The sequence below is a fragment of the Hyaena hyaena genome, unplaced genomic scaffold (assembly GCF_003009895.1).
Source record: "Hyaena hyaena isolate Hyena2069 unplaced genomic scaffold, ASM300989v1 scaffold_34, whole genome shotgun sequence".
Classification (NCBI taxonomy): domain Eukaryota; kingdom Metazoa; phylum Chordata; class Mammalia; order Carnivora; family Hyaenidae; genus Hyaena; species Hyaena hyaena.
Window position 1 is genome coordinate 954,141 of NW_024080665.1, and position 72,089 is coordinate 1,026,229.

General features: G+C 37.1%; 1 protein-coding gene across 1 annotated transcript; it reads right to left on the minus strand.

Annotated features, from left to right (window-relative positions):
* Positions 1 to 9,072: 9,072 nt before the first annotated feature.
* PGM2L1 (phosphoglucomutase 2 like 1) lies at positions 9,073 to 53,928 on the minus strand. Its single transcript, XM_039228791.1, has 14 exons — positions 53,496 to 53,928; positions 33,891 to 34,058; positions 30,183 to 30,289; positions 29,366 to 29,450; positions 28,960 to 29,043; positions 21,057 to 21,250; positions 20,051 to 20,240; positions 19,452 to 19,549; positions 18,314 to 18,494; positions 15,756 to 15,849; positions 15,112 to 15,241; positions 14,688 to 14,877; positions 11,621 to 11,754; positions 9,073 to 9,518 (listed from the first exon to the last, which is right to left on the minus strand). The coding sequence occupies exons 1-14, from the start codon at positions 53,604 to 53,606 to the stop codon at positions 9,416 to 9,418; spliced, it is 1,869 nt and encodes a 622-aa protein (XP_039084722.1). The 5' UTR covers positions 53,607 to 53,928; the 3' UTR covers positions 9,073 to 9,415.
* Positions 53,929 to 72,089: the final 18,161 nt, after the last annotated feature.

A 72,089-nucleotide genomic window follows, 5' to 3' on the forward strand; every position in this document is an offset into this window, starting at 1 on the left:
CTGTTGAGCTTATCTCGCCTTCTGTCCCACTGTACATTCTCAAGAGTAATGGTGGGAACTTTGGGCATTTCACCCAGAAAGAGTGTATAAAATCAGAAGTGCCAATGGTTGAGATCAGAAACCTATTATCCAGTCTTCCCAGGATACTTCTTCCTGCTGTCTCCTGGGTCTGTGAGACCTTTTCTCCTTTCTCTGCCCGACAGACCCCTGCTCTCTCTTCAAGTTTCCATTTTAGTCCCAGAGATTGTTTGGACCCCCTCCTGGATCCCGCACAGTTGCCCCTCTCTCCTCCTGCACCATTTCTGTACTTTATTATAGCACTTCTTTTTGTTGTTGTTGTTGTTTATTTTTGAGAGACAGAAACAGTGTGAGCGGGAGAGGGACAGAGAGATGGGGAGACACAGAAACCAAAGCAGGCTCCAGGCTCTGAGCTGTCAGCACTGAGCCCGATGCAGGGCTTGAATTCACGAACTGCAACATCATGAACCTGAGCTGAAGTTGTTCAACCGACTGAGCCACCCAGGCGCCCCATCTATTATAGGACTTCTATTGGACTGTGACTGTTCTTGTCTTTGTAAAGATGGATGACATCTTACCAACTTATTCATGGTCCTGCTCCTAGAAGGTTAGTAAATATTTATACCAGAAGGAGAAAGGGACTACCAGTCAGGAGACCTAACTATTAGTCCCAGTTTTGTCTCTGACCAGCTCTGACTCGGTATCACTTCCCTCTGGACCTTAGTTTTCATCTGAATAGAAACAGGAAGGGCCCTTTCTGACTAAAAACTAAGGTTTATTGAAAGAATTTTAGGGCACCTGGGTGGCTCAGTCGGTTAAGTGTCCAACTTTGGCTCGGGTCGTGATCTCATGGTCTGTGGGTTTGAGCTCCATGTCAGGCTCTGTGTTGACAGCTTAGAGCCTGGAGCCTGTTTTGGATTCTGTGTCTCCCTCTCTCTCTGTCTCTCCCTTTTTTTCAAAAATAAATAAACATTAAAAGTTAAAAAAAGAAAGAAAGAAAGAATTTTAAGTAGCCATCCTCAGGCTATGGGGGAGGAGGGCGGTGGCAGGAAACAGCATTTTGGGAGTGAGACAACTTGGATCCTGTAGAAATCCACTCTATGGACTCAAGTGGGTCCCTCACCCAACCCTCAGGTTTCCCTAATTGTAAAGAGAGAGGCTTGCAGTGAATTTGGGTTCCTTGCTTAGCGCAGGGACTGAGTTTCGTGGGACGTGAATCCCTGTCCACCAGGGAGAAGTATGCATATGTGGGCATGGAATAACAACTGGAAGAAACTGATCCAGTTGCTGGTTTTTTTCTGCCCTTGCTGCCTCCCCATATGGGAACAAATCTCTTCTACCATTCCCTCATGCCATCTTGTCTTATTTAGCCTCAGGTTGATTTTTTTTTTTTTAACTTCGGTTTATGGCTCTCTTCCCCTTCAGTTTATGTCTGCCTTGAAGCCCTCTAGCAATCTCAAGTAGACCTACTTCCCAAGCCTTCACTCACCTATTTCTTTGCTTTAAGTTGAATGTACTCACTCATATACCATGTGTGCCTCCTCTTCTTTGCTTATTCACAGCCTACTTGCCTTTAAAAAAACTTAGCTCAAATTCCAATATTCCAATTCAGTTCATTTCAGCTGAACCTTTTTTTTTTTTTGAGGGCTCATCATCTGTTTGGCTCGGTGCCGGGCTCCAGGGGTCCTGCATTGAGTCAGCCAACTCCAGCTTTAGGGGAGCTCACAATTGACAGGGAGAGTTCGATACACAAGCAGATCACTTCCTCATGGTGTAGGATGTGCTGTAACAGAGGCTGGCAAAGGGAGCTATGGCCGTATAGAGCAGGGCCCCTCCCCAGTGTGGCGGGTGGGATGGGGGATGGGAACTGAGCAGGGAAGGTTTTTTGGAAGGCATGATGCTTGAGTTGAGGGTTAAAGGAGTTATTTGCCAAGTGAAGAAGTGTCAAGTGGTGTGCCCGAGGCACAGCCCCCTCCCATATCAGGTCTAAATCCCACCTTTTACTACTCTGGGCTGTTAGCACCATTTCTGGTGTAGTGTATTTTTTCTGGATCCAGCTCTTTGAAAACTGTCTACTTGGCGATCAGGAAGGTAAGAGGATGGTCATACTAGGAACAGTAGAGTAGCTGCACTGTGCATGTTTAGACTGAGGGGAAAGGATCTGGAGTAAAAAGGAGATGGAGCTTGGAATCATATTGAGCTTCCAGGTACAGCCGGAGGGCAGAAGCTGACAGAGGCAGTTTTCAGAGGAACATAAGAAAGAACTCTCAACTGGCCTTTCTTTAAAAGAGTACAACTTGTCTTAGCAAGTTGTCACAGGAGAGGTTCAAATATAAATCCCCAGATAGTGGGAACTGATGAGAGTTGGATAAGATGAACTTTAAGGTTCTTACAGGAGTGGTCTCTCATACCACCTCCCCACCCCCACCACCATCTCAGAGACCTGCTTATACCTTTCTGTACTCTCACTTGCTGACTGAAGTCCAGGCTCCACAGAGAGCACGCAGGGCCCTCTCCACTCACATCCCTACTCAACATGCCCATAGCAAACCATTTACGGTTCTCAGCACACTCACGCTGATCTGTGCTTGAGGTGTCCTCCCTCTTTCTTCTTCCCTATAATTTCCAATTGGTCAGTTAACTCTCCCCCACTGTGTCTTGATGGAATGGTATAAATGTAGTGGCCTTTCTCCTACTACTACTCAGAAGAAAGCTGGAGGGTCAAATTCTTCCCTTATCAGTTTTTGGTTTCAGCTAGGAGGAAGGCATGTCACAAAAGTCCAGCCAACTGGGCTTTCTTTTTAGTGTTTTGAATCCAAAGACATAAAGAATAGATTAAGGTGATCTAGTGGATGGGGGGTAGTGGGAACAGTGTCCTGAACAGACTGTTCCAACAATAACATGGTTGCTGTCTGTGTCTTTTTTCCTACTTTGTAGCCTTCTGGAGTGTCCTTGGTACCTACATATTTCCAAGGCCATAAATATTTATAATGTGAGATAATGAAGCATGGAGCACCTGGATGACTGTTGGTTAAGCATCTGACTTCAGCTCAGGTCATGATCTTGCAGTATGTGAGTTCAAGCCCCATGTTGGGCTCTGTGCCGAAAGCTGAGCCTGGAGCCTGCTTCAGGTTCTGTGTCTCCCTCTCTCTCTGTCCCTCCCCAGGCTCATGCTCTGTCTCAAAAATAAACAAACATTAAAAAAAATTAAAAAATAATAATGAAGCAGAAGGCTAACATAATTTAAAGCAAGCCGCATGCAAGTAGACCATTTAATGATAAGAACCAGAATTAAAGAGAGGAAAATAAAGACAGATCGAAGAATGGTCATATCACTAATAGAAATGAGGAAGTGCTAGTTTAGGGAGGGCAGGGGGGAAGGATGGGGAATAACAAATTTATTATAATATATATTTAACCTTTTATTATGTTAATTGATGTTAATGTGAGTAGACAAATTAGGTCAAATCAAGGAGACAAAGAGAAAAATAAGATGGAAAAAACTTGAATATTAGCTTTTTCTTCTGGGACTTGTGATGAACCAGTATATGAACATGTATACTCAACAATAAGCTAGAATATTTATTTAGGCTGTAAGCAGATTCTAGGTATGCCATGCATATATTTCAAAAACATGTTTCATTTGGATAGCAAACTTTATGAACCACACAGTAATTAAGATAGTAAAAATTACAGAGACTCATGCCTATAAATAGGCCTGTTTATTACCGATAACACTTCATTTGGCTAAAACCACAAGAAATCCACTCACAAACACTTCAAGTGCAAATTCTCACAGGCAGTACTTATGATACATCCTGGTGTTTTCATTGGGAAAAAAAAATGAGAAAATGTTGACAAAAACTATTAAAACAAGGGCACAATTTTAAGCAACTGCTACACAAGTCAGAAAAATAATTCATCCTTAACTGTATATATTTTATCTGGCATATTCAATGACATAATACAAAGAGTTTATTTTAGCCTAAAACAAGAAGGCCTCACCATATATACAGATGCAGACTCTTGTTTGAGTGCCTCTTGAATGATATATGATGAATCATAACAGTGGACAAAATATACCCAATAGTTTCAAATTACTTGTGACTCATTTGGAAGGTAGCACTAATAGGCTCAAAATGGCACTTATAACCAGTGATATTAAATCTACGTAGATACTTTCTTAGCCTATTTGGCCAACATCTTGCTTTGAGTGTAAAATACTAGGCATTATATATAATTTCCAAATAGGAATATACTCTGCTCTCTCAAAAGAAACTGAGTATTTAAGGATGTGCGTGCTTAATAAAGATTTATTATAAATTTCAGCAATGAGAAATGCTTAAAACACTGAATCAGAAAATTAACATTTTTGATTGTTGCTTATTAGTTTAAAATATAATCCCTTAATTCCTACTGTCAGTTAACTAGGCACTCTATTAACAAGCACTGTACTGAGGGGGGGGGGGCAGGTATGAAAAACTAATAAGACATGCTCTCTTCTCTCAGGGAGCTGATAGTTGGGTGCTCCTTCTCAATCAAGGAATGCCAATGAATTAATGAAAACAAACTGGCCAACACTTCTGACAATATTATATAAGGTTCAGTGGTAATGGAGCTGTTTCAGGTCAGTTTAAAATTTGGCATTAATACTTTCAAAGTTCAACTTTTAAAAGGCAGGAAATATCCTAGATATGTTCTATGTCTATATTTCTCAGAGTCCGTGTGTGTACCACCAGGTGGACGCAGCAATTAAGGGGGTGGTGGTGGTTGGGGGGGGCGGGTGGACCTGAGAGGCCATCTGCTAAGCGTGGTGCTCCTTTCCAGTGGCACCGGTTTCCGTGAAGACTGAAGGAATTATCTTTATATTGAAACAGTTTTATTATTGAGAATGCAAAATTCAACTTATGTTTTTAAGACGGAACACAGAATTTCATGAGTGGTAGACTGCTTCAGATTTTGTGCTTGGGCCCCTTCCCCCCACATATTCATACTCTCCTGCTTTAGGGTTATGCTGGTGGAAAAATTTGAGAAGCAAGCTTTAGATACGTCATCTGCCCCTACCTTAGACACATTGCTTATTCTTACATGTCCTCTTTTTAAAGTATATAGTCTTGAATGAACAAAGAGAAAAGATCATTTAATGAATGTTATAGTATGGAAAGCATTAACTTTGTTTCTAACTGGAACTAAAGAAAGTCATGCTGTGTTAAGTCCTGCAGTGAAAGATCTTCTTTCCACCTGGGACTTCTTATGGCTTATGATAAGATGCTTTTGGGGACAAATGTGAAAAAAGATTTCCTCAAATTTTGTGCTTTGGATACCCCAAGTACAAGGAAACCTGAAATAACAGATCAACTGACCATTCAACTGATTAGTATGACTCTTTCCTCATCAGTTTCTAGAGCAATCTCAGAAAAACAAGTGAACTATAAAAGGCTATAATAAATTAACATATAGTAGTATCCAGAGAGACCATAAAAGGTTATGAAACAGATTTAAAATTACTTCTTACAATGTCTTAAATATTCTCACAATAATAACAAAATAACCAAAAGTCCAAAAAACAGACATAGTTTATGAATAAGTTTAAAGCATTCTGAATGAATACAATTGAGATTTCTTATCAGTGAGGTAATAGGGCAATAGCTTTTCACAGTAACGAATGTGGGAGGGGGACTAAGGAAAAAGGGAGGTAGAGAGAAAAAGGCATAAAATAAATTTATCCAAGCAAAATTTGGATTTTTCAAGCATCACAAACATCAGCGGAAAACATCTGAAAGGAATACCAATAGCAGCAGTTCATAGTTCATAGAACAATTTCTCCATTAAACTCCAGCTAATACCTTTATTCGATCAATTCCAGAAGCAACCTCCTTAAGAAATAGGAGGCTTATTTCCTATATAAAGTTACACCCAGAGTATCCAGTCTTTTAGAACCTCTCTCTCTGCTGAAGTTACCACACCCAAATAACAAGACAGTTAAAACAAAACCCTCAAATACCCCATAATGCTATACAGTCTTCATGATGAACAAAGTGGTGTTCAAGTCTCACTTATTTGCCAGGTTAAACTAAAAATAATATCCGAGCGGTCTTTATGCAGTAAATAAAGACTGCACTCATGCCTCTACAACTCAACATACACAAAAACTCTCCTGTGAGCTAAATTCTTCAAGATAAGGAGCAAAACTCAAATGTAACTTTCAGTGCTCTCTATGACATCATCGTTGTTCCAACCTGAGTTCTGAATAAAAGTAATGGAAAGAACCTTTAAAATCCATTTAGTACATTCCTTAAAATATAAATTTGTTATTTAATTTTTTAAAAGAGACCCTTATTTGTTTTTAGTGTCCTCATTGAAGATAGGGAACATTTGTCATACTCCTTCTTGCTTTGAGCCCTTTATAAAAGATTCAACTAAGAACTTAAGACTTATTAAACTATCTCAACAACTTTCTCCCCTCCAGAGTTAAATGTTCTTAATTCTTTGAGCTCTCTCTCACAAGTCTTATTTTATAATTTGTATTATATTCTTTTTTATTTCTGCTATGTCCTCTCCTCCCAGTTCCTATAGGATCCTAAGACGCAACATCCTAGCAGGAACTGAATCAGATACTTTTTCTCACCTCTTAAAACTTGGCCTCAGGGCGCCTAGGTGGCTCAGTCGGTTAAGCATCCGACTTTGGCTCAGGTCATGATCTCAAGATTTGTGGGTTCGAGCCCCGCGTCAGGCTCTGTGCTGACAGCTAGCTCAGAGCCTGGAGGCTGTTTCAGATTCTGTGGCTCCCTCTCTCTCTGACCCTCCCCTGCTCATGCTGTCTCTATCTCTCTCTCAAAAATAAATAAAACATTAAAAAAAAAACTTGGCCTCTTTTGAGTGGTTGCTAATAAAGGGAAGAATGCAAAAGCTTCACTAGCTGCTCATCATAACAACTTGCCCAGAGCCAATTTATTCTCTATTTTTTTGAGAGGTAAGTTTGCGCTTCACAAGAAGCATTTCCTGTGCCTTCTTATTGACCTTTCTATTGTTTGCTTATTTCTACTGCTTATTTTCAGTGTATTCTTTGATCTTGCCCCGCTAGTTTGTTCCTTTTCTCCAAAACTCTAGAGAAGCCCAGTTCTGATCTATACACTCAAGGAGAATACATTCATTTTCATTACATTATTCATAAAGAAAAAGCTAAACAATGTAGAGCCCAAGGCTGAGACCTCTGGCCTGGCACTTCTGTCTTTCCTGGTTGGCCTGGACTACTAAATTTATCCTTTTAGGCCACTGCACACCCACTCTGTCAAGTTCATGTTAAATATCATGCTAATATAGGCTTGAGAGCTTTGCTAGAATCTAATTAATTCCCTCAACCTATGCACTTCATGAATATTTGTAAAATTTTGTTAATTTTAACTTTGGATTTTTAAATTTTTGAGGTAACCTAAGCTTTCGTAACTTTTCACCTTGATTAAGAAGACTTAAACACTGCATTATATTAAAGCACTCAAACTGTTCTCTTTATAAGAGAATGATAATCATGACATGGCTTTAGTGATTATGAGTGGGTTATATCATTTTAGCTCCACTTTGCTCTTTAGTCACTGAAACACAGACACTAAAGCCAAATATACATATTTTTCATAGATATAGCATTATTTATAATACTTGGCAGAATATAGGCCATCTCCTTAGTTACATTCTACATTCCTTAAAACAAATAAAGCAAAAAAGTCTACACATTTCTTTTTTAGTGCAAAGCCTTTGAAAACAATGTCATTCAGAAATATGGTGCTCCCTTAGTGAGCTATTATCTACAGTAATATGAGATCTAGCTATAAGAAAGGGAGGAACAAATTAACAATAGTGGCAATACAATAGTTTGAAAATTATACTTGGACTCTATGGGTTCAACCAAATGTTAGCTTATAGCTGCAATAAACCAAACCGTTATTTAATAAATACTCTAATCAGTTTAAAATTTATATTATTATTATTTTTTTTAGGAAATAAATTCTCTAATACCAGTTATATCCCAGTAGCAATTTGTTTAGTATAATTACACCCAAGGCCTTGTGATTCTTACCTCTTAATTATAGCACATGTGTTTAAGTATTCTCTGAGTTATATAGGACAGGATACACTTTAAGAAGATTAAATAGTATTTCTCTATTAAGACTTTTTAGAAGTCTGGGGAATCAACCAAAGTGACCTTCCAAAATTTTTTTCCACATCGATAAAGATAAAGATAACTAGTACTCTTGAGGTCAGAATTTCTACAGTAGCCAGCAAGATGTTAGAACAACTGGACTTTAGTTTTAAAACATGTAGTTTTAGTGTTTTGTAACACCTAAAATCTGGATATTTTATTTCTTAGTAAAATTAGCATTATTTCATCTGATAAGGGAATAAATCTACTTATAAAAATGTAATTTCAAAGTCAGACTTTTAAATAAATTCAGAGCTCCTTTCTCAGTTCAGATTTTTTTCTTTACTTGAAGGCTGTGATTACTAACACTGAATTCTAACACGAAGATCTTTCAGTATGGTTACACTGAGTTTGCTTTTATTAGGATTTTTATTTACATTCATAATATTTTTTAAAGGGCAAATTTATTTGCTATAGAGGGGAAGCACCTACACAGTTTGGAAGATTTTCCTTAATTGTCTGAAAATTGGCTGATTAAATTATATTCGATGCAGGAACACTGTTTTAATTCATACCATACCCTGAGAAGGCACTAAGAAATCTGACAAGAACGAAACCACTAGGAGCACTGCCACTACTGTTTTACGTTCAGTAAACGTCAGAATTTTGAATACATACAATAAGTTTACACTACATCAAGAGCACCTGAAACAGAGAAGCTGAACCACATATTGTAACATCGGTTCTAAGCTAGAAATGCAAATACCCTATATTTCAAATACTCTACTTTGTAAGTTAATACCTGTGACACAACAATGACACTTTCCCGCAATATTCTGGGAGCAATGCCATTTTCTTGTCAATTTTATAGATTAATTTCCTTAACTAACTCTACAATTATATAACATTTATCTGCCTTTTTTTTTTTTAAACCGTGCTCTACACAATTATAATATGGAACTAAGCTTAATCACACTTAAATAAGAAAACTCACTTATGTATTTTTTTCTGTTAAAGGAAGAACAACATGTCACTATAATACTTTTAATGCAATGACTTTTGTTCAATCATTTCTCTCTAGACCATTGCATTTTGAACTGATATGCTTGGTTAGTCAGCCAACCAAAAGAAAGAAAATAAAAGTAAAAGGATACTTGGCCAGAGGAGATAAAGAGAGAATGCTAACATGACGTCAACACATGGAGTTCTTTGTTGTTCTGTTCCATGTGCCAGTGCAAAATAATGATGTGCTGGTGTGCACTAAACAGAACGCCAGATCAGTCCATTTTTACTGGGCTCAAGAAAATTCTCAATCAAAGCTTCAATGAGTTTCTTCAATTCCTCTTCTAGTAAGGCAGTGTCACTGAAGAGAAAGTTTAAGAGGTTTGAAATTATTTTTATCACCTTAAAATTCATTTAAATTGTTAGAATTTTAAAAAGACATATTCCAGAGGGGATGATCAAACAATTTGTTAACAAAAAAGAAGTTCACGCAGTTAAAATGAAACAAGGCTAAAAGGAAACCGATCACACACATGAAAAACACCACTATCACAAACTGAAGTTGAACTGCGTTAAAGGGAGTTCCTTGGTACACAACACATGGATAAGTCAGTATATCTACAGATTCCTCCTGAGTCAGGCAATTTAATGGCGTAGAACACCAATACTAAGTGTTATGCTAAAATGGTTTTCTGAAACACTTTGAAGAATACCCAGTAGATATTATGGGATGACATGGCATGATTCAGGTACGGAGAGAGATGTGACTAAAAAATGAGATGTTTAAAAAATAAATATACATTTACAGGTATGTACTTCAAAGTCATCGCTGCTGTTGCCCAAAACATTTCTAGGAAAGCCTCTTTTCAACCGCCTTCACAATCATTTTCTGTTACTTTATTAATTATCCTTTATTTTTAGCCAAATACGGCATTATCCAAGTTGGTTGCCTTTAACTCTATTCTAAATGACTTCAGGATGTCTTTTTGCCCCCAAAGGAAATAAAATCTATTCTTAAATGCAAAGATTTAGGGACATACAAAATAATGCACCTTGGACTTTGCAGATAATTCCAAAAAATCTCCTTCCTAAAAGTATATTGATCAGTGACAACACTCTACTTTTAATAAGTTTAAATAGCATTTGAATAGGTTTTTAAAGTCAATTTAGTCACAAATCCTACTCTTAGAAGGCAAAAAATTGGACAGATTAAGTTAAATCATATGAGAAGTAAAAAATGAATATTGTCAAGGTGCCTGGGTGGCTCAGTTGGTTGAGCATCCAACTCTTGATTTTGGCTCAGGTCATGATCTCAGTTTATGCAACTGAACCCTTGCCTGGGGCTATCAGCACAGAGCCTGCTGGGGATTTTTTCTCCCTCTCTCTCTCTCTCTCCCTGCCCCTCCCCTGCTCATTGTCTCCCTCCTCTCAGTCTCTCTCTCAAAATAAACATTTAAGAAAATGAATATTGTCTGACAAATTTTTTGTTGGTCATTTCTTTATGTTTATCATATAACAATTAAAGCTCACAGAACCTTCCCAGTAATAAAAATTCACTAAAATTTTAAAATTCAATTCCTAAATGATGCAGCTGGTTTGGAAACCAGTCTGACAGCTCCTCTGAAGATCAAACATAGAACTACCATGTGACCTAGCAATTCTACACCTACATATTTACCCAAGGGAAATGAAAATATATGTCCACACAAAAATTTTTGCACAAACATTTGTAGCACCATTATTCATTATAGTTAAAAAGGGGAAAAAATCCAAATGTCCCCTACCTGATAAATGGATAAAAAAGTTTTATAATCCATATAATAGAATATCATTAGGCAATGAAAACACTTTTTTTAAAAAAGGAATAAAGTACTGATTCATGCTACAACAGGGATGAAACTTGAAAACATTAAGCCAAGTAAAACATGCTAGTCACAAAGGGCTAGATATTGTATGATTCCATTATATCACATGTCCACAATAAACTAGTCTATAATGACAGATAGTAGATTGGTGGTTGCCTAAGGCTAAGAGTGTGGGGATAGCAGGTGACTGCTAGTGGGTATGGGGTTTCTTTTTGAGGTGATGAAAATGTTCTAAAATTGACTGTAAGTAAAAAAAAATGATTGTGACAAACCATAAGAGACTCTTACAGAGGACAAACTGAGGGTTGATGAGGGAGGGGAAAGCGGATGATGGGCATTAAGGAGGGCACTTGTTGATGAGCACTGGATGTTGTATGTGATGAAACGCTGGAATCTACTGAAGGCAATACTATACCATATGTTAGCTAATTTGAGAATAAGAAAAAAAAATACATGGAGAAAACAATGATTGTAATGATTGCACAACTCTGAATATACTAAAAACCAGTGAATTGTACACTCTGAATGGGTAATCTGTACAGTATGTGAATTATATCTCAATAAAGCTTATATATAAATTTAAAATATCAATTCTCACCTCTGCTCAGGCGATGCACACATCTCTGCATAATACTTTATCTTGGGTTCTGTCCCACTTGTCCGAAGAGTAGCCACACAGCCATTTTGAAAAGTAAATGTAATCATTTGGCTGTTTTTACTCACAGGCAGCACCTAGGCACAATTTTAACAACAGCTTAGTTACACTTGGTACCTTTCTCATTTTTTGACAGTTGTAAAATATACGCTACTTATATGAGGTATCTAAAGGAGTCAAATCCATAGAAATAGAAAGTAGAAGGCTGCTGGCAAGACTCGTGGGGGGAAGTGAGGAGGGGGAAGTTTAATGGTATGGGGTTTCAGTTTAGCAAGATGAGAAAGCTCTGGAGATCGGTTGCACAACAATGTAGATACAGTTAACACTGCTGGGCCTTCATACTTAAAAAAAGTTACGGCGGTAAATTTTATGTTTTTTACAGTTGAAAATAATTTTAAAAGAATTATAAAATACAAAAGGAGATTACATACATAATAATTTATAAATATACCATGTAGTGAACATTTATAATAGTACAGACACTGGGCTATATACATGATCTCTAGACCTCAACAATAATCTCCTAAAGTAAATATTACCGCCAATGGACCGACAAGTTTCAAAAAGAGTAAACAACCCGGTCAAGGTAATCAGCTAAAGTGGCAGAGCAAGAAGCTGAGGCCACGCCTGTTTGTATCAAAGTCTAAACTGCCTCTACATTTGCAAGGTGCTTTATAATTTTAAAGCACTTTCACAGTTTATCAATAGTCTCCAAAGCAGAGTGCCCACATTCTAGAGGCAAAATAATTTACTGGCGTACAAAAATTGTATACGTTACACATAATAGTTAATAAAGGAAAAAAGTTTTATTTTTGACACTGAACATACACTAGTACTCTTCCTGGACCACAGATCAGTCTATGAAAGTATCTTGGGGGAACTGTGGGGGTTGTACTGTGACAGAGGGGTTTGACAGTGCTGCCTTTCATCAGGTGTCCTAAGCCTGGTCCTCTCCTTGAAACCCCTCCTACAGTGGTACCACCATATACCCGTTGCCTAAAACAGACATCTTCTTCCCCTCTTTTTCACTCACAGACCATCAGTTAGCAAGTACTATCTATTCTATTTTGTCCAACTTTCCATCACTACAGTTACTATATTCAATTTAGGGGCACCTGGATGGCTCAGTCAGTTAGGTATCCAGCCTCAGCTTAGGTCACAATCTCATGGTTCATGAGTTTGAGCCCTGCATCAGACTCTCTGCTGTCAGCATGGAGCTGCTTCAGATCCTCTGTCCCTACCTCTCTCTGTCCCTACCCTACTCTATCTCTCTCAAAAATAGTAAACATAAAAAAAAAAAAAAAAAGATTCAGGCTCCCATCATCTCTCAGCTTGATTACTGAAACAGCATATGAACTGATCTTACCGCCTGGGAGTTTGTCTCTCTCTAACCCATGCACTGCACGGGCCATTCTTCCTCAAACTCCACAGTACAGTTGTAGAGAACTCCTTGTGGTTTTATGAAGGAGAACATGCCTTCTCACCTCCAGATCCAGCACCTGCTGCTCCATTTGCCTGAACACCCACTGTCTCCTACATCTGGATAACTCCCACTCTTGCTCAGCTCCAAAAGGCCTCTAGAATGTCTTCCATAAGCCCTCCAAATCCAAGCAAGGGTCCTTCCTATGCTTGTCCATGTCCCCTTATGCACCCCCTGGTTGCATTTGTCATGTTGTAAAGTATAATCACTGTTCCCTTCCATTTCCCCACTAGACTCCCGAGTGCAGAAACAGTGCCTGTGTCACTGCTCTATCTCTAGTGTGCTTGTACCTGTGGCACCAAGGGATTCTGATAAATGCCTACTGAATACACAGATGAATATCAACCTGAAATGTGAAGAAAAACCTCAGGAAGTCTTTGACATTTACCATGTGACCTTAGGGGATTAATCATATCTATAGTACCTGCCTTACAAAATTGTTAAGCATCCACAGAGAACAGATAGAAAAGTACTGAATAATGAATGTCATAAAGCTTAAAGGGGGAAAAATGGGGAAAAAAGCATCACAACAAGAACTACTCTGAACACAGCAACAGTTGTGAAATAAAAAGAAGCAAAAAATTTGGATCTTCTCTTCAAGTAGTTTATAAGGACAGAAAAATAGATACACACACCTATGCATATATACAGAATGCCAACAACTGGGAACCAACATTTGCTGACCAGATGAATATACACACATAAAAGGAATATGAGCTATATTTTAAGAAGCTGCAGACTTCCCAAAATATATTATGCCCCTAGCATCTTGAGACAACATCAGAACATTATAAATGGAAAGTTAGGCTAACAATCATAACAATAACCAAATATATATGACCAGCAATCTATAGCATTAAATGTTTGTTGAGCACCCACCAAGAGCCTTGAAAAGCAGAGAGGTAGGTATATCGGAAAGGGATCTGCCACGTACAACCCAATGATAACATAAAATAGAGGGTAAGTGACAAGAGGAAGGCACCATATATAATGGAACCTCAGAGGGAAGATATTTAATTATGGGACCTGGAGGTTATGTGGAGGAGACTTTTGCCTGAAGTTAAATAATGGCTAAGGTGTGGCACATCTGCGGCAATAGGAAGGAATGCAGAGTGAGGAAATAGTTTGAGCAAACATAGAGAAATTTTTAATAAAAACATGCACGTAAGAAACTTTAAGTTGTTTTACTTGGCTACAAATATAGGGAATAGGTTGAAAAGAAAAGTTACAAATAAAAGGGTGTTAATGGTAAACTTTGAAACGACAGGCTTTTAGACTTTATTTTCAACATTATTTAGCATCATCACACATTCTCCCTTTCTCTTTTTGTCTAATTCTCTTTCCCACCTCCCTACCTGAAGAGAGAAAAGGACAAGATCAGAGGCAGGGAGCCTCTGGGATTACAACTGCTCTGAAGTAAAACAGTGAATCTTTGCTTCAAGACACTCATAGACTTGAACTTTCACCGTTTCACTATACTACAATGTACTACAAATTGTTAAAAAACTTTTAAAAAATATGGGTACTTACTGATTTCTTATTAGGCTGGCTGCTGTCATATCCAGTGGTAATGTCCCGAATGTGCAATATAGCAAATGTCCCACAAAATCTTGGATATTCTTTTGGAGCATCAAAATTGCGAAGCCTTTCAAATATACTTTTGATGGTAATTGGATCATAACACAAGAAATAGGACGTTTTTGAAATATGATAACCATATCTGCACAAAAATTTAGGGTGTTAAAATTAGATGTCAGATAACTCTTCGGGAAAGCAAATATTAAAGATAAGCCTATTACTGTATTAAGTAGAAAGTGGAAGTCTTTCGTTCAGTTATAGAACTTTTTAAAAAGGACTGGCTATTTTTGAAACCAAATTTAGAAAGCTAAAAGGAAGACCAAAAAATTAAGAAATTCAGCAATTGAAACTAGAAATTCATAATAATACAACTTACTTTTCATAAACCTTAGTCAATTGCTGTTTCAACGTTATGTTCATGGTTTCCAGGTAAGCTGCCATCTCAGCAACAACAACGGCTGCACTCACCCCATCTTTCTCCAAAACTGAAGTTCCACACAGAAAACCTGAGAATTAAAACAGTTTTTAAAAAGGGGAAAGCTTAAGCCTATAATAATTTCAATAGTTTTAGGGGTGCCTGGGTAGCTCAGTTGGTCAAGTAAGCACTAACTCTTGGTTTTGGCTCAGGTCATGAGCTGATGGTTTCATGGGTTTGAGCCCCACATCAGGCTCTGTGCTGAATGTGTGGAGCCCGCTTGGGATTCTTGGTCTCCCTCTCTCTCACTGTCCTCCACTCACGCTGTCTGTCTCTTTCAAAATAAATAGTTTTAAAGTTCTTCAGAAGAACCAATGAATTTAAGGGCCTAGTAATTGATGAAACCCATTGACACTGACGGTATTTAGGGGACTTCGAAGGTTTTTTTTCCCCCAATGAAAAATGCATCCACATATATCCGAGTTCTCTGTGGTTTTTACAACTCAAAATGCAAAACCAGAAGACAAAAATTCCTCTCCATAGAGTTACTATATTTAAAAAGATACTCTCATCAAATTTCAAAGATTTTCATATTTACTACATACCAATCGATTCCTCAAATGCAAAAAGGACTTCTTTCCCATTTTCCAGGAGGTCTTTTATCCTACATCCAATCCACTTAAAACCTGGTAATGTTTCCTGAAATGCACAGAAGGCCACTCAAGTTAACTGATTCCTCATAAACATAGAGTAGAGAAAAGCCTGTTGTAAATGCACATAACACTCTCACAGTGATCTTCTGTTATGGTTTTTGGTCCACACAAATTTATAAAGTGGTAAGCATACAGCCAGGAAATGCTTGGATTCACATTGCCACGAGTGATAAACTACTATTCACTGAGCGCACAAGAGGTGATTTTACACCAAATATAATCCAATGGTTAAAGGTGGTGATATATAGAGTCACAAAGTAACATAAATACACACATATATTATGATCATCTACTATTTATCAAGCACTGTTAACAGGTGCTTTATATCATTGTCTTTTTAAATGCTCACAAAAACTCTGTTGCTGACACAGAGGCTCAGTAAATTTGCCCAAAATTACACTGTATATAAGAGACAAAGCCAGGATTCAATTACAGTGCTTCTCAGAAACTGTCTTTTAGGCTCTATTATAAGTACTAATATAAGAGCACCTATGAAGGGTGTGATTTAGTTCCCCTGAATAATCAAAGGCCCTAAAGCTTTTTAATGATGTACTTTCCACATTATCACAGGATATGCTTGAACCAAGTATTCCTTACTATAATACCATAACCTAAATAAAACCGAGAGAATTACCAAGCCCTTCTTTGGTAATTAGATTCAGGGATTTTTCATTTGATGAACTACTGTTCACTTTAAAGACATGAACTGTTTCATGGGGTGCTTGGGTGGCTCAGTGGGTTAAGCATCCAACTTCGGCTCAGATCATGAATTCACGGTTGGTGAGTTTGAGCCCTGCATTGGGCTCTGTGCTGACAGCTCAGAGCCTGGAGCCTGCTTCAGATTCTGTGCCTCCCTCTTTCTGTTTCTCCTCTGCTTGCACTGTCTCTCTCTCTCTCAAAAATAAACATTAAAAAAAAAAAAAAAGACATGAACTGTTTTAATTTTTTTAAATGTTTTATTTATTTATGAGAGAGTGTGAGCAGGGGCAGGTAAGAGAGACAGGGATACACAGAATCTGAAGTAAGCTCCAGGCTCCAAGCTAGCTGTCAGCACAGAGCCCAACGCAGGGCTTAAACCCACAAACCATGAGATCATGACCTGAGCCAAAGTCAGATGCCCAACCGACTGAGCCACCCAGGCACCCCAAACATGAACTGTTTTAGAGTCAATAGAAAGAGCATGTGATAGACACTGATTCTAGAGCTGACCATTACTAACTTATGATTCCCAATTCACCTCTCTACTTCCTCAGGGGGAAAAAATAAAAGCCAAAAACTTCTACTGCCTCCTCACATACAATAACAAACACAAGAAAGCAAATTTATAATACTGGTCTTCAGATTCAGGTTCTTTTTTCTCTTGTGTGCTCATTATATGTTGTTCTTGGCATAGATATTAATGAGGAAAATGTTAACATTAATGTAATTCAGAATCTCAGGCTTGAATAAGTTTTCAATTTTTGCTCTTGCTGTTTAAATTTCTTTAAAAGCCTGAGACTGAAAGTTCCATTTCATTAAAACAGGTATAATTTTCTTTTATTCAGCCAATTAGTGTTACGATCTGTAGCTTGGCTGTGTTTAAAAAAAAAAAAAAAGCCAAGAGATGACATTTACACTGACATTTTGGCTAAGATGGCAGAGGAAAAGCAATTTAATTGGCATGAGTCTCAGAAGCTCTAAAAACTGTCAGCTTAACTGCCTGAGGCTCACAGAGGTTAAAGATCTGTGTTGACAGTCATTATTTGTTTTTTTGGATATAGAACCATTGAGTCTTCATTTATAATTTAGAAAATGACTTAAGGTAGTTTCTTAAGTTTCTTAAGACTGAACTTGAAGAGCCTAAACAGTGGTTGATGATACCTACAATTTTTTGGAATGGAGTTTATATTACTGATGAGGTTACTAGGAGCCAGATTTTCTTATTATGAAAACCAGGTATTGCTGTATGGAATAATAAGCATTAATGCAATTTTTAAAGAACTTCTTATCTTAGTTCCAGAAATTCACATACTGGATGAACTTGGTTCAAGGTGTGTAAATTGTCAAAAGATAAGCACATTTTAACAGAATTAGAAAAAAGGGGGGGTTATAAATCAAATCAATGAAAGTCGGTTTTGGTGGGGAGATGGATTTAATGTATAGAAATTGATTTAGAGGGGTGCCTGAGTGGCTCAGTCAGTTAAATCCAACTCTCGATTTCAGTTCAGGTCATGATCTCATGGTTTTTGAGTTCGAGCTCTACATCAGCCTCTGTGCTGACAGCTCAGAGACTGTTTCAGATTCTCTCTCTCCTTGTTTCTCTCTGGTCCTCCCCCACCTCATGTTCTCTATTGCAAAATAAATAAACTTGAAAAAATTATTGTCAGATTAATGGGTTTAAGTAATATCTCATTTAATTAAAAAAAGAAATCGATTTAGAAAAGTAGCACACAGATATTATCTGTTCTTACTTCAAAATGAAATCCTTCTTCAAGTGCAATTGCCTTCAAAATTTTGGAAGAGACTGTGGTAGCTAACATATAAACGTTCTTCACATCAGCATTTCTTGATTTATTTTTCTTCCAGCAATCAAACATCCACCACCCAAACAAAGCTGCCAATTCATTTCCTGTGAATACTTTCCAATGACCACTGGAGAGAGAATGAAAATTCAGTTCAGTTCAAGATTTTTATAACTTCTCATTAAAATTTCTTGACCCTAAGACATACAAATTACTATCCTTCACATAGGAAAATTCAAGAACTATTATATGAGATTTTTGAGAAAACATTTAGTACTATTTCTACCTCACCAGAGGTGAACTTAGGGTAAAAACGGTAGCAATGTCTGCTGAAAAAGTATTACACTGTCACTTTTATTTTCTTACTTAATGAGAGAAAAATTTAGAATATGATGTCCTGTCTGTGTAAGAACATTTGTCACAACATTATAATAACAAAAATCCACAGCAACCCAAAAGACCAAGATCAGAAAAGTATTATATTGATAAAGCAATCTGCTGGGATATTAATCCATTTTAAGAATTAACATTTTAAGCGGTTCCTGGGTGGCTCAGTTGGTTAAGCGTCTGACTTCAGCTCAGGTCATGATCTCATGGTTCGTGGGTTCAAGTCCCACATGGGGTTCTGTGCTGACAGCTCAGAACCTGGAGCTGCTTCAGATTCTGTGTCTCCTTCTCTCTCTGCCTCTCCCCCACTTGCACTCTGTGTGTGTGTGTGTGTGTATATCTCTCTCTCTCTCTCAAAAATAAACATTCAAAAATCTTAAAAAAGAGTATTTTAAGCAATATTTAAGGACTGAAAAAAGTGCTCACAGTTCAATATTAAGTGGAAAACAATGAAGACATAAAAATATATACAGTATAATAACAATTTTATAGAAATAATTTGTAGTATATCTCAAATATCTGAGTAGAAACAATATAGAAAGGAGATGTCAAAATATCAACCTAAGGGTTATCTTTGGATAGTGGGCTTCTGGGAGATTTATTTTCTTGTTTTTATTATTTCCAATGAGGCTGTAAGACTTAAAATCAAAACTATTTTTCAAAGTTTTAAGCTTTTAATTAAATAACAGGCTTTACTTACTTCTCCTGAAGCTCTGCCACTGCCAGTCGGTCTGCATCAGGATCTGTGGCTAGCACTACACGGGCATTTTCTCTCTCTGCCAGTCTCAAAGAAAGTTCCTGAAACAGGGAGCCAAATCACTGGATTGTATTGAAGATGTTAAATTCATTTAATTCCTAAATGGAGGGATGATGTTAGTTGATATAAATTTTAGAAGGAATATAAGTTTGGCTAAACTTAAAATAAGCCTAGGGGCTCAAGGGTGGCTCAGTCAGTTAAGTGTCTGACTCTTGATCCCGGATCAGGCATGGCCTCATGGTTCGTGGGACCGAGCATCACATCAGGCTCGGTGCAGATGGTGTGGAGGCTGCTTGAGATTCTCACTCTGTGCCTCTCTCTCTCAAAATAAACTAAACTAAAAAAAAAAAAAAAGTCTAGAAGAAGAAATATCCATCATAGAGATTTCAAATAAAACAGAATATATGGCTCCAATATAATTTAAATTATGTAAACTAAGATGGTATCTACCTTTGTAAGTAATCATTGAATTGTCAAATGAGTTCTGTCTATCTGATAACATTTAACACATTCATGATAATTTAAATAAAGAAAAAAAATACCAGCACGGATTCTCCTTCTTCAGGATTTGGGCATTTAACAGTAGAAAAATCTGGATCAGGATCTTTTTGTTCTGGTACTGGAATAGGAGGCTTAAAACCAAACACTTGAAAAGCCAGCTGCACATAGTCATGTCCGACCCCATGAAAAGATGTATGTACAAATTTCAAGGTGGTCTTTGAGTTTAATTCCCTGTAAAGGAAAAGAATGATTCAATCAGTATCACACAACTTGGTACTTGTGGTATAATTTTAAAAAGTTAGATAAAAAGCTAAAATCTATTCTTTAGGATAAAGAAAATAAACTCAGCAAGCCAGGACACTTTCTAGCAATAGTGTTAGCTATTTACGGAATAGTTAAGGAGACAGAGAAATACTGCAAAATCAAATTTTAGAGGAAATTTCCTGATCTCATATAGAGAATACATAAATTTAGCTATAATTTTTTAATGGCTTTATTAGGAAGTAATTAATATACTGTACAATTCTTGATTAAAATGTACAATTTAATGGCTTTTAATATATTCACAGTTATTCAAACATTACCATAGTCAATTTTAGAACATTCTCATTACCCCAAAAAGAGCCACCACCGCCTAACGCTCCTGTTCCTCCCAGCCATAGGCAATCACTACTATACTATCTGTCTGTTTCTGTCCCTATATATTTGCCTTCTCTGGACATTTCATTTAAATGGAATCATATATGTGGTCCTTTGTGACTGGCTTCTTTCACTTCGCATGTTTTCAAAGTTTATCCATGTTGCAGTATGCATCAGTATTTCTTTTTACAGCTGAATGATATTTTCTTGTATGGATAAACCACAGTTTATTTATCCATTCGTCAGCTGGTGGATATGTGGGTTATTTTCACCTTTTAACTATGATGAATAGTGCTATTTAGCTATACTTTTAATATAATGAAGAGCCAACACATTTTTATCCCTATTTCTTTCCTTGTTAAACTTATTATATGCTAATACTAGCCTACACCCCCCCCCCCGCCATACCTGTGAAAACAGATCTTTTTAAGATCTTCCATGTATCTTCTGCAAATGTCCTGCAGAGGATCTCTCTTCAGTGGGCTGGTGTCCACTAAATTATCATTCCAGGAACCATTCCAAGGTTCCACACATTCTTCTATACATTTCAGAATTTCTTTATCATGAGGAGATGTGATCTGGGCACCAGTTTCCCAATAAACCTAGATGATAGGTAAATATAGCTATAATTACTTGAAATGTTGGCCAGAAAATTTTATCTCCAGTAGAGATCTTTGGCTTTATGAAAAAGCATACCAAATTAATTAAGTAGAAACTGTCAACATGGGACTAAAGTAATATGAAAGATGTTGATGATAATGATTTCTCAGGGACTCTTCAATAAAATGATCATGTATTATTTTCTCTTTTAGAAGTATATTTTAATAACAATACAGGTAAAATATAATCAGGGCACCATTATGACAACATATTAATATATATATACCATAATATTCAATCATACTCTTAGATCTATAACTGTATTCTACAGATAAACCTAAGAAATCATGGGTTATCCATAAAATTTGACACTATAAAATTTGAGCATTATAAAGTAGTTCTGTGATAAAGAAATTATTTATCAGCTATAAATTTTTTTAAATATAGTTTGTCAATTGGTTTCCATATAACACCCAGTGCTCATCCCAACAAGTACCCTCCTCCGTGCCAATCACCCGTTTTCCCCTCTCCCCCACGTGCTCCCTCAACCCTCAGTTTGTTCTCAGTATTTAAGAGCCTCTTATGGTTTGCCTCCCTCCCTCTCCATAACTATTTTTTCCCCCTTCCCGTCCCCCATGGTCTTCTGTTAAGTTTCTCCTGATCCACATATGAGTGAAAACATATGGTATCTGTCTTTCTCTGTTTCAGCTATAAATTAAAGCAGAATTTAGGTCACACCAGATAAAGTCTAGATCAGGAAAGATAATTAAAATGTTAATTACTGCATACACATTTCAGTATATGTGCTTTCAGTATTAATCAAAATACATTTCATTAAGCTGCCAGTTTGTTAAGTGGCTTGATTAACAAGACATTAGGAAGAGTTAACAAAAAAGGAAGAAAATTTATTTCTATAATTCATAGAATCTCAAAGCTAGAAGGGACTCTGCTTAGAGAATATCTATACTGACTTCTACCGTATACATGATGAGACTACTCTCTTTTGCATCCTGAATGATGAAAAGAAGAATACATTTGAATATGTACTATGTACTAAGCTCTGTACCAAACAATATGGTAGGCTAGATGACCTGAAAATTCTCACTCTATGAACACCTTAAAATGTTAGCTCAAGTTGGAAAAACATTATCTAAAATGTATAGCTTAGTTCATAAGAAGAAAAGGGAAAATTCCAGGCAATGGGAAAAAGGAAAGAATTGAACACCAGAGTGATAAGGCTGTGAGCTGATGGTGTGACTGCCTGGGGTTTGGGAACTGTCCATTTATCTGGTTCTTGAGTTGTAACACCCACGTGGAATGTAGGAAATTTGAGACCTGAGACTCCCCTCCCACCCCTGTGATCAGTGAAATTACCAAATAGAAGCTCTGCCCACTATTCTAGAAGGGTGATGAGGAAGCATGTCTGTTCTTCTGGATATTAAAACACTTTCAAAGCTGAGATCTAAATTAACACAGAAATTGCTCCCCATCAGTGAAACTCCTTAAGTTCCTAAAGAAATTAAAAAAAAAAAAACCAAAAACTACTCTGAGTGATGCTCCCACATTCCAAGCCATAAAAAAGATTCTATCCATAGGCTATATCCATAGCTTTCAGAAACTCACCATGAAAATTTATAAAACATGAGAAAAAAACTCCTGGCCTTTCTCCTTACCCATTTCTTCTTGCCTTCGTATATGAATGTGATGCCTAGAGGTACAACCATTATATGATGTCCACACTGGAGGGAAAGGTCAAAAATACTGCAGAGATGCCAGGCCCAACAACACTGGGCTATAGAACACTGCCAGCAACCACCTACCTCTGGACTTTATATGTGAAAAATAAACTCCTATCAGCTTAAACCATTTTTGTGGGTTTTCTGAATCTATAGCAGAAAGTATCCCTATCTGACATAATAACAGAAAAATCCATGCAACAAAATGTACCAAAGAACAAACTTTAAAAGAAACATGAAATATCTATTAAAAGTATTTAAAATGTTGGGGTGCCTGGGTGGTGCAATCAATTAAGTGTCTGACTCTTGATCTCAGCTTAGGTCATGATCTCACGGTGTGTGAGTTTGAGACCCGCATTGGGCTCTGCACTGATGGCACGGAGCCTGCTTGGGATTTTGTCTCTCCTTCTCTCTGACTCTCCCCAGCTTGTGCTCTCTCTCTCTCTCTCTCTCTCACACAAAATAAATAAACTTAAAAATAAAAAATATATATTTAAAATTTTACTAAAGTATATAATAGAAGTCTTGAAAGAATAGAGAGATACATCCTATTCATGAATAAAGAGACTCAATAAAAACATTGAAGCTTACTATATTAATCTACAAATGAAATAGGATACCAATTAAAATGCCAAAATATTTTTTCCCAAATGGAAAAATACCATAATACCATGCATGAAAAAATATAAAGTCAAAAGGCAAATGATAATTTGGGGGTAAAATACCTGCAAAGCAGATGACTAAGAGCTACTTTTTACATATAAAGAGTTCCCAAAAATCACTAAGAAGAGCAATCACCCAAGGGGAAAATGGACAAAACCTTTAACAGATTTCTCAGGAAATGGAACACAAATATCATGTAAATAAATGAAAAGATGCTCAACCTCATTCATAAAACAGGTGCAGATTCAACATAACATTTTCACCTATCTGACTGGTAAAGACCAAAAAGTTTGATAATATGGAAGGTATGAGATAGAGACCCTCATACATTGTTATTGAGAGTATCAACTGGTACAACTGTCTTGGGTAGAGAATGACAAATTTTCTTTTATATCCCTTTGACTCAAAAATTTTACTTCCAGAAACTTATCCTATAGATCAACAGTGCCATAGAAATATAAAGTGAGCCACAAATTCAGGCCCACTTATGTAATTTTAAATTTTCTAGTGACCACATTAAAAAAGATAAAAAGGAACAGGTAAAATTAACTGTAATATACTTTATATAACCCAGTATATCCAAAATATTGTCATTTCAACATGTAATCAATATAAAATTGATGAAATATTTTACATTCTTTTTTCATACTATGTCTTTGACATTTGGTGTGTATTTTACACTTTCAGTACATCTTAGTTCATACTAGTCATATTTTAAATGTTCAAAAGACATAGGTGGCTAGTGGCTACAATATTGGACAATGCAGCTATAAGATGATAAGAATAAAAGCAGTTGGGGCACCGGGGTGGCTCAGTCTGTTGAGGGCCCAATCATGGGCTCAGGGCATGATCTCATGGTTCATGGGTTCAAGTCCTACATCGGGCTCTGGACTGACAGTGTAGAGCATCTTGGGGTTCTCTGTTTCCCCTCTCTCTCTGTCCCTCCCCTATTCTCACGCTCTCTCTCTCTCTCAGAAATAAATAAAACCATTAAAAAAATTAAAAAACATTTTTTAATGTTTACTTATTTGAGAGAGAGACAATGTGCTCCTAAGAAATTTTTTTAAAAAGGAATAAATGTGGGGTGCCTGCGTGGTTCAGTCAGTTGAGTGTCCAACTTCGGCTCAGATCGTGATCTCACAGTTCGTGGGTTCGAGCCCCGTGTCAGGCTCTGTGCTGACAGCTCGGATCCTGGAGCCTGTTTCGGGTTCTGTGTCTCCCTCTCTCTCCGCCCCTCCCCCACTCATGCTGTGTTTCTCTCTGTCTCAAAAATAATAAACATTAAAAATTTTAAAATAAAATAAAATAAAAAGGAATAAATGCAATAGCTAACATTCATTAAGCATTTATTGGAGCCAGACACTATACTAGGCATTTTGCATGCAATATCTCCTTTAATCATCACTCTCACCCTATGACATTGGTTTTATTATTACCCCTAGTTTGCAGATGGGGAAACACAGAGAAATGAACTTGCATGGAGTCACAAAGCTTGTGAGTGAAAGAGGCAGGTTTTAAATCTAACCCATAGTCCTAACCACTATTCTATACTGATTATGCAAATCTACTTCCACATATGAACAAAGACATGTAGAAGAACATTCTTTGTAGCACTATTTATGAGTAGCAGAAGATCAGAAACAAATGAAACGTCCCTCAACAGAGGATTGGTTAAATAAACCAGGACTCATTTATACAGATTTTTTTTAAAAAATTTATTTCTGAGAGAGAGACAGCATGAGCAGGGGAGGGTCAGAGAGAGAGGGAAACACAGAATCCGAAACAGGCTCCAGGCTCTGAGCTAGCTGTCAGCACAGAGCCCAATGCGGGACTCGAACCCACGAACTGTGAGATCATGACCTGAGCCGAAGTCAGGCGCTTAACTGACTGAGCCACCCAGGCGCCCCTCATTTATACAGATTTTTAAAGAGGAAGGAGGCAGACCTATCTACCTATCAATTGATCAACTGAGTGAATGATTTCTAAGACTGTTTCATATTGTTGTATGAAATAAAGCCAGGTGTAGAACACTCTATGTAGTATTCTACCATTTATGGAAAAATACGTGGATGTGACAAATACATATATAATTATACATGCATAGACAATCTCTGGGAGGAAACATAACCAGAAACAGTATTTGCTTCTGAAGAGAGGTACTGGAGGAAACGAATAGAAGAGATACTTTTGACTGTTTAACTTTGTACACTATTTAACTTTTATCCTTTTTGCATTATGCTTATATTTTAAGGGAAAAAAATCTTTGAGGTTCTAACTATGTGGTAAATATGTTCACCAGCAATGACTATCATAACAGATGAAGCCCCTCCACCCATGAAATAAAAAATAAAGAAACAATCCGTCCTAGGGGCGCCTGCATGGCTCAGTCAGTTAAGTGTCTGACTTCGGCTCAGGTCATGATCTCACAGTTCGTGGGTTCGAGTCCCGCGTTGGGCTCTGTGCTGACAGCTAGCTCAGAGCCTGGAGCCTGTTTCGGATTCTGTGTTTCCCTCTCTCTCTCTGACCCTCCCCTGCTCATGCTGTCTCTCTCTCAGAAATAAATTTTTTTTAAAAATCTGTATAAATGAGTCCTGGTTTATTTAACCAATCCTAGAGCCTGCTTCGGATTCTGTATCTCTCTCTGACCCTCCCCTGCTCACGCTGCCTCTGTCTCAGAAATAAATAAAACATTTTAGAAATTAAAAAAAAAAAGAAACAATCCATCCTAAAGAAAGCAGATAATCAGAGACAGTGATAAGTTCTGTAAAGGAAATAAACAAGATGATAAGAAAGTCACTGAGGGAAGTCACTTCAGATAAGATGGCCTGGGAAGGTCTCTTCAAGGAAATAACATCTGGGCAGGAATCTGAAGGATGAAAATAAGCAAATCTGCAATATTAAGGAGGAGCAATCCAAGCAGAGGAAAAAACAGTGACAAAGACTCAGAGGTGGGAAACACTTTGGTATACTATAGTGGAGGACCAAAGGAACAGAAAGAAGCAGTAGTGTGAGTGAGCATGTAGTGAGCACAGGAGAGGAATGAATGAAATGAAGTTGAAGTAGGGCAGGAGTCAGTCCTGGAAACCCCAAGGTAGGGAGTGTGGATTTTATTTGAAGAGTGAGAAGCCACTGGAGAATTTTAAGCAGGAAAGTAACATGACCTTTTCATATTAAAAAAAAAAAAATCATATGGTTGCTTGGTGGAAAATGGATTTCAGAGAGAACAATGGGACCAGAACGAGACCAGCTAGGATGCTGGAGCTCTGACAGAAGATAACAATGCTTTAGGATGGTGGGGGTAGAAGAAGTGAACAGGGCAAATACATTCAACATACATTTTATTCTATTTTATTATTATTTTTAAAGTTTATTTATTTATTTATTTTTTATTTAGAGAGAGTGGGGAAGGGACAGAGAGCTGGGAAGAGAGAGAATCCAAGATAGGCTCCATGCCCAGCTTGGAGCAGATCCCCTGACTGTGAGATCATGTCCTCCGTTGAAACCAAGAGTTGGATGTTCAACCAACTGACTGAGCCACCCAGGAGACCCTCAACATACATTTTAAATGTGGAATTTGTGAATATGTTAGTGGGTTAAATTTTAGGAGTGAAGAAAAAGGAGTAAGAATAATTTTGGGGGGCGCTTGGGTGGTTGGGCACCTGGGTAGGGGGGTGGGATCAGCTCCATACTAGGTGTGGAGTCTGGTTGAGATTCTTTCTCTCCTTCTCTCTCTGTCCCTCTCCCACTCATGAGCACATGTGCATACACTCTCTCTTTCTCACACAAAATAAATAAAAATTTTTTAAAAAAGAATAATTTTTGGTCTTTGGGTGGCTGGTAATATCAATTCACAGAGATGGGGAAGATTCAGGGAGGAACATATTTGGGTATGTGTATGTATGACAGGTTGTGGGGGCATTAAGACCTCTATCAGAGAGACACTAATTCTGAAATGTTTATTAGACATCCCAATGGATAGCAAGTAGACAGCTGGATTTAGGAGTCTGATCTGATGCTCAGAGGAGAGATCTGGATTCTCAGCTCTCTTTGACAGTTGACTTTTCCTTCCTTGCAACTCTCTTCTTATCCCTTTGGTTTTTATGGCACTAATCTCCCCTGGTCTATCCTCTATCTCCAGCACTTATTCTTTCTGCCTTCCTTAAAGTTGATGTTCCCCAGGGATCCTATTTTTTACTACATACTGTCTCAAGGCCACCCATCCAACTAAAAGACTTCCAAATATTTTTTTTTAATATTTTTATTTATTTCTAGGAAAGAGAGAGAGAGAGAGACAGCGTGAGCAGGGAGGGTCAGAGGGAGTCACAGACTCCGAAACAGGCTCCAGGCTCTGAGCTGGCAGTCAGCACAGAGCCCGACGCGGGGCTCGAACCCACGAACCGCGAGATCATGACCTAAGTGAAAGTCGGACGCTTAACCGACTAAGCCACCCAGGCGCCCCAAGACTTCCAAATATTCTTATATGTTCTAATATGTATGAAAACCCCCAAACCTGTAGCTTTAGCCTTAGATTTCTCCCCAGGGCAGATCTATACATCCAGTCACCAACAAGATATTGCTACCTGGTTGGCCCACAAATACCTCAAACTTAATATGTCCCAAACTGAATTAATCATGCTTCTTCTCTGCCTCTGTGCATGGTAATACAACCCATTTAGCTGGCCAGGGCCAAAATCATAGATTAGTACTAAATCTTCTTTTCCCTAATAAAACAGAGTTCAGTATACCTGAAGACCTCCCATACTAGAAGAATAACAAATATAAGTTCATGCACTCATCACCCAGGAGCCCCAAACACTGGCTCAATACTGTGCTGTACTCTCTCTTTGCTGCTCTTCACCCCCCTCTGCCTGCTTTCTGCCATGGAAGCTGACACATCAAATGGATCCTATGGCCAGTGGGGAGTTTCAGTAGAAGGCTGGAGGGAAAAGAAAAAGAGATAAAGGTACTGTTTCTCTGGCTTTCCTCCTGCAAACTCCTATTCATTCTTTAAGTTCTCAGTATGACTTTGTTTCTAAAATGGTAGACAGGGTGGATTTGGGATAGGGTGGGGAAATCAAGGGCAGTAAGATACTAGAAGCAAAAAGACCAGTGAAGAGATTTTTGTAGGAGTACATGTTGAGAAGTAATAAGGGTCATTAGGGAAACATCCTTTGAGGGGTGGCCTTCATGTTTTTGTCTTCCTCTCCCCAACATCTAACCCTGCTCCTCAGTGATGAAAATATACTCAGCACATATTATTTAAATAAAATAATAACTATGAAGTAAGCAAAGATCAAGAGTCCAAGGTTTACCTTGTACCCATTGTCTTCTTTGCGGTTGTGAGAAGCAGTAATCATCACACCTGCAACTGCTTTGAGCTCCTGGACCGCATATGGCTGAAAAAACAGTAGCACCATAATTGCATTTTGCTTTCTACCTACTTACGCATTTGACATAGGAATAACTTTAGTAACAGGAGAAGACATTAAGACATAAATAGGGTAAAACTTGTTATCTGGCTATAGATCAAATTCTTTGGTGGTTCAACACATGCTTGTTGAATAAAAATAAACTCAGAGCAAAATCTGTTTTCCTTCCTTTGGTCTTTCATGTCACTTAATATAGAACTATAAGCATGACAAAGATTTGAATCCTGGTTGATTTAAGAAATCCTTTTAAGAGCAATAAACTGTACAATCAATAATATAACACACTTACTACAAAAGGCGTAGGAACATATCTTGAAAAAAGGTACACAGGAACATCCTTGGCCAGTAAGACTGCAGCAGTGAGTTTTGCAAGTCTAAAAAAAAAAAAAAATAGAGGGAGATTTCACTTAGTCCTTAGCTTACCGTATATTTTTAAAATCTAACCTTCTACAAAATAAATGTTTCAGATTGTAATTATTCTGAATATATAGTAGCTTAATATAACCAATTCATATAATCAGTGGTTATTTAAGCTTCATGCTCCAACTTAAAAATGTTAAATAAATAACATTCTTTAAAAAGGTTAACAAGAAACAGAACTGATCTTTTAATTTCCTCTTTTTTCCTTAATCATCTTTTGATGGCTCCTTTACTAAGAAATAAACCTTGTGAAAGGCAAAAAGAATGGAGGAAAGTGAAATAAGAGATTCTGATAACACAATTGCATTATTAACCCCTGAAAAAAAGTATCACTATCTCATGACTATCTATGTGTGAAAATACCCTAAAACTAATTAAATGGGACTATAATGAGAGAATACAAGTTATTTAATCACTCCTACCCCGTGCTTTTACCAAAGCATTAAAATCATAACATAGCTATGATACCATTCTAAATACTAATTCTAAATATTTAAACAATTTAACCCTGCCTATGAAACCTAAGGGTTCTTTTTAAAATGCTTCTATTTCAGCTCTAAAAGTAAACATGAGCATGTGATCACATTTCTATTTGACAGTTTCCTGTTTCAGAAATCCTACTGTTAATTTTCTTTTTTTAAGGCTATTCCAATCCAACTTAATCTCTGAAACAATTAACACTGTACCTCTGGCTGCTGCAGCTGCTAGTAACTTGACCCCGGGTGTCATACCCAACGACAAAGCCTCTCTGCTTGAAGTCTGAGAAACATCTCTCAAGGTATTTGTACATTCCCTGAAGCAGACAAACACAAAAGATTAGTTCCTGACTAATACCTGCATTTGCCACAACTTAAAATCTATTATTTTTATGTGTCATGTGCAGCTTATTGGCTCATAGGGAACTGGTTTCCGCTGTCATGCTCATTTTTACTGATTTAGGAAAAACACAGTTCAATCCTCAAATGTGAGATGACAAATGCTTATTTCCTGGAATTTCAGACATGTTTAATACCACAGAAATATCAATTAAGTAACTATTAAATACAATATGATACATAAAACATTAGGGGAAAACGAGGGGACAAGAGTCAGTATGCTAAAAAAACAAAAACAAAACAAAACAAAACAAAACCTGTCAGAGGACCCAAAAGAAATTGTTTCTTGCCTTAAAGCTCTAGAGAATAGAATTTTGACCATATTTGGCCTTGCTAAATCACAAGACTGAAGCCAACCAAAATATTTGACCTATTTATGACATAAATATTTTAAATCAGCAAAATCAACATTTCTTAAGATGGCTGATCCCATTTGTAATTCCTTAGTTTTAAAATCTCACAGAAAGAAAATCTCATGAACTAGGAAAATCTGCAGTCACTGGCGACAAAAAAAAGAAATGAAGACTGAATACTGAAAATATCACAACGATAAACTAAACCCATTTAACTATCTTATGATTTGATAGCATCAATAAATGCTTTCATCTCCAGAAATAACACTTCCTTATTTTATAGTCTTTTAAAACCATTATCAAAAAAGTTGCCACATTTAGAATGTAAACTGGTACAGCCCCTCTGGAAAACAGTGTGGAGGTTCCTCAGGAAACTAACAATAGAACTCCCCTATGACCCAGCAATAGCACTGCTAGGAATTTACCCAAGGGATACAGAAATGCTGAGGCATAGGAGCACATGTACCCNTCTGGTATTAGTGAAAGAATAGACCACCATGTCAACGAAACACAATAGAGAGGACAGGAGTAGATCCACAAAGAGTCAGTATCTGTGATATTGGAGAAATCTGTGATAAAGGAGAAACAGTATTACAAAAGAGCAAAGACAGTCTTGTCACCAGTTGGTACTGTGACAACTGAACATCCATATGCAAAAACTTGAATCTAGAAACAGATTTTACACCTATCACAAAAAAATAGCTCAAAATATGCCACAGAATTAAATGTAAAATGCGGAACTATAAAATTCCTAGAAGATAATATAGGAGAAAAATCTAAATGACATTGGGTATGGTGATGACTTTTTAGATACAGCACCAAAGCCATGATCCAGGAAAGAAAGAATCAATAACCTGGACATTATTAAAATTAAAACTGGTGCTCATTGAATGATGATGTCAAGAAAATGAGATGACAAGCCATAGTCTGGGAGAAAATATTTTCAAAAGACATTTAATAAGGACTGTTTCCTAAAATATGCAAAGAGCTTTTAAAACTCAGCAATAAGAAAACAAACAACCCAGTTGAAAACTGAGCCAAAGACCTTAATAGATAGTTCACTAAAGAAGATACATATATGGTAAATAAACATATGAAAATTTACCAATAAACAGGGAAAGCTATGTATGTGTGGTGGCAGGGGATATGGAACAGTTCTGTGTCTTATCCTCAATTGTGCTGTGAATCTTAACTTGCTCTAAAAAAATGATAATAAAATCATTTTTAAAAGTAAAAAAAAAAAAAAAAGAGTTGCCACATTTAATCCTTAAGACCTCAGAAAGAAAGAATGCAGATACCTTTTCTACTTTTGTCTATTTTTCAATATCTCTTAAAAAAAAAGAGGAGACAGAATGAGATTGAAGCTCCACTTAATGATCTGCCCAAGGCGATTCAGTCAACTAAAACTAAGTTATACTAATTTATTGAAGTACTGGATGGCAGGCACTGCTAAGTAATTGTGTGGCAGACCACATGAGGCCCCAGTGACCTTGGGACCCTTTTTTCATGGATCTTTCAAGTGTAATTATTCTTTTCAACCTGCTCCTCAAAGAGGATTTCAATTACGTTCATTTTGACCTTAGTCTCTAATTTCCTAATTGATTAATTTCTTCTTCCCAGCTTATCTCTTAACTCAGGCAAAATACCCCGCTAGCAAATCTCCTGATGGGAACTGTAACTACCCCTTCAAGCAATAAGGACTACCCTGAGCCAGCAAGACCCACATCACTGACTACAAGACTACAGATCAACTTGACCTTCACTGCCCACCTGCAAGTACCCACCCACCGTTGTCCCACATTTTCCTTATATAAACCTGGAAGTGTTTTCACCACTTTGGAGGCAGTCTTTGACACTCCAGTCTGCTGTCTTCCTCGTGTTGGCATCACTGATAAAAATTCCTGTCTTATTTCGCTACCACTCCTCTCTCTGTCTTTGGATTTTGTCAGTGGCAAGTGGCCAAACCTGGTCTGTTTGGGACCCCCAGAGCCAGGTGTTTTTGGCACCCTGTCCTCAGGTTACATTCCCTATGAATGTGTGTGTATGCATGTGTGTAAGTGCATGCACATGCATGCTTAAGAAGCCCATGTTGACCAGTTTCACCTATTTATTATAATAATGATGCTATCCTAAAACCTCACAGAACTTCCTATTATTCTCTGGTATAAATATCCATCTTATCTTATCCCCTTTATCTAGATTCTGAAAAGGGCTAGGGCTTACGTATTAGGTTCCATTAGGCTTTTCCACTTCACACAATGGAATCTCAACTCCAGTAAACATTTACACTTCCGTAGAAACTGATTTTCAAACAACTCCTCCACCCCTTTTGTAAAGTAAAGGCATCTTCACTTGAAATGAAAGCTTATGAGAAGATCGATATATTAAAAAGAGTGAAGTGATGCACTTCTGGGTGAGGAAAATAAAGGGGACAGGGGTGGAGGAAGGGGCAGGTATCCTATCCATGTAGTCATCTTATCATCCCTTCTTCCCCATCCTCTGCACTAGCTTTTGCCTTTAGAGAATTCCCTCAGAACAAGGCTAAGGATGATTTACTGTTTGACAGTATTGATTAGAACTATTTTTAGCATATTCTAAATGCATTTTGGCTTCAAAAGTATAGTTCTTTGAAGCAGTGAGAATGGTTCACTAGAAAAAGAAGTAATTTGTTTCTAGAGTAAGTTGTATAAAAATGGTGAGACATAAATTGTATCACATCATACCCTGTCTTCAAGAACTCTCAAATGGATATAGAAAACCATGTTTAAGGGAAATATTTTCAACTAAATTTTCCAAATATTCTGGTTAGCCTTTATAAATGGCCAAAATGAGTAATTCTCTTTTTCCTAAATTTGTTTCTTTGTATTAATTGGAAATCTCTATATCCGTTTCCCGATTTCAAATGCAAAGTAACATTGTCAAGAAGTTGACAATGGCAACCATAAGAACTCTTAATCAGAAAGTTAGTCTGTGACCTTGAAGATACACAAATGACTCCTAAGATAAATCTCATCCAAGAGCAAAGGTCAGCATTTATTCCACATTTAACTTACAAGAAAGTACCTTCCTGGACATAAAGTTTTTTGTTTTAGAACGCCACTACCTAATCTATGAAGCCAAAATATAGAGTCATTAAAAGTATACATATATACTTTATAATACTCACCTGTGTTGACTGTATTACTGTAAGGTCATTTATATAGCAAAATCCTGCCCCCATAGCAGAACGAAGTCCCGCAGTCCCAAAAGTCATTCGGCAACAAAGACGATCTCGTAGCTCCTTGTTCATCCCATTCCGTAACAGATTTTCAATTTGCTCTTTTGTTTTGGGATTCTATAAAAAAGTATTAAGACTTAATTAGGATCACAAGCAGAGTCCTGAGATGAAGCCCTTCTGAGGAGCCAGTATTATGCATGTATCACAAGGTTCTAGATACACTATAAACTCCACAGTGCTACTTATCAATATTAGTATGTATACTAAAATAATACCTGCCCTCTATGGAGTTCCCCAAGGAGCCAGACCCTTACCTAAGAAGGTGATGCACATATCTCTAATTGTCATAGAAATTTTGGTAACACTACTCAAGAAATTGATAAACTTCTGAGCTATGGACCCTAAATAAGCCTCCTAATCAAAAACAACATTAATTAAATTAGAGTCTGTATTAAGTTTGAAAAGAAATATGGAACCTATTGGATAAAAGCCATCAACACATGCCTACCAATTACTTCCTAAACCTCTGTGATTCAAAATGACCAGATAAGCCTTCCGCTCTTTAAAGTCACAGAAAACCATTCAATGTATCTACAGTAAAGGTGATCATAAAAAGGTCTTAGATATTAAATGTGGAATTGGTTAAGAATTAGAATGAAAATTCAGTCCAAACTTGGCTTGTGAGGCAGGACATGCCAACATCTGTATTTTAGGATTCTGTATTTCATTATCACATCCTTTAACTTATTTTCATAAAGCTCATGGATGCCCTTGATGGAAATATTACTTCATAAACAATTAACAAGTTTCAAATAGAAGTGCATTTATAATAAGAATAAAATTTGAATGGAATTTTCCAGTATTTTCCTTATAAGAGAAAGAGTCAAATATTATGAAAATAAGGTGAACCACAACTTTTCCCTTCTATACTATATATAGTATGGATTTAGTCCATACTAACAGCTTAGATCTTCTATGTCTATGGCCAATATAATGATAATGAATATTTAGAATGATAAACCAAGACACCTATAAGGCTCTAAATATTAGAGCATATTTGTACTTGCAAAGAAATAAAAACATATTAATACATAATTTCAACAAAAAGGTTTTCTGGTTATAGTGGAATTAAAGTAACCAGAGTACATGCCACAAACTAATGAGAAGCCATGGATATTCTGATTAATGGAAATTATAATCTGCTAAAAATGGATATAAATTTATGTATATGTATGCATGTATATATGAGTGTATGTATGTACATGTATAATGACCTTGGCTCACAAAATCTCCATTTCATAAATGGCACACACTAACAAATACACAGCCTACATAAAAATAGGAATAGCTATTAAGAGGAGAATTTAAATAATAGGTTACCTGGGCTACTCTATATTTTTCCAAAGTCTAAGATACTACCAGATTTGATACAGAGGTCAAAGAGACTTGAAGGTGGCTGACATTTAAAAATAGGTATAAGAATGGCAAAAATTGAAGATTAGAAAATTTCAGTTTTGTAGAGGGTACATGACAGTGTCATACCATGTTAATGACACAGTTAGTGACACAGAAATTGAGATAGTCCTGGGGGACTTGGCTGGCTCAGTGGGAAAAGCATGTGACTCTTGATCTTGGGGTCATGAGTGTTAGCCCCATGTTGGGTATAGAGATTACTAAAAATAAATAAACTTTAATTTTTAAAAAATAAATTAGGATAGTCCTTTTAGAGTGATATCACAGCAACTACCAAAATTTAAACTGTATATGCCTTTTGGCCGGTAAATATCTCTGTCCATAGCAATGTCTTTATTCAAACAAGATTTATTCATACAAGAATGCTGATTGCAGCATCTTACTGGTAGTATTATTACTGCTGTATTAATAAAGAAATTAAGATTTAGAGAGGGAGCCCATTAACAGGGAGCTAATACTGGAGGTCTAGACAGAATTTGAATCCAGGTTAGTCTGGTTCTAAATCCTGTATCATCTCACTACAAACAAACAAAATAATTATGTAGAGCAGGTTAATAATGTTCCTAGGAATAATGAACTCCAACTATAAAGCCAAACATTATTCCTTTTAATTACAACTATGTAAAATAAAAAATGACCCACCAGACATGAATATTATTAGGTTACTGAGTACTTCCTAATATTTAATTGCACAGTTACTAGAGTAGGACTTAAAAGTTCCATTCTCTGTTATAAACATTATAACCAGTCCTAACCTAATTCCTGTTCTGAAAAAGATTAAAATAGGGAAAAATAAAAATGGATAAAGAATCATGATGCATTAGACATAAGTATATTTTTATGGTGAAAAGTGCAAAGTGATTATGGTGACAAGCAAATGAAATCTACTTTAATTAAAAAAATTTTTTTTAATGTTTATTTATTTCTGAGAGACACAGAGAGACGCAGCACAAGAGGGAGAGGGCAGAGACAGAGGGAGACACAGAATCCGAAGCAGGCTCCAGGCTTTGAGCTGTCAGCACAGAGCCTGATGCGGGGCTTGAACCCATGAACCATGAAATCGTGGCCTGAGCCGAAGTCAGTCGCCCAACCGACTGAGCCACCCAGGCATCCCTGAAAGCTACTTCAAAATGCAGATTTCTCCACTATTTTATAGCTGGACGTTAACTTAGATGTTGATGTTACAAGTGTTTAAAAATACACCTAAAAGGCAATCTATGTAGCCATGATTATCATATATTTTCCATGTGGATGAAATTACATTTCTATTTTGTTGTCATCTTCAAACAACTATGATTTTTATAAGCTATCATATTATGAAGACTCTAAAGAACTACAAATTATTTTTAAATACTCTTTCCACATAGAACTCAGATATATTAAATGAAAAGGAAAGAAGTGTATATAAAATGTTTTAATTTGTATAAAAAGAGGTATGTGAATATTTATATATCATTCCAGAAATAATCCATGCTAATATAAAACACTAAAAATAGTGATTATTTCTGATGGGGAAACCAGGGATGAGATCTGAGGCAGAAAATTTACTTTATTGTACAGCTTTGGTACTGTTTGGATATTTTATGTACATACCTTGGATATTTTATGTACGTAACTTATTTTATGGTAAAAACTAGATAAGTATCTCTGATGGCTGAGAAAAACTACTATTTGTGTGTCTACATGGATACTTTTTATCTCACAAATTGTTCTTTTTGTCACTCACAGAAGGTTATTAATAAAACATATGTGGGAGCTTTCTCAAATACAAATTATTGTTTGCTTTCTAAATGTGCTCTCTTATTTACAATGTATTCATCACTTGAATACAGAGCAGCCTAATCAGCAAAAAAAGAAAAAAATGGTTCAAGTAATGCCAACGGTAAAGAAACCTCTAAAATTATACTGTAAGTCTATGGAGAAGTTATTTGATCTACATACCTTTTAGAAATGTACTTAATGATCTCCTATATAAAATGGAAATCATTTAGAAAGTAACTGCATTCAATCTGAACTAAATTTGCTCTTAACTAGTGTATTTTAGAATCTTAATAATTTTAGTACCCCAAAAAAGTAATCCTGCAGAAAATCCAAAAAGATTTTAGTGACTACTAGCATTTTCTATACTTCATCAGGAAGAAAGCTGATTGTTTAGTAGGGAAATCAGTAAGCTAAAGGATACAGAATTAAAGCCATGCATTATTTTCAAAGGTTACCTGTTTACCCAAAATTTTCCTTTAGGTTCTAATCCTATGGAGTGATGCAACTTTATATGGCTGAAATGAAGAAAAGAAAGTGTCTTCTTACATAATACTCTGTGGAGTTTTGTTTTTTCCATAGCGTAGGTCCGTAAGACCCATATTCAAAGAAAACATGAAAGAACGGATTTAAAAAAAAAAAAAAAGCAGCACTTTATATATATAAAGAGAAGTACCTCTTTTAACAAACCTCTTACAAATTTTCATAGATGTGAATAAAGGTATATGCCAGACCAAAATCATTCCAACTCTACCCGCCACTAAATGAAAGAATTAGTATTCATTTATGAAGGATTATACTGGATTTACTCATGCTTTTCTGAACCTGTTCTGTTCATAATTAGGGGGCTTCTGTATTATCTATGTGTAATAAATATAAATGTATATAAAAGTATACAAAAATAATCATCATATAAAACAAGTTTGTCAATGAAGAATTCACCTATAAATCTTCTTTCCTACTTCGTTTATAAATCTAATATTTGCATAATTTTTATATAACTTGAATCTACTCTATTAATATTCTAGTACTAAACCTAACAGTTTAAAAACAATTTAATTATTATTATATATATGGCATATATATATATATATATATCTGGCAACCATCTGGTTTGTTCTCTGTATTTATGATTCTATTCCTGGGTTTTGTTTACTCATTTATCTTTCATATTCCAAATATAAGTAAAATAATTTCTCCATCCTTAAAAAAATTGTAGAAATTAGCAAAAATTAAATTGGTTAGATAACAAATTTGAACGACTATACTTATACAAAATAAGATTTCATTAATAATAATTGGCTTAATAAAGCTTTAGTAATAACCACTTAATGAATATAAAAATCATATCCAGGAAATAAAGATTCTAACTACTCAAAAAGCAGAAAATAAGACTTCAATGATATTGAACAATGATATTGTTATCACTTAAGTATAATACTACATATGCCATAATTAGTGTGAAAGATAAAAATGTTGATTATTTCATTTCAAAACTTAAGATTACATAGATGTAGTCATTTTTTAACTTATGGATTTTTTTCTAACAAAACACACACATCTGTTCAATAATATAGTCATACTTAAGTCTCTACTAGGTTTTAAACAAAAAATATTTCTCATACAAGACAGTCAAAATAAAACATTTCAAATGTTTGCTGTTTTTTTCTAGGTATTCTGACACACACTTTTGATTGAAACTGCTCTTAAAAAATAAAGTCTTAATTTAAAAAACAACAGAAAATATATCATCTTGGTAGATGCAGAGAAAGCATTTGAAAAAATTCAACACCCAATAGCTACTTTAAAATATTTCAGTAAATGCTGAATAGTAAATCTACTAGGCATCTACCCAAGAGAAATGAAACATTCACACGAAGACCTATAAATGAATTTTAATGATAGATTTAATCTTAATAGTTAAAACCTGTTGAACAAATAAACAAATTATTGTACATCCATAAAATGGAATAACATTCAGCAATAAAAAGGAATAAATTGCTGATATAGAAAACAAAATGGATAAATCATACAAGTAGGGAAGCTAGACACAAAAAGCCTACATATTATATGATTTTTATAAAAGAAAACTACAGGAACAATAAAGAACTATTACAAGTTAATAAAACGACAACCAAATTTAAAAAGGGGCAAAGTATTCACTAAAGAAAATATGCAGGGGCGCCTGGGTGGCTCAGTCAGTTAAGCCGCTGACTTCAGCTCAGGTCATGATCTCACAGTTCATGGGTTTGAGTCCCGTGTCAGGCTCTGGGATTGACAGCTAGCTCAGAGCCTGGAGCCTGCTTCAGATTCTGTACCTCCCTCTCTCTCTGACCCTCCCCTGCTCACGCTGTCTCTCTCTCAGAAATTGAAAAAAAAAAAAGAAAGAAAGAAAATATGTAGGGGCGCCTGGGTGGCTCAGTCGGTTAAGCATCTGACTTCAGCTCAGGTCATGATCTCATGCTTTGTGGGTTCGAGCTCCGTGTAGGGCTCTTGGCTGACAGCTAGCACCCTAGAGCCTGCTTTGGATTCTGTGTCTCCCTCTCTCTCTGACCCTCCCCTGCTCACGCTGTCTCTCTCTCTCTCTCTCTCTCAGAAATAAATAAAACATAAAAAATTAAAAAAAAATGTAAGTAGCCAATAAGCTAAATAAGTACTGATTCATGCTACAACATGCATGAAATCTGAAATGTGCCAAGTGAAAGAAGGCACACACAAAAGGCCACATATAACAATAGTATGGTTCCATTTATATAAAAGGTCCAGATAGGCAAATCTAGACAGAAGGATAGTTGTAAGGAGCTGGGGGGGAAGGAAGAATGGGGAGTGATCACTAATGGATATAGGGTTCTTTCTGGGATGACTAAAACGTTTGGGAATTAGATAGTGGTGGGGCACCTGGGTGGCTCAGGTGGTTAAGCGTCCAACTTCAGCTCACGTCATGATCTCGCAGTTGGGGGTTCGAGGCTAGTGTTGGACTCTGTGCTGACAGCTCGGAGCCTGGAGCCTGCTTTGGATTCTGTTTCTTCCTCTCTCTTTGCCCTCCCCTGCCCTCTCAAAAATAAGTAAACATTAAAAAAACTTAGATACTGGTGACAATTGCACAATCTTTTGAACATACTAAATAAAACCCATTGAATTATGCATTCTAAAATAGTAAATGTTATTTCACATTATGTGAATTATGTCTCAATTAACAACTTCAGGACAAGTCAAATCAGTAGTTACAAGGGCTGTAGCAAGGGGAATCACTACAGAAGGGCACAAGGGAACTTTCTGCAGTGATAGAAATGCTCTTTGACTGTGATGTTGGTTATTCAACTGTATACACTTTTCAAACTTCATTAAGTGGAACACTCAAAAGAACTAAATTTACTGTCAATTTCGTAAATGTAAATTAGACCTCAATAAGGTGACTTTAAAAACAAAGCATATAGAAAAACTCTAACACTGAGTTTGAATTACAAGAAATATGCATTAATCCAGATGCAGTGTTTTACCTTACAATGTATGAATTAATGACAAAAAATATTAGGTGCTTTTTTTCTATTCCCTTTATAAAACATTTGAAAAGTATTTTTAATACTTTTAATTTTTAATGTTAAAAATTACACTTGAAAGATACTTGAATTCTCTTTATGAAGTAGAGTTTTTTAAGACATATAAATTACAAAAATAAATTAACAGGTGTGAATTGTACTGTTGCATAAATATCAGCTCTCTTACTGTTAAGCTTTTCCTGATAATTATGTAAAAGTTCCTTGATGTTGGGGAGAGAAGACATTTAAGTCATTAATTCTATACAGTTAGGAATCTAACTTTACAGAAACCACTTATGGAACTTACTACCTTTGTAAAATATGACATTTCTACTTAGAGAAAGAACATCTTATGTTGTATTTGATGTTATTTTATTGTTAACTTGCACTAAAGCTTCTGCTTCTAATTAGGGATAAGTTAACAGCATACACATTTTCAAAAGTTATATATTATAAAAAATATAATTCTTCAACTTTGATTTGAGGGTTTTCAGACATTGAAATATTTTTCACGAAGTGCTTTTTTTTTAAAAGGAGCTGTTTAAATTCCAGAGTTATCTTTACTTGATTAAATACAGGAAAAACAGAACTATTTTTCATACAAACAGGAAATTCAGACAAAAGTCTAGTATTCCTAGATATGCCTTGGTTACTCGGAGGAAAGGAGGAAGAGAGGAGAATAGGATCAGTACAGTGGATATGGGAATTTAAACTGACCCTGTAACTTATTTTTTTAAAAAGGAGATATGACGCAAACCTGGCAAAATATTGTAACAAAATAGGAGTTGTTTATCATTCTCTGTGTTTAAATATTTTTTTAATGTTTTATTTATTTTTGAGACAGGCAGAGTATGAATGGGGAAGGGGCAGAGAGAGAAGGAGACACAGAATCCAGAGCAGGCTCCAGGCTCTGAAATGTTAGCACAGAGTCCTACACTGGGCTCGAAACCAAGAGCAATGAGACCATGACCTGAGCTGAAGTTGGACAGTTAACCAACTGAGCCACCCAGAAGCCCTTCATTCTCTGTGTTTTTAAAATGGATAGGACAATCTGTTAAAAGGGCTCATTACTTCTTTAGTTTTCTTGGAAGGCTCTATAATCATCCTAATGTAAAACCTTGTTATCCATAATTCTAAGAGTCTCCGGGCTACCCTCCCTATCTCCAACCCACCTCATCCTAATTACATACTGCCAGATTAATCACCCAAGAACCAACATTAGAGTCCAATTCCAGTTACCTCAAATATAAAGGTCAGGAAGGGCGGGAATCATATCCCAAAGGGCAGAGGAGTTCAAAATCTTTTTGGATTCAAATACTCTCTCCATTTCTCTGAACCTGAGTTTGTATATAGGTTAAAAATGAGAATAACAAGGTGCCTGAGTGGCTCAGTCGGTTGGGCGTCCAACTTTGGTTCAGGTCATGATCTTGCTGTTCGTGGGTTCGAGCCTTGCATTGGGCTCTGTGCTGACAGCACTGAGCCTGGAGACTGCTTTGGATTCTGTGTTTCCCTCTCTCTCTACCCCTCCCTCACTCACGGTCTGTCTCTCTCTCTCAAAAAAAAAAAAAAAATTAAAAAAAAATGAGAATAACAACTACCTCAAACAATCCTTGAAGGATTAAGAAATTTTTTTTTTTTTTTACATGAAAGCATCTATTAACACATCTGGCACATGATCACTCAATAAACACTAGATTTCCTTTTTCCTTTGTGTAACCTAAATTGCCACCGCAGTCCAACACATACACAATACTTGAATTAAAAAAAAAATCTTCATTGTTCTTGCATATTGCCCAGTTTCACTTTCCTGGTCAGTTTCATTTTCCATTTTATTCTTCTATTTCTCCCACATTAAATTTTCTGTCACCCGATTCCTCATCTATTCCTATCCTATTTTTCCTTCAAAGCCCAGCTCAAATTCTACTTCTTACATAGCCTTCCTGACTTTGAATTCCTATCACTCTTAAAAAGTAGCCCCAGAACTTGACCCTTAATTGTTCTTCATTTGTATTCTAAATATTATTATTAATTGTGACTATATATTTCCTAGTTTAAAAACATAATAATACAGATAAAGCTATAGACATCTTTGACTATTATCTTCAGTCTCAGACCCCTCCTGTAGGGGAGCAAGTAGTGTTGTGATGTATCCTTCTAGACCTTTACTGGAATCTACATATCCATAGAAATGCAGTTTAGCTTTCTTTCTTTTTATTTTATATACATGGTATCAAATTGCATATGATGTTCTATAACTTGCTTATTTCACTTAACATATCTTGGAGAGCCTTTCAATACATACAGATCTATTTTTGTTTTGTTTTATTCCTGTTTTACTGAGAAATAATTGACATCACTAAATTTAAAGTGTACAATATGATGGTTTAATTTATACATACAATCGACCCTTGAAACACAAGTTTGGCAGGTCCACTTACATGCAGATTTTTTTGGATAAAGTCAGTACAATAAAGTAAATGTATTTTCCTTATGATTTTCTTAACATTTTCAAAACAAAATGTCTAATTTACTTTATTGTACAAATATAGTATATAAAACATATAACATACAAATCTGTGTTAATTGATTGCTTATGTTATCAGCAAGACTTCTGTCAACAGTAGGTTATTGTTTTTTTGGGAATCAAAAGTTACATGCAGATTTTTTACTACATGGGGTGTTTGTGCCCCAACCTTCATGTGGTTGAAGGTATTATGAAATGATTACATGATAGGTTTAGTTAACATCCATCATCTTACACAGATACAATAAAAGGAAAAAAATTTCTCTTTGTGATGAAAACTCTTAGGATCTACTTTCTTAACAACTTTTCCTGTATATCATACAGCAGTGTAAACTGTAATAAAATTGCCCATTACATCCCTGTACTTACTTATCTTATAGCCAGAAATTTTTACCCTTTGACCACCTTCCTCCAATTCTGTACCCTCCCCCCCCCCCACAGTAACCACAAATCTGATCTATGAGTTTGGTGTCGTTTTTTTGGGGTTTTTTGGGTCTTTTTAGATTCCATATGTAAGTAAGAACATAGTGTTTGTCTTTCTTGTCTGACTTACTTCCCTTAGCATATTGCCCTCAAGTTCCATTCATATTATCACAAATAGTAGGATTTTCTCATTTTTTTATGCCTGAATAATATTCCATGGTGAATATATACCATAACTTTTTAATCCATTCATCCCAGACCTACTCTATTCAACTGTTGTAGTGTTTCAATTTGTTTATCTTTTCCCCTTTGGTGTGCATTTAGGTTTTTTCTAATATTTACCTGTATAAATAATGAAATATTTCAGAGGAAAAATAAGATGAGAAAAATTCTGAAGCAGAAACCACAAAATAAAACTACTATTAAAAAAAACCCCACTATTTACAAGAAAGAGATTTTCTGATGAGTGAAAGCCAAAAGGTCTATGTATCTGAGCATAGGATTTTTCATTTATAATTTTATATTATTTAAAACATTTTTTATATTCTTTTGGGCATAAGATATGACGATATCACAGTTTTGTATGGTAAGATTTGGTGCTCATTAAATTATCTGGTGTGAAGTATCCCATGCAGGATTAGATACAGTACCTACCTGTCTATTCTCTTCCACCAGCATTATTTTCTCCATTCACTCTCAACACCAGAGGGCAGCAGCCTTAGTACTAATTAGCAGTCAAGTAAAGAGAAAGTGGCTAATGAAAAAATATTAAAACAAAATTTTTTACTCTTTTATTTATTTCTGAGAGGGAGAAAGAGACAGCGTGAGCAGGGGAGGGTCAGAAAGAGAGGGAGACACAGAATCTGAAACAGGCTCCAGGCTCCGAGCCGGTTGTCAGCACAGAGCCCGATGCGGAGCTCGAACCCACGAACCCCGAGATCATGACCTGAGCCAAAGTCGGATGCTTAACCAACTGAGCCACCCAGGTGCCCCTGAAAAAATATTTTAGTAAAATTTGCACTAAATTATTAAACCTTTTGTTTTGGGAGAAAATATTTCAGAAAAACAGAACAGATATATAAAATATGTAAAAACAATTAAACAAGCTAAGAGGATGAAAGAATCCTAATTTAGATAATCCAGGGAAGGACTGTGAAAATCTGAGTTGGTGAAATATAATACTTACATTCTTTGGTTAGTTCAATACATCTTACAAGTAAAATCTGGAAGAACAAAATGAAGACAATACCTTTTCATTAGGTTCTCCAGATTCTCTCAGATTTTCCAAATAGGAGGAAAGGAAGAAATAAAGATATAATTCTAGATCAAAGATATATCCACATAGGCTTTCTAATGGCCTTGTAGAAAACTTGAAGGAACTAAACAAAAATCCTTTATGAAAGAAAAAATAGGGCAAAGAATAAAATAAAAAGAATAAAATTTTCTGCCCCCAAATAAAAGGCAGAAACAGTCTGCCGATATATTTTAAAAATCTCAGGTGGGAAAGAATGAGGTGCTTTCAAATATAAATCCTTTCCCTTTCAAATATACATATATGTATATATATATATACATATTTGAAATATTTAAATGTTTGAAAAAAATATTTTTTTAATTCATAGACTTTACTTGTTTTTAACTTAAAAAATTATTTAAACTCTACTCTCAACATGGGGCTCAAACTCATGACCGTGAGATCAAGTCACATGCTGTCACTGATCCAGCCAGGTACCCCTAGACTTTACTTTTTAGAACAGTTTTAGTTTGACAGAAATTTGAGCAGATAGTACAGAGAGTTCCCATAAATGGCCTTGCTCAGTTTTCCATGTTGTTAACATCTTGTATTAGTGTGGTACATTTGCTGTAGTTGATCCAATACTAATCTATTTTTTAAAATATTTTTTATTATTTTTAAGTAACCTCTACACCTAACATGGGATGGGGCTCGAGATCACAACCCCAAGATCAAGACTCCCACACTCCACTGACTGAGCCAGCCAGGTGCCCTTAATCCAATATTATGAACTGAAGTCCATAGTTTACATACGGCTTTTAACAAATACGTAATGCCATATATCCACCATTATAGTAGCATACAGAGTAGCTTCACTGCTCTAAAAACCCCTTGTGTTCCATCTACTCCTTCCTTTCCCCCTGATAACCAGTCATTTTTAAAAACTGTCTCATTTTACCTGTTTTTAAAATGACATATAGTTGGAGTCAGATAGTATGTAGCTTTTTCAGAATGGCTTCTTTCATGGGGTAGTATGTATTTAAAGTTTCTTAATTGTGTTAATGCCTCATTTCTTTTTGTGGCTTGATAGCTCATTTTTTAAAAACTGATGAATTGGACCACCTGGGTGGCTCAGTCAGTTAAGCATCCCACTCTTGATTTTGGCTCAGGTCACGATCTCACAGTTCATGAAATCGAGCCCCATGTCGGGGTCTGCACTAACACGTGGAGCCTGCTTAGGATTCTCTCTCTCCCCCTCTCTCTCTGCCTCTTCCCCATGTGTGTGTGCGCACGGCGCACTCTCTCTCTCCCAAAATAAATAAATAAACTTTAAAAAATCGATGAATAATATTCTACTGTATGGATATACCAAATTTGTTTACCTATCACCTACTGAAGAACATCTTGGTTGCTTCCAGTTTTGAGTATATTTTTAAGTTGAAAAACACAATAAGCCAAAACCCTATTTATGCTGATAATATCTACATTTTGTTCTGGCAATCCCACTTCTGGGTATATAGCCAAAAGAATTGAAAGCAGGGTCTTGACGAGATATTTGCATATCTGTGCTCACAGCAGCACTATTCGCAACAGCCAAGGGTGGATGCAACCCAAATGTCCACAGATGGATGAATGGATAAACAAAATGTGGTATAGCATATTACTCAGCCTTAAAGAAGGAAATCCTGTCATATGCTACAATATGACGAACCTGAAAGATATTATGCTAAGTGAAATAAGCCAGTCATAAAAAGACAAATACTGTATGATTCTCTTTATATGAGATATCCAAAGTAGTCAAACTCATAGAAACAGGGTAGAATAGTAGTTATTAGCTGGGAGGAGGGGCAAAGGGGACTTCTGTAATGGACAGAGTTTCAGATTTGCAAGATGAAAAAGTTGTGGAGATCCATGTCACAACACTGTGAATATAATTAACACTAGCAAACTATACACTTAAAAAATGCATAAGATTGTAAATTTTATGTTATATACTTTTTCACCACAATAAAAAATAATTAAATCTTGTGTTTTGTCTTCAGGTTGATCCTCAAAATTGAAAGTAATGTAAGCACAAGGTTAAGATCATCTAAATATTGTTTACTAAGGATCTATGTAGTGGCTGTGTATAAAATTTGCTTCTGTTCAGGCCTACTTATATCTCCTGAAGGTATTGAGATCAAAAAGATTTTTTTCTTAAGCTCTATCAATTAGGTGTTCAAAATCGTGCCCTGTTTTACTTTCATGTTCAAATTGTAACTTGCTTGCTCAGGTCTTCCTTCCTTCCTCCTCCCCTCCTTTCCTCTCTACCATCTCTGGATAATAGCTTTTCTCTTTTAAATGTTGTTGCCAGAAAAACATACCATTTTTTCCACACCATTAATATCAACTAGCTTTTTATTATTGATGCATAGAGGTCACACTCTGTTTCAAGACACATTTCTTGAAGCCCGATATGGATCTAGGGCACTATTGTCATCTGGGATTTCTTTACATTGGGGTAGTTCCTCCATGTCAACTTCCCTTCTATTTCCTACTTCCTTTTGCTGTAGGTTTCCTCAACTTAACCTTTTATATTTTCTATTGCGTTTGGCAAAAGGTAGAGGGATATAGTCATTTATTTTTCTCCTAACTTCTAAGAGCTCATTCCTATTTTTGATGCCTTTCTCATGACATCTTCCCTCATTTGATGGAATTCTCTTTTTAAATTTAACTTAAAAAAATTTTAAGTTCTATGTACCTCATTAACCTTGGTTTTGTTTTTTCTCTGGAGCCATTGCTTTGTTCTTCTTGTTTTCAATGCTGCTTGTTTTCTTTACGTAACTTGATCCTTGGTCAGTCATTGACATCCACAGATTATTCTGTGAAAATGGGATGAGCTTTCTCTGTTTTTGTATATGTAGGTATGTTATCTGCCAGTCTCCCTTTTTGTTGTTGTTGTTGTTTACTTATTTTTGAAAGAGAGGGAGTGTGGGAGGGACAGAGAGAGGGAGACAGAAGATATGAAGTGAGCTCTGCACGGACAACAGAGAGCCCAATGCTAGGCTGGATCTCAGGAGCTCAAACTCACATATATTGAGATCATGACCTGAGCACTGAACTTACCCAACTGAGCCACCCAGGTGCCCTCTGCCAGTCTCTTCTTAAATAAAATGGGCAATTAGGAGCTCTGGATTTGTGAGTTAGGCTTACTGTTCTGTAGACTATTAGCACTAATTACATTATTTAAACTTACAAGAATACCTAAAACATAACTACTGAAATTTAGGAGAGGTAGAGAACAATGTAAGTTAGCTCTGATTTTTTTACAGCGTATATTTGACAAATAACATAAAATAAACATAAACATAATAAAACAAATCAAGGACTAGTGATACTAGCATAATATTTAATCTTTTGATGGTAACCATGAGAATAACTAAGAACAAATAGCTAAAAATGGTTTTTAAGGAGCAAACTGAAAATAAGCAGCAGTTAGGAATATTGTTTTTTATTAGGTTACCTTTTGTACTTTTTAAAAATCATAAGCATGCATTTCTTTGAAATAAATAAAAATGAAGTGAAGATGAAATGGTAGAAACTGAGGGGAAAATGTAAGAAATTTGAAAATAAAAAGAAAAAATGAGTTTTATTTCTAAGAAGGAAAATAAATTCAAACCCTCATTTATCTGTACTAAATTTTTCACACAGAGGGAGAATGTTGTTGCCAAGGAGACCAAAGCAACTGTTGAGCCGCAAATTCAGCTCTTTAAAAAAAATCCATGACATTTATTCTGCAATTACATCCTACTCAGTTTTTACAAAAGCCAATAAAATAGTTTTAATGAAGTCCTTGAAACCTGGTGTATGATGTCACTAACATTTACTAAATATTCAAGTTCTTGAGTCTAAGTGTAGTGATAAGACAACTAGAGTCAGGGCACCTGGGTGGCTCAGTGGGTTAAGCGTCCGACTTTGGCTCAGGTCATGATCTCACGGTTCATGGGTTTGAGCCCCGCTTCGGGCTCTGTGCTGACAGCCAGCTCAGAGCCTGGAGCCTATTTCAGATTCTGTATCTCCCTCTCTCTCTGACCCTCCCCTGGTCATGCTGTCTCCCTCTCTCAGAAATAAATAAAACATTAAAAAAAAAAATTTTTTTTTTTAAAGAAAACTAGAGTAAAGGTCAGATGATCTACTCTCAACTCTATGGCTGAAAAGCCATACATCCTTAAGTCATTTACCTTTTATGAAACTAAGTTTCTTTACTTGTAAAAATGGGGAAAACTACTATCTAGCTTGCCTACAATGCAGGATCTAGGCTTCCAGGCCAGCTTAAAGACCAAATCAAGTATTAGAAAAATGTGAACCAAAAAAAGTATAAATCCATAAAAACTGGATGAACTAAGTGGCAGATCCAACCTCTGGTCCAGGCTCTACCCAAACTGGATAACTTTCACAACTTCTTTATGTCTCTATACAATGAAATTAGACTAGACTACCTTTGTAGAGGTGCTTCTTGGGTGTCTTTTCCATCACATGATGATGATTAAAAGGAAATTCATTCACCTCTATTTTACTGGGCTATATTTTGCTTGCAAAGGTTTCACTGCTAGATATCTGAAAATCTCTGGCTTAGACTGAAGTCTTTTATTTCTATTTTCAGGCATTTCATAACCCTAACCTAACCTAATCTAACCCATCTTTACATTCTATTCTTTCTCAGCATACACTTACATTTTGAGACCAGAGTAGTCTACTATTTCTCAAATTGCCTTGGCCAAGCTCTGCCTGCACATTTTGTCAATATACAGTTGTGGCTGCTCCAACTTGCTGAACAGTGCTGCCCTGTGTCCTGATGCACTCCCCGCCCACACATTCAGACACCCAAACTTGAGCAGTACTCAATATTTTGACTGTAACTGCTTTCAAAAAGTTAAAATTTACAGTAGATTAGTATCAGGTGATAGTTGTCATGTTAAAGAGAACCTGGCTTCTAGGCCAGCTAAGATTTGTCTGTAATTTGATAGGATGTAAGAAAACACTGAAAGAAAGAAGTAGGAAGAAAGCGGGAGCTTTAGTCAGCCCCATAGAAAGGAGTGAGCACTATAGGAGAGTCATCTGTGCACCACCTGGAAGAAGAACACCTTGATCCATGGACTTGGGTTCCAGTGGTAAGAGAGTCCCATCATAGAAATGGATGCATTTACCTACTACAGGCCAATGCTGTTAAACATTCAGGCATATATCTGAATCCTTTTGATTTGAATTCATCATCTTTAACTTCCATATGGTGCATCTAGAAAATATCTTGACTAGAGACACATCCACTTATTTTATATCTGATCCATAAATTAATACAGCTGCATTGTGAATTCAGACATCAGGTTCAGTTTCTTGAGTCGGGTGAACCCATACCAAGACAAGACAGCCTATCAAATTAGTCTGACAGCACAGAAACTGAGGGTCAGATCCCAGACTATGGTAAATTTACCAAAAGAGTGCCACCCCAGAGAAACTATGTGAGGTACCCCAGACTACTCCAGTAAAAACCCTGTCTAGTTGCATTATTTTCCTTTTAACACTTACCCACACTTTTGTTTATTCAAGGCCAATAAACACATACTAAAGCTTTTCTATGACCTCTACATACCTTTCCAATAATTTCTCTCTATGTACCCTCTATGTACTCTCTACGCGCAACGGAAACAAATGTTCTAAGCACACAGTTTCTCTCTCTGCTTGCAATAGTCCTCCTCCCTATGTTGAGAAATCTAAATTCTATCTAATTCTGAAAGTTCAACACAAATAACACTTTTTTTCATGAAGATTTTTCTAAGTACACCATGCTAACAAGTACACCATCAAGGCTAAGACGAGCAATTTTGTTGATCTAGGCAAGCAGAGTCATTGAGAATCAGCCACATTTGATAGGTTTCCTTTTTCACTAAATAGATAATAATCAGGTATTAAACTCAGTTTCTCTTCTAAAGGACTATGCTGTCAGTGCGTAATGTAATAAATGCTATAAGTTTGATGTATTATTTTATATTTCTGCACTCTCAATTTCAGTGCCCTGGGATATAGCCTAGGTTACCCACTATCAATCTGTAGCAAGTACACATTTGTTTACCAATTAAAAGTATTCTTTCCCATTATGAGGGGGGTCAGTTAAGTAACTGTTTATTATTTTTATTAAATAATTATTTAAATTACTTGGATCTATCCTTCAGTTAAAGGCACTTATTACTTGTTCCCTTTGTGAGATTTTGTTTTATTTTCCCTTCTATGTTGTTTGAAGATATGATCCACATCTATTTCATCTTTGTATCCCCCACAAGGTTTTAGCTAGTATCTTACACAGGGAGGGCACTTTAAATATAATTTAAGACTTTCTCTTCCATTTTCAGTCAAGGCTCCCCTCAGTCTTTTTATATTTATCCTGGTTTTATAAAGTCGTCTTTGATCATCCCACTCCACAGGTCACTCTTACTTTTGTTCCAATAAGGCCTGCCTACAAAACATATAATTGCCAGCAATACTACCCTAGTGTTATCTTTTTCTGTGTATATGCATTTTATAGTCTTTTTAGATTTCAGTATTTCCCAATAATATCTAGGCACAGCATAAACAATTAATGCATATTGATTCATTCAGCCAATCTTTAAAAAAAAAAAAACAATCAATAAACTCATTAGGAAAAGTATACTCAAAACTGGCACCTAAAGAGAACAAAAGACTCATCCATGGCAATGAAAACAAATTCCTATAGTTGGGGTCAAAAGCCTTGACATATTTAGTAGTTGCTAGTAAGCTAAATTCTGTTGGAATTCTACAAGTGTTTTCAAGTTTCATGAGTCTTCCTTTCTCTTTAAGGACACAAAAATGCCCAACCACATTCATTTCCTAAAAATATCAATGAAAGCAGATGTCTTTAAACAAAAACAATTAACTATATTAAACATACAGTTATCATTCATTTGTAATTTGGTTAGGTTTCCCTGCTGAAGACATTTATATAGTCGGTTTGTAGTACATTTGATTTTAAGCCTTGGCTCTTATGCTAAACCCACTTCTGGCAAATGGCTTTAAAGTTATTTGCATTTTACACATCCTTATAGTAATTAATGGGATATCACATATTCTGCACACTTGACTTAAAAATATACCTATATGGTCAAATTCTATAATAAGGGAATTATTTCTTTAATTTGATATTTGAATCAGAACACTCTAGAGCCTTCCTGCTCCAAGTGTGGTCCACAGACCAGCAGGATTGGTATCACCTGAAAGCTCATTTCTGAGGCCGAATCTCAGACCCTACCCCAGGCCTACTAAATGGAAATCTGCATTTTAGATTCCCAGGTGATCTGTAAACACTTTAAGGTTTGAGAAGCACTGGTTTAGACTCTAGAGGAAGAACATAATGTCTAAGATGCACACAATCAAGTAACCATAACTAATTGTAATTGCTTATTTGTTGGTCTTACCTGCTTAATGAAGGCTTGTTGAGGGCAGAACCCTTTCTATTTCCTCAGGACTACTATTCATTCCCTGGCCCTAACACGCTCTGAAAACATTACCCAATACACAATACGTATTTTTTGCTAAATGCATGAATGACTGAGCAAAGTAAAAATAAAACTTTTTCAGAAAGTGAATCCTTTAGGGAATTCTTTTGTACAACACAATTTCATATACTACCATACTAATTCCCTAATTCAGTATTATGAATTCCATTTCAAATACATTGGGTTCTCTACTTCAACAAATGCACTTAATGCACTTGACAAAGCAAAAGCTTAGATCATCTTCCTTTGTTGGAGTCACCAGTGGCCTCTTTTACAAGTGAGAGAGCTGCATTTTAACTCTGGCTCTCACAGATCCATCCCATATGCCTGGACAAGATGAAGTCACCCCAACAACTTGGAACGGGTGGCGGGCGTAAAGGAGGAAAAGGGATGAGTTAAGCAAAAACAATTCCGTATCAGGAGCATCATATGAAACCTGGAAAACATGATTCTTTGAACAGAATACTTCCAGAAAATAACTCCCGGCAAGAGAAATAAAGAGGTAAGAAAACTCTTCCTTTTCAAGAGCAAAAGGTAGATAACTAGAGAATACCACTAGCGACAACCTAGCGACGCAAGGTGGAAACACACCAGACCAGAAGTAAAGCAGAGAGCGGTTACAGACATCTCAAAAGGGTACCAAAAGCCACTTTCAGGTTTGCAGAGAAGGAAGTCAAAGGAGAAGAAAGAGGAAAGGAAATAGTGCTAGGAAGAGTAGAACTTACGACATGATAATGATAAAATAACAATAATAATAATTTTTTTAAAGAGACGACATGCACTTGAAAGGCGGGGCTGTGGGTGAGAAAGAGAGGCTGCAATTCCGCGAACTGCAAAAGGAAGTGACCACAGGTAGCTCCGCTCAGATGGTCCCGGAGAGGCGGCCCAGGCAGGCATAGGTGGGTGGCAACGCCCGGCTCCGCTGGCCCCCGCCCCAGGGCGGGAGCCATCTCCTCTGCAGCCTGCTGAGCACCGGGTGCGGACGGGAAAGGACAGACTGTGTATGGGAGGGCGCGCGGGGGGACAGGGCTGATGCCAGGCTGAACAGGTACCCACCTTATCCCAACGGAGCCACTGCCCGATGGCCGTGTCTAGCTGAGGATCCCCGGTGTGGTAGGGGGCGTGGAGCAGGTTGGAGTTCAGGTCTCCTTCTGCGTTTTCAGCCATGGCAGCCGGACTGGGGCGTGAGGGCGTGGGGGGGGGGGGGGCGGCGAAGACACTGAGTTGGGGGCCGGAGGCTGAGATGCGCTCACCAGGGTTCTGACGCCCCCTCCTCACTGAAGGGCATCGGAGACCGACCGCAGGGTGTCTGAACCAGCGCCTGCCGCAGCTCTGGGAAAGCAGGAGAGAGAGGCGATGCGGCCACCCGCTCCCTTCTAGACCAGCTCCGGGTCTCCTTCTGGGCGAACGGACTGAGGCGGTCCCGCCGCGAGAGAACAACAACAGTCCCAGATGTCTGGGTCTCGGCTGCCGCCGCCGCCGCCACCGCCACCGCCCTCGGCGCTCTATGCCCCGCCTCCTGGCCCCGCCCCTTCCCGCCCCTGCTGATTTAAGTCCCTGGGGCTTGAGGCACCAGCAGAGCGTACGATACTGCTGCCTCCGCAGTAAGAGAAGCTGGGATCCGCTGGGGTGTGACGGGTTGGGGCGCGGCTTTTTTTTTTTTTAATTTGTTTTTTGCCACGCGCCTTTTCCTTGTTACAGTCCCCACACACTCCCACGCGTCTCCTTTTTCTCTATCTGCTGCCCAGGCCGCTACCAGCACGCTGCTTCGGCGCTTGCTCCGCGGACCCCGGCGCGCGTGCAGGTCCCCCTGCCTCAGCTTGAGGCACGCGCTAGGCGGGAGGGTACACGGGCCTGTTTCCGCACGGCCTCACGGGAGTTGTAGTAATTTTCTGTCCTCGACATCTGTAGAGACCGCCGCAAAGACTACAACTCCCAGCGGCTGCCCGCTTTCCCTTTCATCAAAGGAAAAAGATCTGCCTTGAAGCTATTCCTTACGGACGCGCCCTATCCTTGCATTGCTGCGTAACGTGGCCCTAGAATTAAATTATTTTAAGCCAGGACTGATGCAGTAAGGGGAGCATTGGTATCCATTTAATGCTTTACAGTCTAGCAATCGTGTTTTATCGCTTCAACCGTCTTGTGAGGTAGGTGGGCGTGATCTAGCCCTAATTTACAAACAAAGAGGAAACCGCCTGTGCCTATGAAGGGGGTTTTTCAAAAAGGCAGAATTCCTAAGTGTTGGAACCAACCTCGTTTCACATCTCAGCTGGCCGTTCTGCTGCTGCAGTGGGGTGGGAGGGAGAACAAGATGACTGAAAAAATAGACAAAGAAGTTAAGGAGGGAAGATGGGTCAGCATTTAACCATAACACAAGCAACCATGTCCAGGCGTCAAAAGAGAGGTAAAAAGCAATGACAATAGGCATACGGAGGAGGAAAGGAGATTATTGGAATAAATTTCAGGGTGTTGTTTTTGTTTTGTTTTGTTTTTCTTTTTTGCCTCTCTGCTATGGAAAGCTCACCTTGCAAAGTCACACAACTTGAGGTCTGGGAGATGCTGAGCAGGGATTACCTGTCAGACACTCAGTTTCTTGGTTTGGCCTTCTTATGATGGCTCTATGATTTTGGCCGAGTATCTTACAGCTTTTTTGTAAAGAGGGTGTAATAATATTTTACACCATGGCTCTACAGTAACTTAATAAATGGCTTTAGAATGCTTAAAGGTTCACAGATAAAAGACATAATAAATTCAAAATACTTATTTTCTTTCCTTTAACAAGCCATTTACCATAATAAAATCCAAGCTACCAAGGTACAGAAAGATCATAGTGCCAATTCCTGAAAAATAATGTGCCATGGTTGGGATTTACAGTCTTTGCTAAGAAGTTGGGTGTTTCTTTTATGGAATTAGCAGCTTCTTTTAATCACAGAAGGCCTGGGAAACAATGACATGTCCTGAAAAGAAATTAATGGTTCACTGTCATCACCATTATTGTTCATGACAAATGCTAATTAGGTATTTACACTATGCTAAGCATCATGCTAAGAGGTGAGGTTACAATAAAGTATATAACAGGGGCCACCTGGGTGGCTCAGTTAAGCATCTGCCTTCAGCTCAGAGGTCATGATGTCGCAGTTCTTAAGTGAGAGTCCCACGTCGGGCTCTGTGCTGACAGCTAGCTGAGAGCCTGGAGCCTGTTTCGGATTCTGTGTCTCCCTCTCTCTCTGACCCTCCCCTGCTCATGCTGTCTCTCTTTCTCAGAAATAAATAAAACATTAAAAAAAGAAAAAGTATATAACAAAACTGTATTTCCCCAAAAAAAGTATCTGGGGAGACAGGATATATGTGAGAAAAGATAGCCCATGATAAACAGCAAATGCTTGCTTCAGAAAACTGTCAAAGAATTCAGAGCCTGAGGTGGTCAATAAAAGCAACAAGCAGCAGGAGGGACAAGCACTGGGCTTTAAAGGACAAAAGAATTAATAAGTAGAGAAAAAAGTAGAAGGCATTTGAAACCCATAAATCATTGGTTCTCAAATCTCCCTAGGAGTTCATTTAAAATGTATATTCCTCGGGTACCTGGGTGTCTCAGTCTGTTAAGCATCCATGTCTTGATTGTAGCTCAGGTCAGGATCCCAGGATCGTGGAATTGAGCTCGGCATCAGGCTCCATTCTCAGCGTGGAGCCTGCTTTATACTCTCTCTCTCTCTCTCTCTCTCTCTCTCTCTCACTCCCTCCCCTCTCCCCCAAATACTTGCTCTCTCTCTCTCTAAAATAAAAATTTTTTTTAAAAAGTGTATTACTGGTCACTGCCCCAGAGATTCTGATTCAGTACTTTGGAATTAGGGCCTAGTACCTACATATTTAACAAATATGTATTGATTGTGACATAAATGGCCATAATCTTGCTACACAGAGTTTGATAGAAGGACTAATGAATTGGTGTCCTCTGGGAACTTATTAAGAAATACAAAATTTCAGGCCCCATACCAATTCTACTGAATCAAAATCTATATTTTAATAGGATCCAATGATGATTTATATGCATATTAAATTTGATAAGCAGTGGTTTTTATAAGACAATTCTTAAATTTAATTCAATTCTGAGAAACAGTTCTAAATCAACAGAACTTCCAAGAAATGGAATTATATAAGGCAAGTATAAAAGAGTAGAGAAATCCAAGTTTTAATTCAATGCCAGAGTCAACCAGCCCTCAATTTTATCAGCAAGATCATGACATAAACTGGTTACCAGAAACCTTACCAGTATCTTTGGCTTATTGCTTAGGAATTGAGGTGTAACCAGAGACCTAGAACTCATCAAATCAAAGAATAGTGGTGTATAAGTGAGAAAGTTCAGAAGCTTTAATTTCTGTTGGAATTTACCCAGGGTTCTACTTTTTCAAGTCTTTATTTGAATTTCAGTTAACATACAGTGTAATATTAGTTTCAGGCGTGCAATATAGTGATTCAACACTTCCGTACATCACCTTGTGTTCATCACAAGTGCACTCCTTAATCCCCATCATGCATTTAACCTATCCTCCCACACACTTCCCTTCTGGTAAACCTTCGGGTTTGTTCTTTATAATTAAGAATCTGTTTCTTATGGAAACCAACTTGACAATAAACTATTTTAAAAAATATTTAAAAAATAAAAATAGATAATTCCCCTTCCCCAAAAAGAATCTGTTTCTTGGTTTGTCCCCCCACCCCGCCTTTGCCCCTTTGCTCATTTGTTTGGTTTCTTAAATCCCACATATGAGTGAAATCATATGGTATTTGTTTTTCTCTGACTGATTTTGCTTAGCATAATACTCTGCAGCACCATCTACGTTGTTACAAATGACAGCATTTTGTTCTTTTTTATGGGAATTTGCCCAGAGTTCTGTATTTTTATTTGCTAAATCTGGGAACCCTAACTGTGGTGGTCATGAAAGGGAATATCTCTCTTGGTCCTGATATATATGTGACCTAGTATTTTAACGTCGTGACATAAAAAAATAACCAAAAAAAAATAAAAAAAAAAAAAGTGTGTGTGTATATACACACAGATATATGTATATATATGTATAAACACACATATACATATTTACATGTATATTTAGATAAATATAGTTAGATAAATATAAATCAAATGTGAAATTTTAACAATAGGTGAATTTGGGTAAAGGATAGATGGATAATCTTTGTACTATTTTAATTTTTGCAACTTCATTTGAAATTATTTCTAGATTAAAAAGTTTAAAAGAAAAACCTCAGGGTGCCTGGGTGGCTCAGTCAGTTAAGCGTTCAACCTCAGCTCAGGTCATGATTTCGTGGTTCATGAGTTCGAGCCCAAGTCGGGCTCTGTGCTGACAACTGGGAGCCTGGAGCCAGCTTCAGATTCTGTCTCCATCTCTTTTTGCCCCTCCCCCACTCACACTCTGTCTCTCTCTCTCTCTCTCTCTCTCTCTCGTTTAAGAAATATCCATTTATTTATTGTTTTTAAAATTCTAATTAAGAAATTCAAACCTCTCATTCTGTCAGGGTAGCAAGAAATAAAGTTTTAATCAATAGCAGCCCCCCACCCCCCCAGGCTTTATCATATGGTACTGGGGAAACAGAAAGAGTCAATAGTTGTAGTTCATCGAGGTTTCTGCTAACAGCTGTATTGTCCAGGATCATACTGGTCTCTGGAAGTCTGACAGCTTTCTCCTCGCAAAGCATTCATAAGCTGTGGCCAGGAAACCTGGTTAAGACTACAGACCCCAAAGCCTCCATCTAGGTATACCATGTAGCCATCACCTCTAAAATCTTGCCAATTCCTTAAAGTACTGCCGCCAAGTAGACTCAGGACTCTCTCTCCTCACTCTCCTAAGACTTTCAATCTTGAGAAAATCTATCATTCTGCTGTGTGATTTTTCTGAAAAGGGAAGTATTGTTCACAAAGATAGTTGAAATAAACTCTAGTGAACTCTGTATTAAAAAAAAAAGTCAAGAAGCAATTTGCTACTTTTAGCCTATTACATAAAACTCCCAAGGGGATACGGCAATAACAAATAAAAAGTGATTATCTTTGTGTTGGGGGGAAGGATGTAGAGCACACCTGAGATTCGAGTTAAGCAAAACAACCTAGGGTGCAAGATCTAAGGAGGTGATCCTTTTCAGATTTGTGAAAGTGCAGGATTGGTGCCCGAGAACGAGAGCCTGATTATATTTTTTAAACAGCTTTATTAAGATATCATTCATATGCTAAACAATTCACTCACTTAAAGTGTACAATTCCATGTTTTTTGTTATATTCACAGCTATGCACAAACATCTCCACAGTCAATTTTAGAACATTTTCATTACCTCAAAAAGAAACCTCATGCCCTTTAGCTATCAGCCTCCTATTGCCCAATCTCCCAACCCAGACCTAAGCAACCACTAATCTGCTTTATATCTTTGTAGATTTCCCTGTTCTGAACATTTCATACAAATGGAATCATATATAGGGGCGCCTGGGTGGCTTAGTCGGTTAAGCGTCCGACTTTCGCTTAGGTCATGATCTCGCGGTTCGTGGGTTCGAGCCCCAAGTCGGGCTCAGTGCTGACTGCCAGCTCAGAGCCTGGAGCCTGTTTCAGTCTGTGACTCCCTCTCTCTCTGACCCTCCTCTGCTCACGCTGTCTCTCTCTCTGTCTCTCTCCTAGAAATAAATAAAACATTTAAAAAAAATGGAATCATATAATATGTGGTTTTTCTGCGACTGATTTTTTCACTTAGCATAATGTTTTGAAAGTTGATACATGTTGTAGTATGTATAAGTATTTAATTTCTTTTTAAAGTTGAATAGTATTCCAGTGTATGGGTATACTACATTTTGTTGATCTGTTTGTCCATTGATGACATTTGGGTTGTTTCTGTCTTTTGGCTGCTCTGAGTAATGCTACAAATATTCATGTACAGGCATATATGGACTATGTTTTAATTTCTCTTTGGTATATACCTATGAATGGATTGGCCGGATCATGCGGTAACTTACGTTTAATCATTTGAGGAACAGCCAGACTATTTTCCCAAAGCGGCTACACCATTTACATTCCCACCAGCAGTGTATGAGAGTTTCTCACAGATTTTTCCAACGCTTCTTATCATCCCACTTTTTGATTTTAGCCATTTTAGTGACTGAAGTGGTATTTCACTGTGGTTTTGATTTGCATTTCCCTGATGACTAGTGATGTTGAACATCTTTTCATATGCTTAAGGCCATTTGTATATCATCTTTGGAGAACTGTTTATTCACATCTTTTGGCCTTTTTCTAAATTTTTCTTATTGAGTTGTAAGATTTATTTATATTTCTGGATATAAGTTCTGATACAAATCAGATAAATGATTTGCAAATATTTCCCTTCATTCTGTGGGTTGTCTTTTCACATTCTTTTATATTATTGAAGTATAGTTGACATACAGTATTATATTAGTTTCAAGTGCACAACATAGTGATTTGACAGTTTTATACATTACTCAGTGCTCACCACAACAAAGGTAGTCACCACCCGCTACCATACATCATTGCAATATTGTTGACAATATTCCCTATGTTGTGCTTTTAGTCTCTGTAACTTATTTTACAACAGAAAGTTTGAACCTCTTAATTCCCCTCGCCTATTTCACCAATCCCTCCCACCCTCTGTCTTTTCAGTCTTGATGGCATTATCTGAAGCACAAAAGTTTTTACTTTTGAGGAAGTCTGATTTATCTTTCTTCTTCTGTTATTTATATCTAAGAATTCTTTGCGAATTCTAAAGTTATGGAGATTTACCCTTGTTGTCTACTAAGACTTTTCTATTTCTAGCTCTTATGTTAGATTCTTGATCTATTTTGAATTGGTTTTTATATATGGTGTGAGGAAGTTGATCTAAACTCATCTGTATGTGGCTATCTGAGCTCCATTTTTTGAAAAGACTACTCTTTACTGGATGGGCTTGGCAATCTTGTAGAAAATTAGTTGCTTATAGACATACGGATTTATTTCTAGACTATCAATTATATTCCATTGGTCTATATGTCTATCCTTATGCTAATACCTCAATGTCTAGATTACTGTTAATTTGTAGTAAGTTTTGAAATCAGGAAGTGTGAGTCCTAATTTGTTCTTTTTCAAGATTGTTTTGACTATTCAAAGCCCCTCACAATTCTAAGTAAATATTACAGTCAGTTTGTGAATTTCTACAAAGAAGTCAGCTGGAGATTCTCATTGGTTACATTGAATATATAGATCAGCTTGGGGAGTATCACTGTCCTAACAATGTTTTCTAATCCATGAACATGGGATTTTTTCTAATTGTAGATCTTCTTTATTATCTTTCAACAATATTTTATGGTTTACAGAGTGTAAGTTTTGCACTTTTTTGTTAAATTTGTTCCTCAGTATTTTATTCTTTTTAATGCCATTGTAAATAGAATTGTTTTCTTAATTTCATTTTTGGATAGTTCGTTGCAAGTATTTAGAAATACAGTTGGTTTTTGTACATTGATTGCATCCTGAAACATCACCAAATTCATTTATTAGTTCTGATAGGTTTTTTTAATGTGTGTGTGTTTTTTTAATTTATTTCTCAGAGAGAGACAGACAGACAGCGTGAGCAGGGGAGGGTCAGAGAGAGGGAGATACAGAATCTGAAACAGGCTCCAGGGTCTGAGCTGGTAGTCAGCACAGAGCCCGACGTGGGGCTTGAACCCATGAACTGTGAGATGACCTGAGCGAAAGTCGGCTGCTTAACCGACTGAGCCACCCAGGCGTCCCTTTTAAAAACTTTTTTTTAATGTTTTTTAAATTTAGTTCTGACAGTTTTTAATACAGTTTTTTAGAATTTTCTGTATGCAAGTTCATGTCATCTGTGAATAGTTATACTTTTTCCTTTTTAATCTGGCTGCATTTTTACTTTTCCTTGCCTGTTTGCCCTGACTAGACGCTCCAGTACAATGTTGAATTGAAGTGGCAAGACCAGGCATCCTTATCTTGTTCCTGACCTTAAGGGAAAGCATTCAGTCTTTCACCATTATGTGTAATGTTAACTGTAGGTTTTTAGTAGATGTTTTTAATCATATTGGTGAAATTATCTTCTGTTTCTAATTTGTTGAGTGTTTTTATCATGAGAGAGTATTGGATTTTGTCACATGCTTTTCTTAAAAGTTTGTTTGTTTGTTTATTTATTTAGAGAGAATGAGTGGGGGATGGGGAGAGAAAGAGGGAGAGAGAATCCAAGAAGACTCTGCACTGTCAGCGCAGAGCTCAACACAGCTTGAAGCCACGAACCTTGAGATCATGACCTGAGCCAAAATCAAGAGTCAGATGCTTAACCAACTGAGCCACCCGGGTGCCCCCAAATGCTCTTCTGTATCTATTAAGATATACATGTAAATTGTGTTTTTTATTATGTTGATTACATTACATTATTACCATTATTACATTAATTTATTTTTTAGAAGTTAGACCAAACTTGCATCCTACTTGTTCATGGTATATCATTGCTTCTATATGTCACTGCATTTGTTTTGCTAGTATTTTGTTGAGGATTAATCTGCCCATATTCATAATAGATATTAATCTATGTTTTTCTTGTGATACATTTTTCTGGTTTTAGTATCAGAGTAATACTGGCCTCATAAAATGAGTGCTCCCTTCTAACTTTTGGAAGAGTTTGTAAAGAATTGGCATAAAATTTCCTTTCATTTTTAATAGAGAATTCAGTGGTAAAATCATCTGGGTCTGGGCTTTATGGGCAGTTTTCTGATTGTTAACTCTATCTCTTCACATTTTGGAGATCTATTCACTTGTCTTTTTTCTTGAGTTTCATTAGTCTGTTTCTTTTTAGGAATTTGTCCATTTCATCAAGGTTTTCTAATTTGTTGGCGTAGAGTTGTTTATGGTATTTCTTTATAATCCCTTTTTCCCTATACGGTCAGTAATAATGTCCCCTACTTTATTTGATTCTAGTAATTTGACTCTTGGGGGGATCGTTAGTCTAGCTAAAGATTTGTCAATTTTGTTGCTCTTTTCAAAGAACTAACTTTTAGTGTCCTTGATTTTCTCTATTACTTTTCCATTCTTTATTTCATTATTTCCAATCTAATCTATATTATTTCTCTTCTAACAGTTGCCTAATCTTCTTTTCATCAGAATCTAATTTACTAAACTGGGCCTTAGATTTTTTTGTGTGTGCATGTATTCCAATAAAACTTTATTTTACAAAAGCAGGTGGCAGGCCATATTTGACCTGTGGGCCACTGTTTGCCCATCCATGATCCAGAATAATGGTTCCCAACCTTGGATATATATTATTTTAAGGAACTGATTCCTGGACCTCACTCCCTGAGATTATGACTTATCTGATCTGGGTTGGAGAGCATGGGCTGTTTTTTTCTTTGCTTGTTTGTTTTTTGTTTTAAGCTTTCTCAGGTGCTTCCCATGTGCAGTCAAGGCTGACAGTCATCTTTTCAGAGTAGTGATCTCTGACCTTGGGTTTTTTGTTTGTTTGTTCTTGGCTTAAAACAACAGAAATTTAATATCTCAGAGTTCGAGGCCAGAAGTCTGAGTTGAAGTGTCAGTAGGGCCTTGCTCTCTCTCTCTGAAGCCTCTAGTGGGGAATCCTTCCTTGCCACTTTCAGCTTCTGATGGTTGTAATTGTTCCTTAGCTTGTGGCTACATAACTCCAGTCTCTGCCTCTGTCTTCACATGGCCTCTCCTCCTCTAACTCAAGAACAGCAAATGAACAGATGCATAGGGCAAAGTGTAGGGGCATGGGGTGGCATAGAGCTTTCATGCCCTCGGGACATGCCACCCTCCTAGTATCTGGATGTGTTCACCAACCCAGAAGTTCCATAATTGCACTTTTGATTTCAGTTATTATATTTTGTATATGTATTAAATTATTTTAGATTCTTTTACAAATTTTACAAAAGTGCTATAGCACTTTTTGTGGTTTCCTGTTCTCTATAGAGATCTTCTCTTTATTTAGTGAAAGAACTGGTGGCATGTAGTCAGTTTTCTAACAGTGTTTCATTTCCTGATGAAATACAAGATCCAGGAGCGCCTGGGTGGCTCAGTCGGTTGAGCATCTGACTTCGGCTGAGATCATTATCTCCCAATTTGTGAGTTTGAGCCCTGCATTGGGCTCTGTGCTGACAGCTCAGAGCCTACAGCCTGTTTCAGATCCTGTGTCTTCCTATCTCTCTGTCCCTCCCATGCTCATGCTCTGTCTCTCAATACTAAATAAATGTTAAAAAATTAAAAAAAAGAAATACAAATCCACCTTCTATTATAATACCTTCTATTATAATATGTAGATGGCATAGTATATTGTGGATGATGGGACGTTGAAACTATTGAGCTTTGCTCTGGGCTCCAGGAGAGAAACTATGATTTTATGATGGTATGATGTACTCAGCCTGATATACCCTGGAAATTTCTAGGATTTGAAGAAAAGTAAACATTCTGGAGTCAAAGCAACAGGAGACCATAACCCCATATTATGTGACAAAGGGGGGACTAAAAGGTATTATTTTTGTGGATTTCATTGTTTAAAAATGTCTATATAAATCACAGGCTAGAACAAGTAATACACACGATTTTCCTGCCCACCCTTTAGTTAGGAATATCAGTTAGTTATTTAGTTAGGAATATGAGGATTGAAATGGCTAAAAGTATGTATCAGTTATGACTGCATTCAGCTATATGTATTGAAAACCAAACTAGAGAGGCTTAACCAAAGAGAGGTATTTTTGTTTTCCAAACAACAAGAAGTCCCAAGGAAGGCAAACCAAGTGCAGCAAGTCAAAGACATCATTAATGACCAGTATCCTTTTTTAATCTTCCTGCTCTGTCATCCGAAATGTGTGGTGCTCAGGCTCATGGTCAGAAGATGACTACTGACTTCTGGCTTCCAGTCAGGCATGTAAGGAATTTAGAAGTTGCCAGGGCGCCTGGGTGGCTCAGGTGGTTAAGGGTCCAGCTTCAGCTCAGGTCATGATTTCATGGTTGGTGGGTTCGACCATGTCAGGCTCTGTGCTGACAGCTCAGAGCCTGGAGCCTGCTTTGGATTTTGCGTCTCTTTTTCTCTCTGCCCCTCCACCACTCTTGCTCTGTCTCTCTGTTTTTCTCTCTCAAAAATAAACATTAAAAATTAAAAAAAAAAAAAGAAGAAGTTGTCATTGCGTCCTAACCGTAAGTAAAGAGCTGAACACACTGAAAAATCAACAGCTTTCTTGGGTCCATCAGAGAAGTGAGGTCCCAGTGCAAGCTGCTGCCCCCAAACTGGAGACATAGATCTATATGAAGAATCATGGTTAACTGTAGTGGAAACCCCCAAGCAGAAACCTCAGGAACCAGTGCAAGTGTTGGAAAACCTAAACTACAAGTGATGAATTACTGGAGGCTCAATGTGACCACGTCTGAGTATCAAAAACTCCACGGAGACCAGTCATATGGGGGTATATTCTTTTGTCAGTTTTACCTCCAGGATCTTGACCAGGTTTTCACAGTGACTATTGGAGAAAAATCCCTCATGCTTCTGGCAGGCCAATTGGGGAAGTAGCCATTTTGAATACACCAGTGCATCTGTTCTTAACAAGGTCTGCCTCAGGAGAAACTGTTTAACCAGAGGCTAATCTGCTGGGTTTTTATCAGAGCCTTACTGACCTCAGGAAAGGGAAATACCCAACCCAAACCCACTCTAGCTATCCTGTCCCACCTAGGATTGGGAGAAGACTGAAAGGTACTTGTGAAGTTTACAACCCAGAGGCACAGGCTCCTTAAGAGACTGATCCTAATCCTAGGGCTACAGAATACTTCTACTTCCCCTTCACTTTCCACATTACTAAAGACCTATATATATAGCAGTTCTTTTACCCAGTACATCATATGCAATTAGCAATAAAAATTATTAGACATATTAAGTGGTAAAAGACAGTTTAGAGAGACAGGAAAATCATCAGAACCAGACTCAGATAAAGCAGGGATATTGGAATAATCAGATCAGAAATTTAAAACAACTATGGTTAATATGCTAAGGTCTCTAATGGATAAAGGAGACAGCATGCAAGAACAGATGGGTAATGTAAGCATAGAGATGGTAATTGTAAGAAAGATTCAGAAAGAAATGCTAGAGATCGAAAGGAGAAATGAAGAGTGCCTTTGATGGGCTTCTTTCCTCAAAGGGACACAGCTGAGGAGAGAATTTCTGAGCTTGAGGATATTTCAATAGAAACTCCCCAAACTGAAAAGCAAAGAGAAAAGAGACTAAAAACAAAAAACAAAAAACAAAAAAACCCAGAGTATCCAAGAACTATGGGGCATCTACAAAATGCATGACATATTACACATAATGGGAATATAAGAAAGAGAAAGAAACAAGAAATATTTAAAACAATAAAGAAGGAGAATTCCCCCAAATTAATGTCAGACACCAAATCACAGATGCAGGAACCTCAGAGAATACGAAGCAGGATGAATACCCCCAAAAGACTGTATTTAGGGATATCATATTCCGATTATTGAAAATATAAGATGAAGAAAAAATCCTGAAGAAACCCAGAGTTATAAAAACAGCTTACCTATAGAAGACCAAAGATACAAATTACATCAGCTTCTTCTCAAAAACCATGCAGGCAAGAAGAGAGTAGAGTAAAATATTTAAAGTGTTGAGAGGGAAAAAACCCTAGAATTATATTCTTTGCAGGCTAATCTTTAAAAAGTGAAGGAGAAATAAAGACTTTCTCAGACAAGCAAAAATTAAAGGAATTGTTGCCAGTAGACCGGCCTTGCAGGAAGTGTTAAAAGTTCTTTAGAGAGAAGGAAAATGATATAGGTCAGAAAGTCATGTCAAAAAAAAAGAAAAAAGCATTGGTGAAAGTAAAAGTGAAAGTAAAATGAAAATGTTCACTTTTCAAAAAAAGGTTTAATTTTCATATATTTTTTAAAGTGCTTGTTTATTTTTGAAAGAAAGAGAGAAACAGAGCACGAGTGTGGGGAAGGGCAGACAGAGAGGGAGACTCAGAATCCAAAGCCAGCTTCTGGCTCTGTGCTAACAGCACTGTGGGGCTTGAACTCACAAGCTGTGAGATCATGACCTGAGCTGAAGTCTGACACTTAACCAACTAAGCCACCTAGGCACCCCTTATTTTCATACTGTTAATTGAGCTAACAGAAAATATTTTGTTCAAAACAAGATTGGCATGGCAGCAAAGTATTTGACTATATATGTTTATGTATATAAATGAAATAAATAATAGCAACTATACAATGGAGGGAGGGAGAAATTATTTTGTTATAAGGTATTCACACTACCTGTGAAGCAGTGTAGGATTATTTGAAAATGAACTTAGAGTAACTGCAAATTAAAAAAAAATTTTTTTAATGTCTTCATTTTGAGAGACAGAGACAGAGAGAGAGTGGGGGAGGGACAGAGAGAGAGAGGGAGACACAGAATCTGAAGCAGGCTCCAGGCTCTCAGCTGTCAGCATAGAGCCCTATGTGGGGCTCAAACCCATGGACTGTGAGATCATGACCTGAGCCGAAGTCTGACGCTCAACTTACTGAGCCATCCAGGTGCCCCCCCCTTTGTAAAAAAAAATATAATGACTTTAAATGTCAATGGTCCAATACAACAATTAAAAGATTGAGATTTTCATAGTGGATCAAAAAAATAAACCCAACTATATGGCATTTACAAGAAACTCACTGTAAATATAAAGACACATGTAGACTAAAAGTAAATGAGTAAATGGATGGAGAAAGTTATACCATGCTAACTCTAATTAAAAGAAAGCAGGAGTAACTATAACTATATTACTTCAGACAGAACAGACTTCAGAGCAAGAAAAGTTATCAGATTGAAGAGGAACATTACATTATTCTTCAAGAAGACATAACAATTCTTAATGTGTATACATCTAACAACAGACTGCCAAAATATAAGGCAAACACTGATAGAACTGCAAGGAAAAATTGATGAATTCACTATTATATTTGGAGATTTCAGCACCTTTCTCTCAGAAATAGATATATTCCTTGGGCAGAAAATCAGTAAAGACATATAGTTGAACTCAAGAGTACCATCGGTCAACTGGATATAATGGACACTCATAGACTTCTTCATCCAACAGCAGAATACACATTCCTTTCAAGCATATATAGAATATTCATCAAGATAGACTACATTCTGGCCATGAAACACACTTTAACACATTTGAGGGAATGTCTGCTCTCAGACCACAATGGAATTAAACTAAATAGCAAGAACAGAAAGACAATTGGAAAATCCCAAAATATTTGGAGTTTAAGCAACATTCTTCCTAATAACACATGGGTCAAAGAAGAAATCTCAAGGTAAATGTAAAAATGTTTTGAACGATGGGGCACCTGGGTGGTTCAGTCAGTTAAGCACCTGACTTCAGCTCAGGTCATTATCTCACAGCTTGTGAGTTCAAACCCTACATCAGGCTCTGTGCTGACAACTCAGAGCCTGGAGCCTGCTTCCAATTCTGTGTCTTCCTCTCTCTCTGCTCCTCTCCCACTCATGCTCTGTCTTTCTCTTTCAAAAATAAATAAACACTAAAAATATATAAAAAACGTTTTGAGCTAAATGAAGTAAAAGTTATCAAAATTTGTGGGATACAGTGAAAGCAGCCCTTAGAAAGAATTTTATAGCATTGAATGCATATATTAGAAAAGAAAATCTAAAATCAATAATCTAAACTTTCATTTTAGGAAACTAGAAAAAGAAGAGCAAATTAAACCTAAAATAAACAGAAGAAAATAAATTTAAAAATTAGAACAGGAATCAAGGATATTGAAAACAAGAAATCAACAGAGAAAAAGCTGGTTCATTGAAAAGATCAGTGGAGGGGCGCCTGGGTGGCTCAGTCGGTTAAACGTCCGACTTCAGCTCAGGTCAAGATCTCACAGTTCGTGGGTTCGAGCCCACATCAGGCTCTGTGCTGACAGCTAGCTCAGAGCCTAGAGCCTGTTTCGGATTCTGTGTCTCCCTCTCTCTCTGACCCTCCCCTGTTTATGTTCTCTCTCTCTCTCTCTCTCTCTCTCTCTCTCTCAGAAATAAATAAAACATTGAAAAATAAAAGAAATGATCAGTAGAATTAATAAATTGCTAACCAGGCTGAGTAAGAAAGAGAGAGAAAGGGCAGAAATTACTAATATCAGAAATGAAAGAGAGGATATCACTATAGATTCTATGACCATTAAAAGGATAATAAAGAGGGGCACCTGGCTGGCTCGGTCAGTAGAACATGTGACTCTTGGTCTTGGGGTCATGAGTTTAAGCCCTACATTGGGGGTATTGTTTACTTTAAAAAAAAAAAAAAGAATAATAAAGGGGCACGGCTGGGTGGCTCAGTTGGTTGAGTATCCGACTTCGGCTCAGGTCATGATATCGCAGTTCACAAGTTTGAGTTCCATGTTGGACTCTGTGCTGATAACTCAGAGCCTGGAGCCAGCTTCAGATTCTGTGTCTCCCTCCTTCTCTGCCCCTCCCCACTTTCACTCTGTCTGTCTCTCTTTCTCTCAAAAATAAATAAAAACATTAAAAAAATTTTAAGGATAATAGAGAGTACTATGAGCAACTTCATGCCCATAAATTTAATAATCTAGATAAAATGGACCAATTCTTTGAAAGATAAAATCTGCCAAAAGTCACACAAGAAGGTATACACAATCTGAATAGCCCTGTGTCTGTTAAGGAAATTAAAATTACATCAGCAATTAATAACTTTCTAAAATAGGGGAGCCTGGGTGGCTAAGTCAGTTGAACATCTGACTCTTGATTTTGGCTCAGGTCATGATCCCAGGATGTGGGATCAAGCCCCCACATTGGGCTCCATGCTAATCATGGAGCTTGCCTAGGATTCTTTCTTTCTCCCTCTGCCCCTTTCCCCCGTGCTCTCTCTCTCTCTCTAAAATAATACATACATACATAGTTAAAAAAATATATAACTTTCTAATACAGAAAGCATGGCCCAAACGGTTTCACTGGTGAATTCTCTCAGACATTTGAGGAAGAAATTATACCAATTCTCTACAATCTCTTTCAGAAGATAGAAGCAGGACTATTTCCTAACTCATTCTTAGAGGCCAGCATTACCCTATTAGCAAAACCAGACAAAGACATGAAGAGAAGAAAACTGTAGACCAGTATCTCTCATGAACATCAGTATGAAAATCTTCAACAAAGTATTAGCAAATCATATCTAACAATGTGTAAAAAACATGCATACCATGACACCATAACCATGTGAGACCCAGGTTATGCAAAGCTGGTTTAATGTTCATTTAATGTAATCCATCTCATCAGCAGGATAAAGAAGATCATATGATTATATCAATAGATACAGGAAGAACATTGCACAAAACCCAACACCAATTTATAATAAAAACTCAGTAAACTAGCAATAGAAGGGAACTTCTCATATTGGTAATATCTACAGAAACCTACAGCTAACATCATAGTTCATGGTGAGAAACTTGAATCTTTCCCCCTAATGTGAAGAACAAGGCAAAGATATCTTCTTTCACCACTCTTTTTCAGCATCATACTGGAAATCATAGCTAATGCAATAACATAAAGCAAAATAAAAGACACACTGATAAGTAAGGAAGAAATAAAACTGTCTTTGGTTGCAGATGACATGAATATCTATGTAGAAAATCCGAAAGAATTTTAAAAAAGACCCCAACCTCCTAGAACTAATAAGCAATTATAGCAAGGTTCCAGGATATAAGGCTAATGTACAAAACTCAATCACTTTCCTATATACCTACAATGAACAAATGGAATTTGAAATTAAAAACACAGAGGTTTTGGGCAGCCTTCTGCTCACAACTAATTTTCCAAATTAGATGCAAAACTAACCAATCCCTGGCAGGGAGAATGAGACCACATAAGTGCCTTAGATCAGTCATAATTCCCTCCTGCAGTGAGCTGGAGCTAGAGAGCATTGGGCAGGAAGATGGGATCTAATAAAAAGTGGAGCTCTGCCAGCATGAGAATAGGAAGAATTGGCATATGGAGATGCTCCAACAATATCTGCTAAAAACAGGGAGAGAGGGGAAAAATGAGAGAGATAGAGAGACAGAGAAAGGGAGAGAATGTGTGTGTGTTATACACCAAAAGCGCAAGAGACAGAGGAGCCATACTATCTAAGGCTCTCGAATGCTGCACTGTGGCATCAAGATTTCCTGGGGGAGAGCATCAAAACATTACATATCAATGTTGAAAGAGATGAATTAATATGACAATTAGTAGTTGCTCATTTTTTTTAATGTTTTTATTTATTTCTGAGAGAGAGAGAGAGAGAGAGAGAGAGACAGCATGAACAGGGGAGGGTCAGAGAGAGAGGGAGACACAGAATCGGAAACAGGCTCCAGGCTTTGAGCTAGCTGTCAGCACAGAGCCCGATGCGGGGCTCGAACCCACGAAGTGTGAGATCATGACCTGAGCCGAAGTCAGACGCTTAACTGACTGAGCCACCCAGGTGCCCCAGTAGTTGCTCAATTTTTAAAACATGTTTATTTATTTTGAGAGAGTGGGAGAAGATGTGTGTATGTGCGTGTGCATGCATGTGTGCACAAGTTGGGGGAGGGGCAGAGAGAGAGAGTGAGAGAGAGATTGAGAATCCCAAGCATGCTCTGCCAGCATCCAGCACAGAGCCCAAGCCCTACTTGGGGCTGAATCCATGAACCGTGAGATCATGACCTGAGCTATAATGAAGAGTTGGATGCTCAACTAACCAAGCCACTCAGGCACCTCAGTTGCTCAATTGTTTATTTTTGAGAACATGGACTTTTATTTCAGAGGAAATAATAATTGGTCTCATAAAGTACTTTTTCAAGTATTTGGTATAAAGTCTATCCCAAGGGCAGTCTGTTTTCCCTGTAATATGTATTCATGGGCATACTGATAAGTAAGGAAGGCCAGAATATATTCCTTTGAAAAACTGTTTCTATGTGGTTTTTTTTTTTTAAGTTTATTTATTTTGGGAGGGAGAGAGAGAGACAGAGAGAGAACACACATTCAAGTAGGGGAGGGACAGAAAGAGAGAGAATCCTAAGTAGGTTCAGCGCTACCAATGCAGAGCCCGATAAGGGGCTCAAAACCATGAACCCCGAGATCATGACCTGAGCTGAAACCAAGAGTCAGAAGCTTAACCACCTGAGCTACCCAGGTGCCCATTTCTATGTTTGATCTCAAGCAAGGCAAAATAAGGAAAGATGGAGCTCTGCAGACAACCTGCTTTTACTTAAAGCATTCTTTACCATCAAGAAAGAAGATATTTTTTGTTTGAAGTGAGTGGGATTTCATTACATTCCTTTTTGAGTCACTTTTGAAGTTTTTTCATGATGTGTTAAAAAAAAAAACCTATGGCAATTAAAGCAAGTTGCCTTAAAGGTTGGCACAAGCCTCTTTAAAACAGGTTGAGCCAGTCCCCCACTCCAACACCTTTCTTTAATGAATCAGGTTAAACAGTTAAAACTAGCCACATGGATTGCAGTTTATTTATTACATGCATTCAAGATGAAAAGGAATGAAGTGGTCTCAGCAAGTCCCCTGGGGATAGCTCAAATTTTGTATCTAGCCTTGTTATATGATGCTTTCTTTGCACTTGTCTTT

Coding starts and splice junctions, on each gene's coding strand:
- PGM2L1 (XM_039228791.1), bottom strand. CDS start 53,606: ATGGCTGAAAACGCAGAAGGAGACCTGAACTCCAACCTGCTCCACGCC. Junction 29,451..30,182: donor AGCAGCTGCAGCAGCCAGAG/GTACAGTGTTAA, acceptor TTTTTTTTTTAG/ACTTGCAAAACTCACTGCTG. Junction 20,241..21,056: donor AAAAAGATCTGTTTTCACAG/GTATGGCGGGGG, acceptor TTTCCTTTACAG/GGAATTAAACTCAAAGACCA.